At 44.8% G+C, this 72,089-nt stretch overlaps 1 protein-coding gene across 7 annotated transcripts; it reads left to right on the forward strand.

The window, feature by feature from the left end:
• Positions 1 to 10,208: 10,208 nt before the first annotated feature.
• LOC144114694 (uncharacterized) lies at positions 10,209 to 36,429 on the forward strand. 7 transcript variants are annotated; one of them, XM_077648591.1, is made up of 9 exons: positions 10,209 to 10,816; positions 10,921 to 11,021; positions 15,248 to 15,349; positions 20,035 to 20,136; positions 20,317 to 20,367; positions 24,941 to 25,002; positions 28,217 to 28,362; positions 32,483 to 32,614; positions 34,809 to 34,998. In XM_077648591.1, exons 3-9 carry the CDS (start codon positions 15,340 to 15,342, stop codon positions 34,861 to 34,863), a joined length of 558 nt encoding a protein of 185 aa, XP_077504717.1. In that variant the 5' UTR covers positions 10,209 to 10,816; positions 10,921 to 11,021; positions 15,248 to 15,339; the 3' UTR covers positions 34,864 to 34,998. The 7 variants fall into 7 exon arrangements, with proteins under 7 accessions (XP_077504717.1, XP_077504714.1, XP_077504709.1 ...); XM_077648588.1 differs by having other exon boundaries at positions 10,233 to 10,816; positions 15,248 to 15,380; positions 32,464 to 32,614; positions 34,809 to 36,429; XM_077648583.1 differs by having other exon boundaries at positions 10,236 to 10,816; positions 32,464 to 32,614; positions 34,809 to 36,429.
• The last annotated feature ends 35,660 nt before the right edge of the window (positions 36,430 to 72,089 follow it).

Here is a 72,089-nt window from a genome sequence, read left to right on the forward strand (position 1 = left end):
ACGCACAGAACGCGCGCACAAAACCGACGAAATCACCACAGAACTGCTCGGAGGAGCGGATGCGTCGACTTTCATGTGCAAGGACCCACACGAGACAACATGCACTGCACCTCAGTCAACAAAATTTCGTGCACAAGCAGGTTAATCGCGCACGCACAAGACCAGGTCGCTGCCTTCCGAAGCGAGAAAACCGCGTCGTCTGCTGCGGCAGCACCCTCCCGACAAGCAGCGCCCTCTGCCGCCATCGGTGGGCTTTCATTGCAAACGGTGCCACCTGCTCCTATTGCGCAGCCACTCCATGTGCGCAGCGCTGGCGCTCGGCACACTAGCCGGTATATTCTAGGCACTATAATACTGGCTAGTGTGCGCAGCGCGCGCGTTTGTAACGGGAGGGCGAGGCCCCCGCCGCGATGACTGCGCGGAGAGGCCGCAAGGGGCGCTGCCGGTCGGGTGGGTGCTCCTCTCGTCTGCTGTCGCGCCGATGCCGCAGCCTCGCGCGATTGCTTAGTGCGTGTGAAATCAATGTTTGACAGGCATCATTTCTTAGATTGTGAAGCTGGAAGACGCTAAACGTGAGCAAAAACGTCCTGAGATGTTAAAGGCTAAGAGGTAATGCAAAGAGAGGACGTGTTTTGTTCCGTTCTGTCGAAGCGGTTATCGGTCTAACGAAGAAAAGGTGTCTGTTCACTGCACCGGCGGACCCAGCACGGCTTGCTGAGTGGGAAAATAAGATCAAGACGGCAGACAGAATGCTGACACCGAAGGCTGCCGTTTGCGAAAAACATTTTGAGAACGAATGTATCGAAATATCTTTTAAGATTACGGTGAACAGCGTCATGAACGAACCCGCCCGAGAGAAGCCACGCCTGAAGCCCGATGCTGTCCCTACAGTATTTGAAAATTACCCAGCTCATCTTGTGCCTAAAAGGAGGGTAAAAGGGAAGGTGCCAAACATTAGCGACCAATGATCGGCACCTAAACAACGGAAGCGAAATGTCGAGCTGGTGGATCCCGAGTTGTGTTCTGCAGTCGACGCGGCGGTGATACGTGGGTTAATTGGCTCTCATTGCGTCTCTCGTGGAGGCGCATCGGAGGAACTCCAGAAGACTTCCGATTCCGAGCATACAGACATTGCTACAGGACCGGTGTGTGATAGTCAAGCGATACTGCAGATGAAAAATTCCTAGAAATTTTTTTACATTACCTAGACGCATGGCAGCGGCATGCAGAACCAGCTGGGGGCGGATTTCTTACTGAAAACACGGCTTGTGGACTAAGGGTTACGATAAGAAGTACATTAGACTTGCTATCTTACCTTAGCTCCACTGTATAGGATACAACCACTTCTTCACATCGCGTTCGAGTCAGGACAAACTGTAAAACGTTTTCGGCATTATAAGGCAGTCATCCGGTTGTAACGACCACCCTACCGTGTCAAAGTTTCTGGTGACTGTTAACTTAATGCCGTTTATAACCTGGAAAAACCACTGAGAGGTACGAACTGCTCACCAGATGTTATTAAAGCACTCTTGAGTGAAGCGTACCTGTATCACAGTCTGGCACCAAGGCAGCGCCACTTTGAACATTATTGATTTCATCATCATCATCATCATCATCAGCCCTACTACACCCACTGCAGGGCAAAGGCCTCTCCCATGTCTCTCCAATTAACCCTATCCTTTGCCAGCTGCATCCACCCTTTGCCTGCAAACTTCTTAATCTCATCCGCCCATCTAACCTTCTGCCGCCCCCTGCTACGCTTACTTTCTCTTGGAACCCACTCCGTTACCCTTAAAGACCAGCGGTTATCTTGCCTTCGCATTACATGCCCTGCCCAAGCCCATTTCTTTCTCTTGATTTCGATTAGGATGTCATTAACCCGTGTTTGTTCCCTCACCCACTCTGCCCGCTTCCGATCTCTTAACGTTACACCTATCATTTTTCTTTCCATGGCTCGCTGCGTTGTCCTTAACTTAAGCTGAACTCTTTTCGTTAGCCTCCACGTTTCTGCCCCGTAGGTGAGTACCGGTAAGATTATGCTGTTGTACACTTTCCTCTTGAGGGAAATTGGTAAACTGCCACTCATGATCTGCGAGAATTTGCCATATGCGCTCCACCCCATTCTTATCCTTCTAGTTATCTCCCTCTCATGATCCAGATCAGCTGTCACTACCTGCCCTAAGTAGACGTATTCCGGCACAATTTCTAGGCTCTCGCTGCCAATTGTGAACTGTTGTTCCCTTGCTAGGCTGTTGAACATTACCTTGGTTTTCTGCATGTTAATTTTTAGACCCATCGATCTGCTCTGCCTGTCTAACTCGTTGATCATGATTTGCAGTTCACCTCCTGAGTGACTCAGCAAGGCAATGTCATCAGCAAATCTCAGATTATTTAGGTATTCTCCATTTATTCTTATTCCCAACTGTTCCCAATTCAGGCCTCGAAATACCTCCTGCAAACATGCGGTGAACAGCATTGGCGAGATCGTGTCTCCTTGCCTGACGCCCCTTGCCTGACGCCCTTATTGATTTATTTGACTATAATGGAAATGTTGATGAAGTCGAGCAGGCAATTGATAGTGTTCTGTTCAGAAATGATCATGCCAAGTACGTAGAAAGGAAAAGTAGCGCTGCCTTGATCTACTATGCTGCTGGATATGTGGCGAGGAAGACAATCGGAAAAAACGCATGCCCGCAGTGTGCATCTTGCCTTTTGCGTGACACCAAATGACGCAAACATGGATAATAGTTCTCACTTCACGGCTCATTTTGACAACGGTGGGCTTGTTTACCCTAGTTCCGCCCTGTCCACTGCAGTCAAGCTAATCGAGGGCGAATTCACCGCCTTCTTCAGCAGAAATATTCTCCATGAAGAGACTATAGGCTAGATTTCGCCAAGTGCTTACGTTCATTCTCACTGTCGCAGCTTGGCTACTCTAGCCATGAGAAGGAAAATTTGTCCGAAGTGGTAAAGTTTTGTCTTGTTAGTGTTCAGATTTTTTGTTAAGGACTTGAACAAGGAAAGAGAAGGTCAAAGGCAGCGACAAAAACTCCTTAAGTTGCGCCACTGCCAGTAGCCTGAAGTATGAATAATTCTACTTTGTCATCTTTATGTAGCCCTTGATTTGTTATATAATACTGTACACTGTTGTACGTGAATAAATTACGTACTTTACGTTTCATGTGTGCAGTAAATGGAGGCGACCAGATTTTTGGTTTGATATTTTTATTCTTTCAGATATCCGTAGATCTCATGCACGTAATTACCAGTGGCTCGACTCGATCCGACGGAGTGCTTAAACAGTGATACAACTTTTTAGAAGATTGTTTATTCTGGATGGAAATGAGAAACAGGTTAAATTGCTGGCATGCTTTGGGCATGTCAGTCTTTACGTGCGGCATAAAGACTGACATGCCCAAAGCATGCCAGCAATTTAACCTGTTTCTCATTTCCATCCAGAATAAACAATCTTCTAAAAAGTTGTATCACTGTTTAAGCACTCCGTCTTTACGTGCGGCATGGAAGAAGAAGACGACGATTAGTGGGCCGGCTGTCTGACACCGGTCCGTAATTTTCGGCTTTATTTTCTCACTTCAGAGGTTTTCCAGTCTTTTTGGCGTGTGTCCTCGACGTGCGACGACCTGGGGGTCCCTGGCCGCCGGCAAAAGCACGTCAAGCGACCTCCTCGGCGCTGTGCGCCGTATCAACGCCGACACGGAACATCACCGCCAGCTGAACTCCATGCTGCACTGATGGCAGCAGCGCCAGCGGCGGGTCCAGCGGCCCCTGTAGTTGCGGCTACAGACCAGGCCCCGCCAAACAAGAGACTGCGCGACGACCAAGCCAGCAACGAGCCTCTGACCGACCATCCAGAGGACATGGACCAAGCATCATTTACAGTTGTATCGTACAAGAAAAAGAGAGCTACCGGTGTTCCTGTAGTTTTCAGGCCCACTGAGGAAGGAGGAAGCCTACGGAAAGCCAACCCCAACATTGTGGCTTCGGCGGTTGTAGCATCTGCTCAAGAAAAAGTCCTCAGCCATCGCATTCACAAGGATGGGAGCCTGATGGTTACAGTATCGACGCTGCCCGCCGCCAACCGTCTACTCACGGTAACTAAGCTGGCTGGAGTGGCTGTAGAGGCCAGAGTCCCATACTCTTACATGGCAAGCTATGGCAAAATACAAGATGTACCTGTCACCTACACAGACGAAGATCTGCAGGAATATCTACGCGACCAAGGTGTCCTCTCAGCAAGGAGGCTAATCGCCTACACTCCTGAGGATGGTGGAAAGATAAAAGCGGTACGCCGTCGCACAGTTATATTGGAATTCGCAAAAGATGCGCCGCTACCAAAACGAGTAACGCTGGGGTTCTGTAGTTACCCTGTAACTGAATACGTCGGAGCAGCAACTCAGTGCTATAAATGTCAGAGGCATGGCCACATATCAAGACACTGTAACGGCCCCGTGCGCTGCAAAGTGTGTGCTGGCCCCCACTCGCACAAAGAATGCACTTCGAGAGCGCAACCTAAATGCGCTAACTGCGGTGGCCCACACCCTGCTTCCTATGGAGGGTGTTATAAAAAGAAAGCAGCCACAGTTGCTCGCACGGCAGAGCAAACACAAGGGAAACCCCCTAAGCGCCATGAACCACCACCTAACCCCGAAGTGGTTTTCACGACTATTGCAGCTCTTTCCGAGAATCAGTCAACACAGCGTGGCAGAGCAGCTGTCAAGACCTACGCAGATGCGGTAAAAAAGAAGCGTGGGAAGTCCGTTGGTTCTTCTCCTTCATCAAAGCTACTGCAACGCACTACACAAGACCCGACAAACAGCGTCGCTTGCTCTGACCCTAGGGCGCCACAACATGACAAGAAGATCAGCGGCAGGCAGGAAACCGGAAGCTCTGAACAAGATGTCACATGCCTACTGATTCCGATGCTGTTTGCAGCCATCAAGGCTCTTATCCGTGCAAACCCCTCGTCAGGAAGACTCCCAGAAGTAGAAGCTGTCCTTGCAATGGAGCCGTTGGTGTCGGTCTCCTACGCTCCGCAGGGGCGTAATACCACACTTCAGTAATCATGGCTTCCACAGCGAGAACTTCACCGCAGCTGACAATCCACAACATCTTTCGTACATGCACCATTTTCCAGTGGAACGCTCGCGGGCTACGCTCTAAACTCTCAGATTTCCGACAGCTCGTGCGAGCGTACCGCTTCCCCTTCATAGTCATCTGTGAATCACGCGTCGAGGAAACTTTCCGACTCAATGGATACTATTTCCATCATTCACAACGACCAGATAACGTCAGCAGATTGCTGATAGGCTTTCGCAAGGATATCCCGGCCTCACCGGTTGATGTCCCGCCTCACAGCGACAATGAATACGTATGCGCTGTCACAGTTATTGCCGGACAACAGTACACTCTGATTGGAGTATATCTTGAGCCAGGCACGCCATTTGATGCTTTGAGACTTGAAGACTTGATAGCAAGGACGCCCTCTCCGCATATTATTTGCGGAGACTTCAATGCTCATAATGAAATTTGGGGCAGCTCACATACATGTGCCCGAGGTGTCAAGCTTGCAAAACTTCTCTCCAAGCATTCAGTTCAGCCATTAAATGACGGCAGCATCACCTACCTCCGAGGCCCGACGACTACCAGCAGCATCGACGTGACATTTGTCACAAGTTCATTCGCCCACAACTTTGGCTGGTGCATTGATTTGGAGACACGTGGAAGCGACCATTACCCAATCCTCATATCGGCTTTCCATGCGCAGAGGAACCCAAAGAAATTCCTTATAAAATCTACAGACTGGGACGCATACAAGGACGCTGTAAGCAGAGGAGTTACTGCGGCAACTCGCAATGAGGAATTAGCATCGACAATTGCGTATTGCCTGAGGGCGAGTACACAAATTACAGCTAAAAATGATAACCTACCTTCAAATGATGACACATTCCAAAGGCTTTGCGCTATACGCAGGCGAGCTGAAAGGAAAGCTCTGCGCACAAAAAGCCTCGATGACCTACGTGCATGCCGACGGGCACAACGTCACATTCGACGCTACATGGATAAACTCAGTCGGCAAAAGTGGCGTGACTTTTGTTCTACGCTGGATGTGCGCAAACCAGTAACCAATATTTGGCGGATAGTTAGAGGTATGCGCACGCCACTTCAACAACTCCACCCCTTCGCTGCACTCTCCCTTCACGAACAAAAATCTATAAAAGAAGTCTCAGAAGAATACTGCAAGCTGCTGTCGGCAGGGTCAGGGCATTCGACACTCTCCGCAGATGGTCAAACAGGCATCCCAAAGGCGGCAGTGCCAGCGTTAGACCTGCCTTTCACAATGGAAGAACTATCCACAGCTATCGCGGAGACAAACAGGCACACGTCTCCGGGTCATGATGAGGTGACCTATGACGCCATTGCAAAGCTACCCCACACCTCCCGTCTTCGACTCCTGGAGTATTACAATTCTTCCTGGATGGCTGGTGAGGTCCCCACGGAATGGAAGCTGGCGAAAATCGTGCCCGTTTTGAAACCCTGTAAGCAGCCAACAAGCTATGCATCATTCCGGCCCATTGCCCTACTGAGCTGCGTAGGTAAGCTCATGGAGCGCATGATCTGCAAGCGCATAACTTGGTTCCTAGAAAGCCGAAATGAGTTCCCCCAAGAAATGAACGGGTTCCGTCAAAACAGGTCTGCTACTGACAATATCATCGCCCTCGTCTCATCAATTGAGGAGTACCTTCATGCTGGGTACATCCCAACAGCCGTTTTCCTAGACATCAAGGCCGCATTTGACTCCGTCTTTCACCATGCAATTCTCGCAGCCTTTGGCAGTCTTGGCCTTGGAGGAAAGCTATACAAGTGGACTGGGCATTATTTAAAAGAACGACAAATTTTTATTACCACTCCGGTCCAACACGCTTTCACGCAGTGGAGAGGGGCGTACCACAGGGAGCGGTGCTCAGCCCTCTCCTGTTCAATATTGTCCTTATTCACATAAGAAGACACCTTCCGCGAGGGGTCCGCATAACAATTTATGCTGATGATATCTGCATCTGGACCGCGTCACGTTCGCGCTATATTACCCAGCAACGTCTTCAGAGAGCACTATTGCACATTTCGATGTACCTGGCTTCCAGAGGTCTTCGTCTCTCGCCAGAAAAGAGTGTTGCAGTGGCGTTTACAAGAAAAACGATGACCCGATATCCGCTGCTCCTAGGCGGACGATCGCTGCCATATGTACGATCTCAGCGATTCCTGGGTGTTGTAATCGACTATAATCTGTCATGGTCACCTCAGATCAAAAAACTCCGTGCGAGGATTACTGCAGCATCGCAAGTGTTCAGGTTCATGGCGGGAACAAGGTGGGGTAGCAACTGCCGATCAATGATTCTGCTTGAAAAAGCCTACGTTGAAGGAACCTTGCGCTACTGTCTACCAGTGCTTCAAAGATTATCTACATCAAGCAATAAGACTCTCAATGCCGCACGGAACAACTGCCTGCGAATATGTCTTGGCCTCCCAAAGGGTTCCTCTGCATCAGGAACAGTAGCGGAGGCAGGATGTCTCCCACTAGAGGTAATTGCCGCCCAGGAAACTATGCGTACCCATCTCCGCCATGTCCTGCAAGGGAAGAAGCACTTCCTACACCGTGTCCACCTAACTCACAGCAACTCTAGCTTTGGCCAGGCAGTGCAGCTCCTGCCCCTTCCTACTATTAATCAGCCTCAGAAACTACTACCTCTGGCCTTTCCTCCATGGACACTCTCTCCTCTAAAGGTGAAGAAGTCTGTTCCAGGTGCGAATGCAAAGAGCCGCATGCCACAGGCAGCACTTCTGCAAGCTACTCTCGCCTACTTAATCGAAGAATATACGCAGCACACCCATATCTTCACCGATGGTTCAACTACTAAAGAAACTTCTTCTTGTGGCCTTTATGTGCCCTCAACAGGCCATGCCCTTTCTTACCGGCTGCAGCGGAGGACCTCCTCTACAAAAGCTGAGCTTCACGGCATTAAGGAAGCTGTTTCTTACATCCTGCGCCGAACCGCCGGCCGTTGGGTTATCTTCACCGATTCAAAAGCATCTCTGCAGATCCTGGCCAACCTGCTGAAGAAAACGAATCACCAGCCAGTTTCCCTGGACATTGGGTATATCCATCATTTAGCTATTGCCGCAGGCCACTGCATAACATTTCAGTGGGTACCTGCTCACTGTGGCATTATGGCTAATGAAAAAGCAGATGAAGCGGCCCGTAAGGGCCATCAACATCAGAGATACATTCGAAGTTTTCTCACGAAATCTGATGCGTCCCAAATGACTAAAAGTTTTGCGTACGAAGAAACGTATCGGCTTTGGAGTTTGCCGACACATCAGTGCCAATTTCTTCACTCAATCGACCCACATCTTAGATCAAGACTCTCACCCAGAATTCCTCGACAACTCGAAACATGCACTTTATCACCGACTTCGTCTGAATGCTGCATATACAAATGGCCTGCGATACCGTTTTGGACAAATGAACAGTCCGCATTGTGACAACTGTGCTTCGATAGAAACTGTGGAACATATCCTGCTTGAGTGCCCTGCGTATGCTAACGAGCGTGCGTACTATGAACATTGCATGCAGAAGCTATGCCCAGTGCCCCTAACAATGGACAAAGTTTTAGGCCCCTTAGCCTGCTTCAGGCAACAGAGACTTGCAATGAACTTTCTTTTTACATATTTAAAAGACATTGGACATCTCGATAAGCTCTAAATTCACTTGCAGGTTACCTTCATGCATTCTTCTTGCAGTGAACTTCGTCAGCCCATTCGTCGGACTATGCACTCCATCATTCCATAGGTTACATCAATACTCGCCACTGCATCCTTAGTACCCATTTCATGGCTGCATTTTATCTTCGTTTTTTTTTTCCACCTCTTCCACGCTGCTCTCCTTCAGTCTTTATCTCCCAAATTCCCCTCCCTACGCAGAGTAGCATGCCAGCGATATTGAAACGCCGGCTAAATTCTCTGTCTCTTCATTAAAGAGTCTCTCTCTCTTTCTCTCTCTCTCTCACGTGCGGCATCGAGCTTCAGTTTTCAACATCTCGCTATCTGGTAAGTGGGCAAGTTGAATTATAAGGAAGCTGTTGAGATCGGTGGAGTTATTATAAATCGTGGTCGTAATATTCTGCGTTGGGCTCTTCATGAGAAAGAAATAAGAAAATGCTTGTTTTTAATGCTCTGCATTGTGAAGCACAGCTGTTCCAAGATTTTTAACGGAAATATTATTACCTTAACGTATGTCAATATAGTAGCTTTTCTAAAGCAATGCAAGTTTTGTGCATTTTTTTAAAGGCTCTGATTGGGGAAGTTTATATTAAGTTCATTATTCGCCTTCAACAAAATCAGCCCTTTAAAGTAATTTCCAAATATCGGCGTGTATTTTAAATTAATCGAGGGTGGCGCTTTAAATTTCACTGCCATAATGTTCTCGATTTCGACGTTTTAATTTCCAGTGCAATGAACATATCGCACGTTCCTTCAGCCAGTGTGCAGTTTATTGCTTAACCTTATTGTCATTCTTTATTTTCACTTCAGTATGGTCAAATGAAGGCTATGTGGTAAGAGGCTTAAGACTTTCTGAAATAATTTCGCTCTCGAGAGCTAGTAAATAAAAAAAAAACGGTTGCATGGTTAGTATCGTGTTTTTTGCGGGCGAAAGCAAACTGCTAGAATACGTCAACAAATTGATCTATGTTTGGTACTGCAAAATGTGCGCACTGTGAACGAGCTCGCGTAGTTCTTATATTACGAAATATTTTTTAAAAGAGCGCTCTAAATACAAAAAAAAAAGTTTGCTTCGCGCTCCTCCGAGCGCACGTATCACGGCGCGAATTCAACGCAGATGCACCCACCCGCATAACAGCGCACCAAGCGGGTGCCGCCGGAAATCATCGACATCGGGACCTTCGCCTAGCCCGCGCTTGCCACACTAGCTAGTATATTTCTAGGCACTATACTACAGTGAACTAGTTCACTATAATTCGACCCGAAGTGTCTCGAAGCGAAGAGAGTAAACCCCGAAGCACGTAAACCCTGCGGCGGCCCAGTCTGTTTTTTTTTTTTTTTTTTTGTGGTTCAATCCATCCCAGTCCTCCATAGGTCTGACTCCGTTGACTCCGTCCTTAGTTGACTTCCCTGTCTGGGTATCTGTTTTAACAAGGGAGAAGAGCCACGCGAGACGGGCGCTTTTTTGTCGAAAGAAGGAGGTGTCGGTGCAGTTAACTTGTTGTTAGTCTGCGCTTGTCTCGCGGGGCTCTTCTCCCGTTATTCATTGTTCCCATAATGTCGTACCAACTAGCCCCTCACCGCACTCTTCTTGGTTTTTTTAGTTTGCCTGTGTGCGCGTCAGTAGCGTAGCCACCGTACACAGCAGGCGTGCGCGAGTGTACGACAAGCGGCTGCAAAGCAGGCTATTATTGAAAAGAAACTGTTTAACACTTTCTGCTGCAGTCAAATTATTATGGCTCGTGATTGTTCCTTACAGAGGGTGAAATATGTGCCGGTCTTAGGGCAAGCTGTTCGTATGCACAGCGTTTTTGTTTCCTAACTCTAAGCCGAAGAGCAAACAGAGGGCAAAACATCGGGGTTTTTCCCTGTTGTGACCCGCAACGCTGTGTTCAGTGCTGCATTGGGATGTGTTTGTGCTGCTGTAACTAACCGTCCAAGGTGACAGGGAGTATGTACGAGTTGTCGGTGCTTGCAGTGCTTACACCTGCCACGTTTCTTGTCTGACACATTCGCTCTGGTCAGTAAACTTCCGTGGACAGTTTTGTTTTACGAAGTTCACCCGCACGCAGTTTGTGTTTGTACGACTGGTTAATGATTTATTTATTTTTTTGGAATCTACAGGAAGCCGTGTAATCGGAAGCAGCTCAGGGTAGCAATGACGGTGACTTAATATACTATCTCCTGAACGGCGCACACGTCGGCCAGCGTATTTCACTAAATTTGTAAGTAGTTCAACATAACTTAAAAGGAAGATCTACTCTGCCCGTTTGCTCCACATGTGTCTGTTTCCGAAGGTATAATGCAACGGTTACGAAGGTATAATGCAGCGGTATGAGTTAGCACCTTGGGACTCGGTTGTAGATGTATTTTAAGGGTAACCTCAGGTCAAGTGTCACTGTTAACATGCTCCTCTTTATGGCTGCAAAACCCTTAAGTTATTTTGTTTCATTTGAAGTGGTTCTTGCACTAGGTTGCATTCGTGATGTACGCTGCTTGACAGAGGTCTTATTCTTCAAATAGCAGCTGTTGATAATAGATTTATGAAAGTAACCATATATGAAAATAAGGCTTAGAGGAGAGTCTGCCAATATAGCCATTACTAGCATATTAACAAACTTAATGCAGCACCAATGCACATATGATAAACAGTGCAGGGATGACACAGAGCAAACTAGGACAAACGAGCCGCTGGTGTTGTGGGCTGGTTAGTTCATTCTTTTAGCTCTGTGCTGTCTTTGCATTGTTCTTCCTGTGATATAAAGCAAGAACCAACCAGCCCATGTCACTACTCATCTCAATATGCACATTTTATTTTAATAAATGCTATATTTTCATTGCTGCTGGCTCGCCTTAGTTCTTCTATCATAGATTATTGCAAAGGTTGCTGTTGCTCTAAAGATTTGTTCAATGCATGAAGAATGGCTCCACCGAAATTCAAAACAAGCACATCAATGTGCAGTTGTTGGCGAATATGGGCTATGATGCTATATCATAATGAATGATTGATATGCAGTGAATGATGCTTTGCAATGAATTTGTAAAGGCAGCACAAAAAGAGGACGGATGGGTAGACCGGGCAAGCACTCCTCCTAGTCGGACTTTAATTCTTTTTGTTCGACTGCATTAGTGTTGTAACAGCATCCCCTGTCTGCCACCTCTGTACACTTTAAAATGAAGCTATTCTTGTGAAACTTGCGACATTGAGTCAATGCGGCGATGAAATGACAATAAAAAAAATTAAGTGAAGAAATTCGTGACTGAAATGGGCAGCTTTTACATGTAATTACAACAATATATTTTTGAAGCTATAATGCCCAGATGTGATGGTAAATGTCATTCCCCTAAAATGACCCCCCACCTTATTTGCAAGTGAAGCTTTTTAGAGGTAACACTAAACAGCCGTAATTGAAAGAGATGACATCAAGTTTAGAAAGCCAGCTGGGCGGTACGTGTTGTGAAATGTAAGAGCAGCTTCAGAAACAGCTTTACTATTTGCATAAACTGTCTGGTTGATGCCACATTCAGTAAAAGTAGAGAGATAAGCAAATTTTTATACAGTGGAATCAGTTATTTGAACTCATTTCATTCATATTTCTAGTTCACTCGAAGTGACTATTTGGTTCTTTCAACACTGTCCATTTAAAAGGACCCCATTCATTTGAAGTACATAAGTAGGACAAAGTTGTTTCTGTCAAGTTTGAAACGACAACTTACAGAATTGCAGAAAAACTGACTTGCAGGAAGATATTTCTCCAACCAAAAACGCTCATTCACACACCGCGTTTTCACTTCCTGTTCTGCCGACAAAAAGGGTCAACGTGAGGGGAGACGGGTCGATTGCTACTCGTATTCTTTTTCGAAAAGGAGAGAGGGGATGCCCCTTAATCTACGTGAACCTGAAGCCCCAACAGTTAGCATCAGCTTTTGAGGTCTAGTGTAAATGGCAGTTGTCGAAAGGGTACATTGGTGCATTCTCTTGACGAGTACCTGTCTCGGCTTGCTCCCCACGTCCGCACCCCTGCCGTGAGCACAAAAGTGGAGAGCGCACATATTGTGGATAAGCTATCGACCAGTGCTGGTGAGGGGATGGCACTATGGCACCCTAAAGTTGATGAATATTTTGGATTCACTGGAAAGCTTTCTTGGCAAATCTGTTGTGTCCTTTTAACAACTTCTGTCTCATGCAGATTAAAAGGCACCTCCCTCCTTCCTTTTCGAAAAAGAGTGCAAGCATGCCATCTGTGAACAAGAATTTTATGTAGGAAAATATGTGCTGTACTGTGAATGACACGCACTATTCTTAAGTTGTCAGTGAAAGGCAACTGGTATTATGACCTTTCAGTGTAATAGTACAGTCTTGTGCAAAATAGGCATCACGCTACTGAGGATACAGTTGTTTGTTCAGAACGGCAAACGCTTTCAAGACTACCCTTATGAAATTTGCAAGCAGTGCTGATTTTTGTGTCGAAGCAGTTGCAGTATATGTAGTGCTGAAGTTTGTGTGACTTTGAATACGTTGGTAACTCTTACGACTTTGAAATTAGTCAGATGCAACTCATGTTTGCAGTGAAGCTCTGCCCACATTCAGGACTGCTGAACAGAATTCTCCCATGACAAAAATACAACGTTGTTAATGCATTTAATGCAAAGGTAGCTTTTGGTGACAGTAAAGGTAAGTTTAGGCCCATTTCATAAAAGTTTTAATTGAGGTGTTCGAGCTTCGGGTATGAAAACTGAATCTCCATAAATGTGAGAGTAACTGAAACGATTCAGCAAAGCATCAAGTGTAATGCTGTGAGAAATGAGGTTTCTGGAAAGTAGAGCCTAACACATTGTTCAGAAATTTTTTAACAGAGTCTTGACTGCATAAAATTATATCATTAGTGGCATCAGATGTACGAAGTTCTTAACTATGCCATAAATCGGCATGATTTTAAAGGAAGGTTTTTTCTCGTATTCTGCCTTGAACCCAACTCTTTTATGTTTCAGGATGCCAGGTACGCCACAACATTTATGTTCATGTTACCATCCTTTTCATCAAATTGTAATATGAAGATCGCCAGATCTGTTGTTGAAAAGGATTGCAAACAAGTTGTCAAGCATTTGCTTCAATCCATTGTTCTAGCTGCATAATGTCTGGTCTCTCCTCGTTCTGATTACTCTGAGAACTGTCTGTACCACTTCTATGCTTTGTTTTGAATTTTTTGGCCTGCTTTCACTTTCTCATGTTGACGGAAATTTACACAAAATATCGTGCCGGTTAAAAAAAAGCGTTTTCTTTGATGCCAGCCTGCATTGAAGTTTCTTTCACCGAGTGTCGCTGGTGGCTCAAAGTATTGGTACAGGGCCTGCCTGTGCAGTGATCGGAATTTTGTATGCATTTGTCTTTTCCCGTGCTGGAACAGCTTGGGAAGTGCGAGGAAATGATTTGCTGAGTTAGGCGATAAGCTACTTGAGTTGATGTCGGCGTGTTGAAACTGCATGCTGAGAAGAACGAAACTTTTTCTTTTTCTGCCAGTTCAGTTTTTGGAAGGCACACATTGTGCAGCCATAGAGCTGATGTTTGTCTTTGTGATTTATGGTCTAGGGGGCCTGTGACTTTTGTGAAAAAATTTTGAATTTGCTACCTTTTATTGCATTATTCACAGTGCAAGCTAATTGCCAATGTTTTGATTATCTGGTAAATTGTAACACCATGCAGGAGAGTTTGGCATAAAAACAAGCACCCCTTATGGGTTTTAAATATTTCAGGTGTTCTTCCTACATGTTCACCTGTACTGTTGATTGTCCATGCCTTTCCTCCTTGGCAAACCTCTTTAGTATTTCATGTCTGATGTAATTGGTGTGAACCACGAATGTGTATTCTGCATGATGTTTTCTGCCCGTACATAAGAGAACTTCAGAAGCGTCTTGCTAACCTGGCTCACGGTCTTCGTGACAGTTTCGCAGATCTACTTGGTTTTTGAGGCCATCTGTTACTGTGTTGTCAGAAAATTGTCTTATTAATGAACTAGTATATTCCCACAGGTATATTATTTGTTTGTGACATTTCTCATGATATGTTCTGTCCAACCACCAAGAACCTAAAAAATTTAGCAGAATCTGCAGAACATGAGGTATGACTGAATAAAATGCAAAAACTGCCCTAATTCTGGTCAACGTAGAATTAATCTTTGCATTAATTGTTTGCTGCTCTATACAGGCTCCTGATGAGAAGATAGATTGTAAATAAGTGCCAGTTTATGCAAATGACTAAGAAGTTTATTCTCATTGTTTCGATTGTTTTCGAGTTTATTTTTCTGTTTATGTTGAAAAACTTGCTTGTACTGCTTTTTATACTTTGTGCTAACTTGTGCCATGTTAACCTATTAACTATTGCTTTTTATTACATTGAAGTAAATGTGCTAGCATTTCTTGAACTTGTGTCACTGCTGTGTTTTATGTGCAGAATATGATCTGCAGCTTGTCGGCATCGTAAAAGAAGAGCCCGTGTTCTACTCTGACTCCAGTAAAGATGGCGTCTTCGATGCGAATGGCTCAATGAAGAATGGTGAGCTCCGAGTGAAGTCAATCCATGCAAGGTTCTTCTCCATTTGCCCTTTCTTAATGGCAGGAAATATTAAATTAATTTATTTGTCACTGTAGATGAGTATTTAAATGGCTTGCAAAATTCTGTCACAATTCCTTATTATTGAAGGTTTCAAAACGTATTTCCTTCTTTTCATAAACATTCAGAAGAAAGCGAAGCAGGGATTGGCAGAGATAATCGGCACACCGGTATGGTGCATGCCGTTTGTCACAGCTGCAAGTACGAGCGTTGCTTTTTTGTTTGCTTAAATTTGCAGAACTTAAAGGGGGATATGGTTATCTTTACATTCTCCTTAAATCTTCTTGTTTACACTCTTTTGTGTGTTAAGTTGACATAGTCTCTGGGCAGTGTCACTAAAATTACATTATGGTATGCTTAGTGCGTGCTCAGTGAATGTGCAGTATTGCCTGCTGATGACATTTTCCTCCTAGATTATGCTTGTGCTGATGTAATTTGCTCCATCATGTCAAACATTTAGCATAGCTTGCTTGAACCAACTCGGAGAGCTTTCTAACGCAACCTTATTTGCTTTTCACATGAAGGCAACAACTGGAAGTCAGCTGTCTGACTAGAATAGATATAATTTCTTGCATAATTTTCCACATGTAGGATAGCATACCGGGCGCTGCCTAGTTAACCTCCCTGCCTTTCTCTCTCTCTCTCTCTCTTGCATAATTGGCATTGTCTGAAAAATATGCTATATCTGGTTATGAGAAGTGGTTACTGCATTCTTGCTTTCATGAGAAGTGCTCCGAAGGCAGCCGTACTCAAATAATTCAACTTGGCATGATGCACAAAGCACAAATAGGCAGGCAGGATTTCTATCAAATTGAGTTACTGTGCAGCCCTTTAATGCCGTTTGACACAAAACTTGTATTTCTTTACCTGATCTGAACAATGATCTAAATATAAAATCATGGTCATATGTGCAGGTAGATGAAGTTATTGTTGTTGGTTGGGGTTTGTGATCTTTGTGGACTTGGTTCTAGAATGCTGGGCTGTTAAAGCAGAAGGCTGCCAGAAGTTTAAGCTCTTTAGTGTGATGATGCTGTTATTCTCATCATGCCGATTACTGACTGGTGCAAAACTTTATGCATTTACTTTTCTGCGATCTCTAAAGCGATTGCGAGCTCAAATTCATCTCTGGAAGACTTTCATTATTGGTAAAAAATAAAAAGCAGTCTCCATTGAAATGTGGCGGTACATTGCTGCAACCAGTTTGCCTTACTATGCTTACTGATGAAAATGATTTGTTAGCTTCCATGACTGCACTTTTGACAGCTTGATAAAATGGCAGATGTTTTTTAGTTACATTTGATTTACATTAACTTGCCTCTGATTAGTGTGACTTTCAACTTGTTTAATTTTTTTTAAAGAGCTTTGTGGCCACCCACAGGTTTCTGTGTGGGGAACTAAACTTGGTTGATTTGATCTCCAATTGCAAAGTGCCACAAAATCAATTTAGTCAGAATGCAGCAAAGATTCATGATGAGATGGCCGTATGTACGAAGGAATCTTTGAGCAGCCCACAGGTTATATGCACCACAACTCATATGGGATTGTTGTACAGGCTTGTGACCTCAAGTTACATCCTTCATCTCTCTCTTGCCTCCATCTCTCCAAACTCTCTGGTGAAAGCTTCGGCTTCTTTTCTTCTTGAAGATGGTCGTGCTTTGTGCTGCTGCTTTCTGGGCTTGATGCCATTTCGCAGTATACTTTCCTCAGCTTTCTGTGTGCCTGTCTGTCTAAAATGGCGTCATCATATCGTGATGCTCGCTGTACATGCGTGCAGTTTATGCAGCGACCATGATCTTGCAGTTCTAAATCACTCATTGCTGCACTTAGGCAGCTTAGGTTTGTGGAAACCTAGATGGAAGCAGCATATGTAGTGACATTGCATTTGAGGTTGCAGGTCTCTCTGGGCAATATCTTTTAGTGCACACACAGTTTCACATTTTGAATGGTTTGTTTTAAAATTTAAATGCTGTTAATGCTAATGATTTAATATCCGATTGTGAAACATCAGGAAGACCTGTGCAGATATCATTTTAGTTCTCATTTTTATTTTCATTAGAAATGTACTCATTATTGTACATAAACAATTTGTAGCCATTAAACTAAAAATTGCTCATAAAAAGCTATTTAAGTTTTTGAAGTCAGTGCATAGAAATAAAGAAAATGAAATCCAGATTCCTGCCCATAAAAACAGGAGTACCACAGACTAGTATCTTGGGACCGCTACTGTTTAATCTATTTATCGATGGCGTTGTAAACATTAGCCCAGATGTCCAATGTGTAATATACGCAAACGACACTAGCCTTTTGATTATCGGAGCTAGCAGCGAAGAATTGCTCCATACGGGTAGCACTGTATTAGAATGCTTACATGAATGAAGCTTAAGTAACTCACTGGTTATAAATACTGAAAAGACGAAAGCACTTGCATTCCAAACAAGAAATTTACACAAAATATTGTGCCGGTTAAAAAAAGTGTTTTCCTTGATGCCAGCCTGCATTGTAGTTTCTTTCACCGAGTGTCGTTTGTGGCTCAAAGTATTGGTACAGGGCCTGCCTGTGCAGTGATCAGAATGTTGTATGCATTTGTCTTTTCCCGTGCTGGAACAGCTTGGGAAGTGCGAGTGTGCGAGGCAATGATTTGCTGAGTTAGGCGATAAGCTACTTGAGTTGATGTCGGCGTGTTGAAACTGCATGCTGAGAAGAACGAAACTTTTTTTTTTTTCTGCCAGTTCAGTTTTTGGAAGGCACACATTGTGTAGCCATAGAGCTGATGTTTGTCTTTGTAATTTATGGTCTAGGGGGCCTGTGACTTTTGTGAAAAAATTTTGAATTTGCTACCTTTTATTGTGCATGCTGCGAGTACTGACAGCTGTGTTAATTTTAGGGCCATTAAACAAATACTAATGCAGTGTCTGATTATGGCTTGTATGATGAAGGAAAAGCTTTACATAAAAATTTCTAATGTTGCTGTGAAGTTTTTCTTTTTTGCTTAATTAAAAATAATGAAAACATGCTTGCATTTACGATCATATACTACACCACATAAATTGGTCGTCATTTTCATTACATTGCACTATGCATGATTGCATGTCATTTTCATCACGTAGCGTTGTGCATTTTGGAGCAACCAGCATACAGTGTTGTTAACCTAGCGGATATGATCATGTTGAGCCAAAAAACTGGCTTCTATCTTCGTGAATGTTGCTCACAAATTGCCCATCAAGGATTTAACAATGACATCATGAGCTGTATTATTAGTTACATTGAGAGCATGAGAAATACAAATAGTTTCATTGAAACTACTTTTCTTGTGACAGAAGAACTCTCTAAATGCGCACGAAACAAATTGGATGCATTTTACAGACTCTCCATGCCACTTTTTGAAAACAAGTGAATTGCACGTCTTTAATGCCCCTGCTGCAGCACATCTAGGGGAAGCATTTAAATCGACTTATCCTTCACCACGCCAGTAATGTGCAAGTAGTTGTATATTTGCAAGGCAATTCATAAAACAAAATTCAATGTTTTTTTAGCAAAAGGGATAGTGTCAAAGTTTCACTTCTAGCAAATTTGTGGTTGCATTATTCACAGTGCAGGCTAATTGCCAATGTTTTGATTATCTGGTAAATTGTAACACCATGCAGGAGAGTTTAGCATAAAAACAAGCACACCTTATGGGTTTTAAATATTTCAGGTGTTCTTCCTGCATGTTCACCTGTACTGTTGATTGTCCATGCCTTTCCTCCTTGGCAAACCTCTTTAGTATTTCATGTCTGATGTAATTGTTGTGAACCACTAGTGTGTATTCTGCATGTTTTATTCTGCCCGTACATAAGAGAACTTTAGAAGCTAACCTGGCTCACGGTGTTCGCGACAGTTTCGCAGATCTACTTGGTTTTTGAGGCCATCACTTAGTGTGTTGTCAGAAAATTGTCTTATTAAAGAACTAGTATATTCTCACACGGATATTTTTTGTTTGTGACTTTTCTCTTGTGATATTGGTTTCTGCCCAACCACCAAGAACTTAAGAAATATACTCAAGAAGGGTTTTCTGGTGGGCTAGTTGGTGCTTCTCGTTCATGATAAAACTGCGTGAAAGAAACAGGGACAAAGACAAGAAAACACGTACACACTGAGAGCACGGACTGCGTATAAAGGAAAGCTCGAAGCGTTTTTCGAATTAAAGTTGGAAGTCTGCGCTCTATGTGTGTACGTGTTTTGTTTGTCCCTGTTTCTTTCGTGCAGTTTAATCATGAACCTAAAAAATTTAGCAGAATCTACAGAATAAGAGGTGTGACTGAATGAAATGCAAAAACTGCCCTAATTTTGGTCAACATAGAATTAATCTTTGCATTAATTGTTTGCTGCTCTACACAGGCTCCTGATGAGAAGATAGATTGTAAATAAGTGCCATTTTATGCAAATGACTAAGAGAGAAGTTTATTCTCAATGTTTCGATTGTTTTCGAGTTTATTTTTTTTGTTTATGTTGAAAAACTTGCTTGTACTGCTTTTTATCCTTTGTGCTAACTTGTGCCATGTTAACCTGTTAACTACTGCTTTTTATTACATTGAAGTAAATGTGCTAGCATTTCTTGAATATGTGCCACTGCTGTATTTTATGTGCAGAATATGATCTGCAGCTTGTCGGCATCGTAAAAGACGAGCCCGTGTTCTACTCCGACTCCAGTAAGGATGGCGTCTTCGATGCGAATGGCTCAATGAAGAATGGTGAGCTCCGAGTGAAGTCAGTCCATGCAACGTCTTCTCCATTTGCCCTTTCTTAATGACAGGAAATGTTCAATTAATTTGTCACTGTAGATGAGTATTTAAATGGCTTACAGAATGCTGTCACAATTCCTTATTATTGAAGGTTTCAAAATGTATTTCCTTCTTTTCATAATTATTCAGAAGAAAGTGAAGCAAGTATTGTGGGGATTGGCAGAGATAATCAGCACACCGGTATGTTGCATACCACATGTCACAGCTGCAAGTGCAAGCGTTGCTTTTTTGTTGCTTAAATTTGCAGAACTTAAAGGGGCATATGGTGACCTTTACATTCTCCTTAAATCTTCCTGTTTACACTCTTTTGTGTGTTAAGTTGACATAGTCTCTGGGCAGCATCACTAAAATTACATTATGTTATGCTTAGTGCGTGTTCAGTGAAAGTGCAGTGTTGCCTGCTGATGACATTTTCCTCCTAGATTATGCTTGTGCTGATGTAACTTGCTTCATCATGTCAAACATTTAGCACAGCTTGCTTGAACCAACTCGAAAATTTTCTAACACAACCATATATTCTTTTCACATGAAGGCAGCAACTGGAAGTCAGCTCTCTGACTAGAAATAATTTCTTGCATAATTGGCATTGTGTGAAAAATATGCTATACCTGTTCATGTGAAGTGGTTACTGCGTTCTTGCTTTCATGAGAAGTGCTCCGAAGGCAACCGTACCCAAATAATTCAACTTGGCATGATGCACAAAGCACAAATAGGCAGGCAAGATTTCTATCAAATTGAATTACTGTACAGCCGTTTAGTGCCATTTGAAACAAAACATGTATTTCTTTACCTGATCTGAACACTGATCTAAACATAAAATCATGGTCATATGTGCAGGTAGATGAAGTTATTGTTGTTGGTTGGGGTTTGTGATCTTTGTGGACTTGGTTCTAGAATGCTGGGCTGTTAAAGCAGAAGGCTGCCAGAAGTTTAAACTCCTTAGTGTGGTGATGCTGTTATTCTCGTCATGCTGATTACTGACTGGTGCAAAACTTTATGCATTTACTTTTCTGCGCTCTCTAAAGCTTTTGCGAGCTCAAATTCATCTCGGGAAGACTTTCATTATTGGTAAAAAATAAAAAGCAGTCTCCATTGAAATGTGGCGGTACATTGCTGCAACCAGTTTGCCTTACTATGCTTACTGATGAAAATGATTTGTTAGCTTCCATGACTGCACTTTTGACAGCTTGATAAAATGGCAGATGTTTTTTAGTTACATTTGATTTACATTAACTTGCCTCTGATTAGTGTGACTTTCAACTTGTTTAATTTTGTTTAAAGAGCTTTGTGGCCACCCACAGGTTTCTGTGTGGGGAACTAAACTTGGTTGACTTGATCTCCAATTGCAAAGTGCCACGAAATCAATTTAGTCAGAATGCAGCAAGGATTCATGATGAGATGGCTGTATGTACGACGGAATCTTTGAGCAGCCCACAGCTGATATGCACCACAACTCATGGGATTGTTGTACAGGCTTGTGACCTCAAGTTACATCCTTCATCTCTCTCTTGCCTCCATCTCTCCAAACTTTCTGCTGAAGGCTTCAGCTTCTTTTCTTCTTGAAGATGGTCGTGCTTTGTGCTGCTACTTTCCAGGCTTGATGCCATTTCGCAGTATACTTTCCTCAGCTTTCTGTGTGCCTGTCTGTCTAAAATGGCGTCATCATATCGTGATGCTCGCTGTACATGCGTGCAGTGTATGCAGCGACCATGATCTTGCAGTTCTCAATCACTCATTGCTGCACTTAGGCAGCTTAGGTTTGTGGAAACCTAGATGGAAGCAGCATATGTAGTGACATTGCATTTGAGGTTGCAGGTCTCTCTGGGCAATATCTTTCAGTGCACACACAGTTTCACATTTTGAACGATTTATGTTTTAAAGTTTAAATGATTTAATATCCGATTGTGAAACATCAGGAAGACCTGTGCAAGTCTCATTTTAGTTATCATTTTTATTTTCATTACAAATGTACTCATTATTGTATATAAACAATTTGTAGTCATTAAACTAAAAATTGCTCATAAAAGCTATATAAGTTTTTGAAGTCAATGCGTAGAAAAAAACAAAATGAAATCCAGATTCCTGCCCATAAAAACAGGAGTACCACAGAGTAGTATCTTGGGACCGCTACTGTTTAATCTATTTATCGATGACGTTGTAAACATTAGCCGAAATGTCAAATGCGTAATATATGCAGACGACACTAGCCTTTTGATTATCGGAGCTAGCAGCAAAGAATTGTTACATAGGGGTAACACTGTATTAGAATGCTTACATGAACGGAGCTTAAGTAAGTCACTGGTTATAAATACTGAAAAGACTAAAGCAATTGCATTCCAAACTAGAAATATCGCACTTCAAAAAACGCCACAGTTATTTCTCGGAAATGCTAAAATACCCTGCGTGAGTGATGTGAAAACACTTGGAGTAATATGTAACGAGCACCTTGCATTGAACGTTCATATCTATTCACTTCTAGTTAAACTATCCAAAAGCTGTTGTATAATGAGCAAACTCGGACACCTTTTACCTCGTTATATTAAATTGCTTATATGCAATTCTATCTTCGCCAGTCACCTGACGTACGGGCACTTAGTATGGGGCACTACAACACAAACGAACCGAAATAAGATCGCAGTCTTACAGAAGAAAGCTATCCGTATCATATTTAACATTCCCTATGACTCACCAAGTGTACATATATTTCGTGAACTCAAAGTTATAACCACAAACCGCTTGTATGACTATACCCTAATACTTCATTATATCAAACAAATAAAGGCTCACAGCAGATTACTTGAACACATTTAAGTCTAACGCTAAATACAAAAAGAAGACCATTGCGGTACATACCTCCATGGCATTATCCTTTCTGTCGAGCTGCTTACAGGCGGAAAGGGCAGCAGAGACTCAAACACTAACTACCGTATGTGTTAAATGAACTTCATTTATTGATTATTCATGCTGATTCACTCACACCTCATGCTTGGAGAATTAACTGCCTTATCTCGTACAGCCTTCTTACAGCTATAACCTAAGCTGTATTTCATATGATGTTGTGACCTCTCTGCTTGTACACTGCTATACATTGATGTATTTTTTATGTTCAAGTGTGTGATATGTTTTTCAATCTGAAGCGTATCTGTTCTCACGTGCTGTAATTGCAAGGCTTGCTTGTCGCTTATAGCGAATGCAAGCAACAAATATTTTATTCAGAATGCTAACAACACAGTGTTTTCCTTTCTTAAATTTTTTTTCTTTTTTTCCCCACTAGACATTCGTGTATAGTTTTTATTTATTTTTGTATTTTTTCTATTAGCGCCTATACGTCTGCCACTGTATATTGGGGCATGGCACTTCTCAAGCCAGCAGTTCTACTGGCTTTTCCACCATGCTCCAAGCATCTTCTACAGGTGCTAAATAAAGGATTGATTCATTGATACAGCCTTGTTATATGATTCTGGTCATAGTGATTCAGAGGTCGTAGGTGGCCATTCAGCTCCTGTTACGAACTGGGAACTGGTATGACTGTCAAAATTCTCTGTGGCAGCAGTAGTGTGGTGAAATTAGTGGTGAGATCAGTCAATTTGCATTAATGAGATGGCACTGCAGGCTCACTGCACAGAGAATTGGGATTTATTGATTCTAGACAAATACTTGTGTATAGAAGTAGGATGGGTACTGGGGATTTAATATTTAGATTGTGCGTTTTAAATCTTAATGCAGTACCACCAAAGCATTAACATCGCTGTGGTAAAATGTCAAAGGAAGGCAAGCATACAGGTTAAAAGGGTTTCGCTTCATCTACAAGGTAGTATATTGATGAAATGTGATACTGCTGCCGAACATCAGCTATAATATTCACTGAGGATTAGAAAAAAATCCGTTGAATTTTGCATAATATGGAGCTTGTCAAAAGACTCGGAACGTAGAAATTGAAGGCATCTAATGCTAAAATATGTTCTTGCATTTCGTCGATGAATTGCACTGTAACTTCAGGTGAAGTTTTCATCACATAATGCAGAAAAAGGCACATCAATGTTATGAGATCTTTTATATTCGAATTTTCTTCGCAAGTGCACACTGCTGCCAATTTTAATGCAAGTTTTAATGATGCAGACTTGAAAGGCACTGTTTAACATGGCCTTTGGTATATTTTGACCATTTCTTTATGTCCCACTGAAGTGACAGTGGTGAAAGTGAACTGCATGCATGTTTTGCACGTATGCTATCTTGATCTAGGATAGCACATTCCAAGGGGTCAGGTCTCTTTCAGGGGACTCAGAATGCACTTCTTTTTTTCCGCTTCAAATATGCAGTATCTCATGTAAAAGGAAAGGAATGCCAGAAACATATTCTTTGCACTGTATTATATTGCCAGAGAATTTTGCTAGAAACGGCTTCGGTCCATCACTGAGCTATTGTACCCCATGAACAGAGCATCCCCTTAGCCCCCTACCGACATTGTTTTGACAGGCTGTACTCGTCATAAGCCAGAATTAACCGTGGGCTTGTGACAAGCCTGTCTCATCTCTGTCCTTTAAAGGGACGAGCAACATTGTGGATTGCCCGAATGCTTATACGTGAAAAAACATACGAGCACAGTTGTCATGGAGTTGACATGGAAGAGGCCTTTACCCTACAGTGAGTGCAGTTGGGCTGATGATGGTGATGACTGGGCCACATCATCCTGCCATACCAGAGCATGAGGTGAAGTTGGGCTGCTGTTATATTCTTCTTGCACTGTTTTCAGGTTCCGATGCGGAGCTCACTCTCGATCGAGCGACAAAACAGTACAGAGAAAAGTGTGATGCGGTAAGAGTGCTTCCTTTCACTTTTCTCGTCTTCAAAATAATGCTTTATGGGCAGAAGGCACTTGGTTTGTCATTTTCATCCCCCTCCCCCTGCTGAAAAAAAATGTTATCCAATCTGGGCCCGATTTACGGAACGATCAAATCACACTTATTACAAATGGATCAGTTAGCCCCACTCCTATTGATTGATGTTCGCCAGTTCATGCTGACCAACAGGAGCCGGGTTTTTGGCCGTTTTTTGACTGTTGTGAGATTGTGATCTTTTCGTAATTTGGCCTCTGCATGCTACATACATTTGCATCCATTAGGCAAAATACAGTTAGCAAATTAATGCAGTAACTAGCTCATGATGCTGTTTTTTACATCTTTGTTATCTCATTTTGACATTTGTGTAATGAAAGAGGTTGCACGTAACATTTCCGAAGTGTGCATTTTCAATTCATTTGGTGGATGTATGGGTGGGGGAAATAAACAAGTTAGAATAGGCATAAAACACGTGAGCAACACTGCATTGAAATGAGATGCAGGATTTGCATCTGAGCAGAGCGGTGTAGGTTGCATTGTGCAAAAATCTTTTGGGCAATACTGGCACCAGCTGTGCACTGCGCACATTGCTTGCATTTTTCGCATTTGCCCAGGAAGCAAAATAATGCGCGAGTGCCCATTTTATTTTGGTATGAGTGCGAGTAGACAGTTCAGTGACATTGTATAAAAATAGCCACAGGTCTCTGTGCATTTGCTGATGGGAATTGATGGTGTGCTTACCATGCTTGATTTTGCAATGGTAGTGATAGCAAAATGACCGCCAGAGTGCAATTTCAAGTACCATATAAGCTCATGCAAGGACCACCTTTTTTTTTAAATTGGGGTGTGAATTTTGAAGGTTTGGCCCATACAAGAATGAAAAAGTGTGTGTGCGTGTGCGCGTGTGTGTGTGCGTGCGTGTGTGCACGCATATGTGCGTGTGCGTGTGCGTGTGCAAAATTTGTACTGTGATAGACATTGGGAGAGCTTTTACTTTTTAGCCACTCCATTGCACTAACATGTTCAAACTCATACAAATACAAGGTTGAAGCATTTGTGAGCCAAGGTTGAAGCATTTGGGAGCTTCGCTCAGTGTGATGGCAAGTGCAGCCTTCCCCCTTCCCATTACTTATCGTTATGAGCTTATGCCATGGTTGCATATATTTATATGTTCTTTTCTTCAATAGACTGCATGCACAGTTGTGGCACACTCAAAATTGCCTCATGGTTTGATGCACTTGTTTTAAGAGCAAATGAGTCTTTGGTTAACCTGAAAGTTGTTGGTCAGCCCTTTAAGTTGCCATAAATAATGTTGGCACATTAATTCTGAAATCTCTTCTAGGTATTTTTTTTTCACATAGAATATCATTTTGTGTATGTGAGTGTGTACGAATGAGCGTGCAGGTGAGCATACATGTGTACTTGTGCGAGAAAGAGAGAGGGAAGGAGTATTATATATTAGTATTTTGTAGTATACAGTTTCTGCCCTATTTTCAGACTCAGCGGGACTCAAAACATGATCTGAATAATCAAACAGTTTTGACAAATCTGTGCCCTTAAAAAAAATTACTGTGCTAGAAAAAAAAAAACAGCTTGAAAAATTGTGAATTTCACCATTTCCCATGCTGCACTTGCAAGCGATTATATTAGCTTGTATTTGAACCATAGCCATGCCTTCATTGTGTTTGCACCGCACCTTGTCAGCTATTCCAAAATGTGCAATGCGGCCGCAAGTCGTGTTGGAAACCATGCCAAAAACCAATTCAGTGCTAGCATGGCGCAATGCACATCCGTCGCCACCCGACGCACACCACTCAAGGTGAGGCCAGAGTCTCTTTTCATGGGCAGTGACAGCCGCAACGACCAGGGTGAGGAAACTTGTGGGAAAACCCAGTGCCTCTGACTGCCCTGAGTCACGGCAGAGGCAGATGCTGCACTGTCCCATTATTGACATGGTGTGCTCTTGTTTGTTGTCAACCTTGATGGGTATGAAAGGAACAAAGAGCATCCTATGACCTCGAGCATCCTACGAATTGCAAAGCTTATCCAAGACTGTTCGTCCCCATGAATCAGTCTGAATCCAAAATGATGCCTTCCACAGTGATGAAGAGTTGGCTGGTTGTGGCTGAGATACTCGTTTATGACTTACTTGTGTCCATGTTAGGTTGAAAAATCAAACTTTTGGACTCCACAGAGTCCAAAATATTGGTTGTGAATCATCATCATCATCATCATCAGCCCTACTACACCCACTGCAGGGCAAAGGCCTCTCCCATGTCTCTCCAATTAACCCTATCCTTTGCCAGCTGCATCCACCCTTTGCCTTGGTTGTGAATATGTACATGTTTTTGGGGCATGTGGTAGCTCCTCAATAAAGTCGTAAATATCTTACTAGTCCGAATGATCGATGTCCAAAAAATCAGTCGGCTACTGTGTACTAGTACTATAACATACAGTATATTATTGTAGAAGTACATCGCCTAGTCACCATGGGGCTTATTTGGCATTGTTTTGGGTTAATCTGTCAGCCATTCAGTGTGTCTGAAACGAAAAAAAAAAAAAGCGGAAACTGGCACATACTTTGTTACAGGCATTGTCTGCTCTGCAGAACCATTTCTGAGCTGTGAGCATGCCTGAATTTTGTCGACAGATGCACTGTGAACAAATGCTGCTTCTGACTGCTTGAAAAGACTGTGTATTATGCTGGCAATGCTGTTTCTAGGTGCTGTGTCTCAAGCCATGTTGGCATGCAGAAAGCGAAAGAATTGGTGGTGGACAGTTTGTAGTAGATTTGTATTTGTGATAACAGCAATGTTTTTCATTGTATAATTTGTTACTGCTATTTGTCTTTAATGCTGGAGGACATAGTCAATGTTTCAATGGCCTAGTCGAAACCACTGTCAGTCCGATATGAAGACAGGTAGTGGGCAAACTTGCAATAGCTGAAGTTTAGTGGTCAGATTAAAAGTTGTAGGTAATCGCTAAAAGCTTCAGGTAGTCGTTCCTTCTATGCTGTATGTTTAATTGTAGTGCATATGTAAATGTAACCATGGCTTGCGACCACACTGAAGTCCATATTAGAAAGAGTGGATATCCCGGAACACCATTGTTCTGCCGCCTTAGAAACTGTCTGAAAAAACCACTTTGAGACTCGCAGTGAATATTTTTGTGGCTGTCTTGCCTCTGCACAGGCGAACCTCCGAACTTGGTCTCCAAATGGCCTGTTCCCAAAGCTTCCATCGTGCGTTAAACCCCTCCTGCATGGTACCCCCATGTCAGCGGAAAGGCATAAGGCCCTATTGGGAAGGCTGCGTGACGAGATAATTCAGTTCCTGAAGTGAGTGTTACACCGCTATATGTTTTACTGTTATGTCTTGGCCAGCCTTCTGGGCAGTGCATGCAGAGTGTCCAAATGGTTATATTGCTATTTCGAATCGCTTGAAAATTACTAATAATTTTGGCTGAGTGAGCGTTATTCTGGACCGCATAGCTCAGATACTTTCCTCCAGTCCTGAAATTTAACTTGTCTCAGTCTGCTTTCTGTGAAGGTTTCCGTAAATATTTTCAGTGTACTCGGGTGAGGTGGAGGTGATCAACAGATAGAACATTTGTGTTTGATGAAAGGCTGAATTCTCTGTGTTTTAAATCTCTTCGAAGTGCTGCAGATGATGTTTCTGCTGTTTTCACGAGCAACCTACCATTTTGATATGCCAAGCCTTTTGAGGAATGTTCCATCTGTCACGTGTATGTTTTAAATAGGTGGGTGCGAATGTTGGTGTTTTCAAATATGAATTGAATATGAAGAAAAAATGCCTTTGGATATTGTATCTGTTCAGTATGAAAGAAAAAAAAAATTCCAGAAAAAAGAAATAGCCAAATTTGGTTGCCCTTACTTTTTTTTTTTTTTTTTTTCAAATATAGTACCGTATTTACTTGTGTAATGAACCCACTTTTTTCCCAGAAAAGTTTACATCAGTTTCGGGGGAAGGTCATTACGCGGGAAAAAAAAGATTAAACAGATTTATTTGGAAGGGTCGATATTTTATATCATACCTCCGTCCGACCTTCCGTCATCAACAAAGGCGCGTGGTCCAACACGTTCATGCCGCTGGTGTTTTGCATCGTTCTCTTTGGCGGGATCCGGCAATTTTGCGGTAGCAGGCGGCGCCGGCGCGGCGCGCGCGTTGAGATAATGCAAACATGCTGAGCACCAGCCCTGAAAGCCAGACGTGCGTTTTTTACGCCAGGTTAAACAAACACACAGGGACTGTGACAAGCGTAATGCAAATGACTGAGGTTACAGCATACAACGTCTTGGCGCTCTGGCCACCGCCCTCTCCCCCCTCCCCCCACCCCTCTGGCAGGAGCTCTTCTCAAAAAATAAACAGGTGGTGTCGTTATCAGCGGCGGGGAGCATCTTGGCACGCTGCCAATTGATTGATTGTAAAACATTTACTGCATCGAGAGCAGGTTGCAGGAGACACATACTAGATGGCCGCTAGCCCTTGGCTGGCGGCGACCTCATTGGCCCGCTCGATTTCCCCTACTTGAATGTTGGGGTCCCAGCTGACCAGCACGGCCTCCCACTGCTTGGGAGAAGGGAGCTGTATCAACTCCCCCGGAGGCGGATCATTTGCGCAGTTCCAGAGAATGTGGTCGTATGTGGCCCTTTCACCACATTTATGGCAGTTTGGATCGTACTGGCCAGGGTACATGAGGGCAAGCACTGCCGGATTCAGAAGGGAGTGTGTTTGCAGTCGGCACCAGGTAACTTCCTGCGCTTTTGTTAACGATTTGTGGGGAGGGGGATATGCGCGCCTCTGCAGCCTAAAATGGTGGGTGGTGTCGTGAAATGAGATCAACGCTGCCAAGGAGCGCGCTGCGCTCCCCCCCCCCCCCCCCCCCCCCTTTCCTTCTTGCAGGAGCTCTCCTCAAAAGATAAACAAGCAAATGAGCAAGTGATGTTATCGCGGCCGGCAGCATCTTCACGGTCTGCGCTGGGACGGCGCGAAAACCGAGGAACCAGCTACAAAAAGCTAAAGGCAAAAAAAAAGTAAATTCTGACAGACAAAGTGGGGGGTGTGGGGGGGGGGGGGTTCATTATGCGAGTGGGTTCATTACTGGAGTAAATACGGTATATTGTCTTTGCAACTAAAATAAACAAAACTAGACTGACTCAGAATCATGAGAAAAAAAACGTGATGTGCACAGAATACTGCTTGATTAGATTGCATAGAAATATGCAAACTGTAATTTGGTCATGCAAAATGAGTAGCAAAATGAAATGCATGAACTGACACACCACTGAATGTTAAAAACGACATAACGGCTAGTAAAACCTCATTAATTCTGAAAGAAACTCCCGAAGTGTAACCGGTAGTCGAGTTATAAAATACAGCCCCCTTTCCCCTTGCATAAATACTACCGAAGATGTGAAGATGAGGTGAGGCCTGCATAAACAGCAGCGCAGTTTCGGCGTGCTGGAAGAACAATGTGGATGTAAGTTAGGGGAACGCACATCGGCATTGGAGCGGCGAGACTGCTTTTAAAAAGAAATGATTGTGGATGCACCAGTCTATGTCCAAAAGCAGCATGCAGTGGGGTTTGGACTGCTGGCGAATGCACAGCTGATAGCCGCTGTCGCCACGAGCTTGCAGCAAAGCTCAGAAAGTGAAACGTAGAGGCCAGGCTATATTATAGCCAAGTGTCAGAGACCCTCCGACCGCCCTCGCGCCTGCCGTTATGCACACGTCACAGGTGCATAGATTAAAATTCACCATGCAGTGGGCGAGATTTTTGGTTTGGTTTGGTTTATGCGGTTTAACGTCTCAAAGCGACTCAGGCTGTGAGGGATGCCGTAGTGAAGGGCTCTGGAAATTTCAACCACCTGGGGTTCCTTAATGTGCACTGACATCGCACATTACACAGGTCTCTAGAATTTCGCCTCCATCGAAATTCGGTCGCGAGATTTTTACACGATCGCTTGCCCTGCCGGACACACCTCATCTCGGCTTCCCGCTGAAAGCACCGTGCAAAACTCCGCAAGTGGGTGTTCCTGCGCACCACTAGTTGAAAAAAATGAAATGGCAGAGCTCACGCTAGAAGAGTTGTGTAAGTGACAGAACAGGACTCATTATGGAAGGACCAAACAAAAAAAATTGCTCAAAGAGCTTGTTGTGATTGTTTAAAGTGGGTGCCTGGCCAGCTTGTTCTCATTACGTGTGATATGTAAGAAAGCCCACTTGCGGAGTTTCCTATGAGGTCCAAGCCCAGCACTGTCCAAATATGATCGATCCACACAATAAACAACAAAGAAATTAAAGAGTATGCCTTTGCGCTATTTGCCTGGCATTTTAAATTCTGATCATCGGATATTTTGCCCACGTATTGTGGTTTTGCCATAGTCGGATTTATAGAAGTTGGTTCAGCGTTCATGGATCGCTGGCGAATATTTGTTAATTTTAATGTATTTGCCAATGGTCGATTATCAATTTCTCGAATCAAATATGAACCGAATAAAAAGTTCGATTCGTATTTTAAATTTGGAATATTCGCACACTCCTAGTTTTAATACAGCCTGATTGTTGGTGTCTGGCATGTTTAAAACGATAATTTCTAGTGGTCTTCTGATGCCCACGAAATCAGGACATTCATGCTGAACGCCACTTTTGTTGCATGCTTTCCGCACACACTGTGATACTTCGTTACTGAAAGCTGGCCAAGCTTGCTTGCACGTTGTTAAAGGGACATTCGGGGCAACTCCATCCAATTATTGTTCTCAGCAAAAATTGACTCTTTGGCTGGCCATGTTGACATTTGTATGGCAGCAAAAGACGCAGTTATATCTGAGAAAATTGAATTTAGAAACTTTCCCGCCGCTCAATTTAAACTCATGATGTCTACGCCGAATGGACTGGTTGCTGCCGTTTTGAAGTGAACAGCGGTGTAGTGTAATTTCTGGAATCCGCGCCTAAAAATCAGTGTCAATGCACGCATTTTACTTGTGAAATCATCCAGTGATGGCAACACCTGTATTTTACTGTTTGGTCTCTGTGATTCGAGTGCAGTACCCCTGTCAGTAGCGGCCAAATTCAGTTTCTCCTCAGTGCCCCTTCAAGCACTGCTACCATTTGGGAGCCTGTGATCTGGCAAGATTTCCACTGTGATCCATTACTATTATGTATATAGAGAGAATTACTAGAAGCTGCACATTAGGCTTTTGTGAAAAGATCATGGCTGTCATGTCAGTACACTGCAATCCTTTTTGACTTTCAATAGCACGCTAACCATCTTACATTGCATATAAACATTTGCTAAGCCTTGTCAGCTTGGAGTCGTGTTTAATACGCAGCGCATGCTTTGTGTCAAGCAAGGCTGAGTCGAAAGTGTTTTGTAGTGGCGCTCTCTTCATATGATTGGCCTCATTTTACATGTACAGTGACCATGAACTGATTCAGGACAAGAACACTTCAGTCAAGCATCGGGCATACTGCGCGCTGGGTAGGTCCTTGGCTACAAGGTATCCCTCCATGGCCTGGGAGTATGTCAGGCCGGGCACTGAGAGTTACAGCCTGCAGAAGAACTGCTGGGTGAGTGGGAGAATTTATTGAAGTGTTCTATGTAAAAGCAACAAAAACCAAAGCTCTCTGCCCAGCACTCAGGAGCTTGCCACTGTTATTTTTGTCAGCAGGAGTGGCACTCTGTCGTTAAAACCTCAAGTGAAGAGTTGCTGGATGGCTTGCCACATGTCTGATATTCGTGTCACTTGAGTACTTTTGATATTTATTGGGTCAGTTAGGATCACTCTCAGTACAGATTCGGCTCTGCGACACGGCCATGTTTCAGTTGCAATCAAGTGGACATGTTTGATACTAAGCTGGCTCCTGAAGCACCACACATGTATATCTGATGGCACTTTGTGTTGCGTTTTGATCTGAATATGTGCACACCCTTCTTTTATGTAATGCCTTGTTTTATTTTTAAACTGTCTGAAAGATACTTCATGCCACAGAGGCAATAAGAATGCCGGTTTTCAGACACACAAGACAATAAAAACTGCAGTTCATCTCACAGCCAAAACAAAATAAGTCATAAGATGGTGTAAAGCACGTGCTGGTGTGACAAAACTGTTGAGCTGTATCGGTCGAAGCATATGGCTCTCCCGCACAGAAATATCGAGATGAGGGTCAGGGTACAGTTTATGACCAATGCAGAGAGCATTGTAATACGCCTTGATGGTGGCACAAAGAAGTAGTCTCGTCCTGCCCTCTGAGAGTCTTGGCCAAGGGATCAAAGTTGTCCGGATAAGAGTTTGATGGGCTGGCTGGTTAGCCAGCCCATTGTCTTCAATCCCTGAGTGCACAGGCATCGAACAGAGGAAGACAGGGCAACGCTGCAGTGATGCAAGTGCAGCCTCGAGTTTAATGGACATATGAGGTGGGAGTGTTTTAGATTGAATGGCACAGATGGTCACCTAGGAGTCTGTGTAGGGGGTATAATGAGGCACAGGTCAGAGGGAATAAAATGTTGAGGGACGTGAAGAATGGAGAGGACCTCAAGCAAGAGAATGTCCAGGGGGTGCAGAAATGGGCTGCTGGTATGAGGGACAGGGGTAGAAAGAAAAAAAAATGAAAAAGGACCCGGTTACTAGACCCTTGAGGAGCCACATAAAAGGCGTCCATGTACGCACTCACTCTATGGATGTCAAAAGGGTGACTATGATGAGAGGAGGCAGCTTGTCGGTGACCAGCATGCATGACCGCCAACATATTGGAAAAAAGAGGAAGTATATGAAGGTAAGAAACCTACAGCGGGGAGAGTGTAGGAAGAGGGTCCATCTGGTCAGGGGAATAGTCGTTTGAAAAGTCATGGACACTTTGTAATAGTAGACAGCAAACAGAGTTTGTCAAGACAGCATAATCATCGCATTTGAGGTCATTCACCTAGAATAGCTTTGCGGAAAACTGCTGTTTATTTCCATAAATCTGCCTTATGTTTTTACAAATAAAGAGCAGAAAATTGTGGTCATTTCTTAGCGATTTGTGGCATGCTGGCAGGCCTGCGTGAGCTGTTAAGTTGGGGAAGTCAGCCTTTATTCAGAGGTGACTTAACCTGGCGATATACGGTACTTGCTTTGTTTACTTGTGGGTCCATGACACACTATATTCGTGCGGGTGAGGTTCCTTTCTATCACTTTCAGTCTGCATCTTGTTCACTTGTGGGAAGAACAGTTTCATCGTCGTTGTTTGCATCTTTTTGAGGGGGTGAACTGTCTGTAGCTTTTGGTCCTGGAGTTAACTGGAAGCAAGGTTTATGTTCCTTCCTTGCATGTTTTGACAGTGCACTTGTAGCTATGGTGGCTAGGAAACTAATGGTAACTATTGGTTAAAGAAGCATGCAAATTTTATCTTGCAAGGTTGCATTTTTGGCGCAGTTGCTCCTGTTATCATCTGCATCTGTATGCAGGTAATAACAGGGAGCAAAGATTTCAGATTTTTAAGGAGACTGAGTTAGTTCCTTTACACCAGTTTTCAGCTAATAATTGAACTGCCTGGTTGAAAGCTGTTCTGCTATTTGGAAGTTGTAAGCTAGAGCTGATCAGTTATATAATAATTTGCTTTAATTATATGATGTTGTTCTCGGCTTCAAAAGAAATGTAACGCTTAGCTTCATGCAGCTTCATTGCCTCATATTGGCGTGATTGACTCTGCTGATGTAAAAAAAGTGGTAAAGGGGTTAACTTGGATTGCCTTCTTCTTTTTTCCCTCTTTCTTTGAATCACAGAGCGCTTTCATGCAACGTCTCAGTGCTCTCAGACGGGCCCAGAAGAGGAGAATGATGCGGAAGCTTCAGGATGCTGCAGCAACTACATCAAGCACCCCAGCAATACCAACCACCCCAGGAACAGCAACCAACCCAAAAATGCCAACCACCCCACAAATATCAGCCAGCCTAACAACACCAACTGCCCCTACCATGCCAAGTACACCAACTACAATGCCAACACCCTCTATGGTACAGGTAGTTGTCATTAAGCAGGAATGAAAATTTGTAGGCTTTGGACATCATGCCAGTAATGTGGCATTATGCAACTCTGTCTTGAATAATTGATGTTAAAAGAGTGCAAGCATTTTGAGCTATTTTTGAATATTTTTACACCAGACCCGGTCAACTGCACTGGTGTGTTGATTTTCCTTTCTTGTGGGGTTATTGGCAAAAGACGCACTACCATTGCATGTTTAAATGATTTACTCTCATCACACTCGAGGCCATTCACCTAACAAAGCTTTGCAAAAATGGAAGCACTGTTATGTATGGTGCACCTAAAGATGCTGCTGCTACCTTCATAAGGTGCAGTGCTAAATAGTTGAACTTGAAACTGTTGTGTCATTTTGTTTTAAAGAATTGTTGATTTTAACTGCAAACAAGTTGCAGTTTAAAGGCAGCATTTTAATGAACCTGTTACACATGGTGTGTCGCGAGTTTACCTGTCTTTACACGTTTTCAAGTTCAGTTAGTATTTAGTTTACTAAGGAATAATTTGGTTAAGCATTAACCTTCGTACTCCCCAGTTCATCTCACAGAATATTCATCTGTTGTTTCTGTGAAGCATGAGATGTACAGGCATCATTCTTGTGTAAATAAAAATGCATTTAATTTTTTTTTGTCTTCTTCCTGCTTGTAAAAGAATAACGAGCAAAGCTACACTTTGGCCTTGAGGCACATCATAGGCTCTGAATTGATTTCGCCTACTTTGGATTCTTTCTTGTGCACCATATTCTAGTTGTGTTTCACCTCCATTGCACATACACTTGTACCCTTGTTGGTTTTACTGCCAGACATTGCTTTTACTGTCTCCCAGATGCTGGCTATCATGATGGATGAAAGAAAAAGTCTCTAATGGCTGCTCCAAAAAGCACTTGAAGCCCTATATATCAATTGTGTCAGGGTTACATCAAACTCCTTTATCATGTTGCAAGGTTTACAGAGCTTGTGACAAAGCAAGATAAGATTCAACCATAGCAAACGTAATATCTGCAGAATATTCACATTGCTTTTCTTTTAAATTTGATCCAGGATATGAGCCAAGGTTCACACAAATAAAAATTTCCAAGAGCAAGGTCACTCTGGCACTTCAATTGCTGGGAGTATTCTTTCTGAAAAGGCTGAGGTCTGCTTGCATCAGTGATACTTCATTATCTTTTTTCAAGGGCAAAAGGCAACCTACTAGGTGAGGTAAGATGGGGGACATTTCCAGTGCAAAGGTAGGGTGCTAGCCAGTTTTTAAATGTGATACTGCTGATACTACTACTTCTGTGATACTGTACTGCTGTAACACCTTTGGCACATATGTAGTATGTTGTTTTCTTGGCTTGAAGACAAAATAAAGTTAATTCTTAATAGAGTGCCTGTCCTCTGTGTACTCTCTTTGTGTCTTCTTCCATTTGCACTGTTAATTTACCTGTGAATGGCATAAACCAACTTGCCTGGCAACTTGTTTATAACGGATTAAAGGTAACTTTTGTTAACAAGAAAGGTAAGGGAAGACTCCTGTTTCAAAAAAGAACCTGAAGTGTGTGCCAGTATTTTGCTGAACCCAAAGCTTGAGCTTCAGCCATGGTAGCTGCATCTCTTAAGTGTCTGTGATCCATATGTAGATCTTGATGCATGTGAGAATAATTTAAATATTTTAGCAATCATGTAGTATTGGGAGAAGTAGGGTTTCTGAGAAGTGAAGCTCACAGCATTGTTCATAAGTTTCATAAAAATACCATCTTAATTGACTGCTGACATCTTCAAGCAGCATAGGGTGTATAAGCTTTTGCATTGTAAATTAGTGTGACTATGGGAAAAGTTATGTATTTTTGTTTTCTGCCTTGAATCTAATATTTTTTCAGGATGCCAGATGTGTCTCAACATTTTTTGCTTGATTCCATTCATTTCATCTCGACGTGATGTGAAGATCGCAACACATGTTGCTGAAAGAGATTAAGTGGGCTCCAAGCAATTGTGGACTGTGCCCAAGTTGACGTCTGGTCTTTTGTTCGCATGCTTACTCTGTGGACTGTTTGTAAGACTTCTATGGTGTTCTTGGAAATCTGCATTTGTCACATTTTCGTGTTCATAGCTTCGTGCAAATTTTTGTTAAACCAATTAGTGTTATCCCCGATGCCAGTCATGTATTGAAGTTTGATTACGCCGAGCATCATATGTGGCACAAAGCACTGGTATAGGGGTCATTGCACTGATTATAATGTTATGTGCATTTGTACTTATGTTGAGTAGGGAATTGGAACACATTGGGAATCTGATTTCTTGCATTTGGTGATGTACCACTTGAATTGATGTTACAGTGTTGACACAGCATGCTGAAAGTAATGAAACCTTTGTTTTATTGCTCAGTTTGTGGAAGGCTTATGGCATGTAGTTGTATAGCTGACAGCTGTCTGTGATTTATTGTTAAGGGGGCCTGCTACTTTTGTGGGAAAGGTTTGCATTTGTTACCTTATATGTGCTACAAGTGCTGAAAAGTATGTTAATTTTGAAACTTTTAAACAGACTAATATTGTTTTTGATTACATATATATGATGCATGATGCACAAAAAGCTATACATGAAACTGCAAGACTGTTCATTGTTGCTGCAGAGGTTTTTTTATTTTGAAATAACGTTTGCTGCATGAATCATTAATGTGGTGTAGTGTGTGGTTGCATGTTTTCATCATGTTGCCATATTCTATGCTCATAGCTGGGCCCTAGTTTTTTGTGATTCCACCAAAATTGGCTGATTAAGTATTTTTCACCAAATTGTGTGTTAACAGTCACATTATTTTTTATTACAATGTTCCAGACATCAGTAGGGACAACAGATGATGGGAACGTGATTACTGTTAATGTCAGGATTTTTTTAAAGCTCAAATTTGGTAACAAATAAAGCTTTGTTGATGCATTGACATGCTTGCTCTAGAGTTCTGATACAAGCACCTTTCAAAAGCAATATAAATAGAACAAGTGGCTAGAAATGTTTTTATTTTAAACTGGTGCCCAGCATTCAGTATGGGGCTTCCTCTTGTCGTGGCATCCAGCTGTCCAGCAACAAAAGTGAGTGCCAGGTGGGTGCCAAATGTTTGTAAGAGTGCATCCAGCTTGTAGGCACGGTCACAGTAGGTATGTGGCTGCACCAGGGCATCATCAGAGAGACCATTCAGTCGCTGTGGGGCCATTGTGTTGGGTGAGTACCACTCTTCAAATGAAAGAAATGCCAAGAACTATCTGACAATTGCAACAACTGCCTTCCATTTTAGTAAGATATATTAGGAGTAATCAAGGCTTGTTTCAGAAGTAAATGTGCGTTTATTTTGTGCTATGTTTCTTGCAGAATATTGTAGATTAGTTGTCTGAATTTGCAGAATGAAGTATTCGATTGCAGAAAATTAAGGGGCCCTACAACAGGTGAGGCCCGTTTCACATGCATGCGATTTTTGCCTGCGACACTGCGAATTCTGTCAGTCTGCGACTGGGGAGGGCCGTCGGTCTAGTCGCAGACGGCTTGCGATCGAGTTCCGTCCGGTTGGAATTTAGTCGCAGCGTCGGTGTGTTCGCCCTGCGACTGACCGTTGGGGAGCGCCGAGATGGCGTGCGGTCACATGGGAACTGTTACCGCAGTGGAAGCAAAACTGTTTATTCTAATCAAAACATAAGGAATAATGCCTTGCATCTAAAAATACGCTGGTCATAAAATCATCAACACATTCTGTGTGATGTTTCTGTCGCGTTTAATAATAGGTTGCCTATGCAAACACCTTCTTTTCCGTCTTCTTTTCTTTGGCTATGTGCCGTTGCGCTGAAATACTATGAACGTGAATCAAGAATACCAACTAGCCCAAGAACTGACTCTACCAAGGAACCTTGCCGGTTCTTCCGACCGAATTCGTTGTGTCGGTGTCGCATGTGAAAGCAGTGACCGAAAATCGCACTGCGGCCTCACCGACTACACCGGATATTTTCGGTCCAGTCGCAGCATGTGAAACAGGCCTGACTCAGCAGCAGTGGTCACGCACACCTGTACCTTTGTTGGCTTTAATGAGGCTTCTCACGTACACCACTAGACATTGCTTTCACAAAGGCTGGGTTGTTTCATTGCCTTCACAAATCATGTTGTTACTAAATTACTTTCTGATATGTACAGCTAGGACCAGTTCCACAGTGAAAACTGCGCTAGGTCTGAAGTACACCAGATGACTGGCAGCTGGTATGGCAGTATCTTCAGGCTAAAGCATTGCTAGACAAGCAGTGGGCCGCTAACTGGAGAACTTTAATCCATGCACTTGATGCCCCTGCTGTAATTGAAGTTTCACATTCTCTATTACTATTTCATAATGAGTGCCGAGTGTTGGCACATATGCTGAGAAAAGTGTGGGCAGAGTATGAAATAGTGTCTGCCTTGTGCAAGCATTCAGATGTGTGGTCACATCACTACATCAGATAACGAGAAGGAAACATAGCTCAGAATTTTACTGTGACATGCGCATAAGAAATGCTTTCTGCACAGCAGGCATTAGGGTAATCATTATAGTAGTGTTATCTGTTTTACTAGAAAAATGCCCCGACATCGAAGAAGGTGCAGCATATCGTCGATTTTGCTTGCGGCACACAGTTGCATTTGCGAGGATACAAGTTGGGGATACAGGTTGAGTTTTAGGCATGACAAGCACAGCTTCTCATTTCTTGATGAGTGCTGCTGGTATGTGAATGCAGTTTATGTACATGCATGTTCGAAACAAACCCAGGTACCATCAAACATTACAATATAAAATTGTTGCGTAAGTTGCAGTAGCACTGCATGTACGTAACTATTAATCCGCAGTAGATACAGGACATAGGGAGGTGACAACACAGGGCTGCAGTTTAGTAATGTCTCGCGAACTGGCCTACAATTTCACTCTCCTTAACTGCATGTACCATTGGAACATTATGCAAATGCCAAGAATTGCAAAAGGCTCTGAAAACTGCTAAGTATATAACAATTGTTTTATTTAATAACATATCATAAATATTAGTTCACAACATTGAAACTAAACAATGATAATGTCATTCTGTAAACTATAATCTCCATATAACTAAAATGAAACGGCATTGCAGGCAGTATATTTTCAAGCATTGTGTCTCACGGCTATGTTCTACTGTTTGTACAGTAATGACATTCTTCAGTTAGCATAACATTGTGCTAACATTTCTTGGAGTTTGTCTGCCGTAGATTGCATCTAGCAATACCGACTATGGGACACCCTTCATGGCTGAGAATGCAAGCATGAGGCTTTTACGTCTGTTCTAAGGTAATACCCCTGTCACACTAGCAAATTTAATGTCATTCGTTTCGAATGACATTCGCACCTAATGCGATTAACCTGCTGCTACACGGGAACATTTAATGTCGTTAGGTTCGAATGACATTCGCTATCGAATGAGTTCACGAAACTCATTCGCATTCGATGTCGAACCGAATGTGTACTCTGGACACCATACGCACAGCAGAAACAAGCGACGCGAGAAAATGGTGTGCGCACTGTCAGTTAGAAATTGTATTTATTTAGTTCTGATAAAAAATGTTAATTTTGGTGCGAACTTCTCCACATCCGTAGCTGTCGTGGATAGCTATTACTCTCGGTCCCAGCGGCAACCAACGGCAGCAGCCGACCGTGAAGCAGGGCCTTTCCCGCGACCGCCGATCATTTTGAGTTGCGTGTTTGTAGCTGGTTGGCGCTACATGTTCGTTTAGCTCGGAAGTACCGTGTCAGCCATTTTGTTTGTTTACATTTTTCGGATTTGTGGTTGACTTTGTACTTGGCTTGGCTTTTGATGACTGAAGTGCCGCAGAATGGCCAGAAATAATATTTTAAGCTTATAATATTGCACATAAATGTTCTCACCCGCTTTTAAAACACTGCACAACAATTTGTAACATATTTTATGCGCGTTGATGTGTTGGAATTGTACTTTTTTTTTCACTGATCGTCACTGCCATCATTTTCGAATGACATTAATTTTTACCGTGTAGCACCGAAAGACACCGAATGACATTAAATTTGCTAGTGTGACAGGGGTATAAGTGTATGTGTTGCATGTATTTGTTCATTAATCTAGGGCTCTACTCTCATAGCTGTCGCCCCTTGCCCCTTAAAAGTGTTGAATGAAGCTGCATGCTCTCACAACTAGTGAGAGTGGCCCTGCAGGGTTACTGTACTGTTTTAGAGAAAGTTGCATATATATGGGGCTTAAATGTAATTTAATATTAGTAAAACAGCCCTGTGTTTATTTGTAACATTTCATAAATGCAAGGAAAAAATAATATTAAGAAATGTGCACAAATGGTAGACAAAAACAAAAAAAAATAGCTTTCTTGTAAGGTTTCGGTACTACATGGGCACCGTCTATTGCTTTCTGTGTGCTCACCTTCTTTGCTGTCGATGTAAAGGTGCCGAAACAGGGCTGAACACGAAGCAGGATGACAGCTAGGACAGTGCCTTGTTTTGGAACCTTTAAAACAAGAATGTATTAATTAGCCAAATAAAGTTCTCAGAAGTTGTAGCACGTACAGGCAGTTGAATCTCAACAATGTACCTCGAAGGAGACTGAACATTTGTTCGAATTACATAAACTTTGAATTTAACGTACCCCCGATTACAATTCAGTCGAGCGGCTGATGCACTGCAATGCTCAAGTAATAGCATTAAAGATGCATCAGTGCTTGTTCTAGAACAGATCAAAAACCGGTGATGGAGCTTCATTCTTCAGAATTCATGATTCTTTAGAATTTTTCTGTGTGCTTTCTTGAATGTTGAGCAATAGGGTGTATGCACGAAAGGCGGCGGCGCGGTGCATTGTGGGCGAGCGGCTATCTTGTAGTACTCCTTAGCAGACGCCCACTACAGTCGCCGCGGTAGCTATAGCAACATGCTGCGCCGATACACGCACGTGTTTGATAATTGCTCGTAAGTGGCGGCCAAGAAGTATCCTTGCCGTTTGTAAAGAGGACGGCTCCGGTCCCTGGAGATTATGCAGCGACGTTACCCGAATGCGATAGACGACGTTATGAGGAGAACACAAAAATAATCGGTATGGACCCTTTTCACGCCGCGGGCAAGCGACTGCGTCGAGCACATGGCTTGTGGCCATGCGTGAATGCTTCGGACGTCCACGAATTCTTGGTGTTTGGACAAGCTTCACCACTCGTAAGCAACTTAAGTCGCGGAAGAAGCTGGAGGACGTTGACTTTGCAACGGCGGCTGGGTGCGCGAGTCGTCGGTGAAGGAAGCGTCCGCCGGCACTGTAGTCACGAAAACAAAGGTAAGGCGGCTACTTTTGCATTTTAAATGCACTGTTATAGCTCAGTTCAGTTTTAACGTGTGTTGACTGCACGTTTTGTTCGCAGGTAAATCATTCGCAATTAAAAGCTCGAACCAGGCTCCGCTAACAGTGTAGGAGCTGACCAAAAGCGAAGGCGGCATAATCGCGAACGGCGAATCCTGTTCTCACGTTGCTGCCGTCCTTTTCTTCGCAGAATACCGCGTGAGTGCAAGGCAAGAGTGTTCTTGCACCGACAGCTTGCACGAACAGGCGCCAGCCCACGTACGAAAAGTGGAAGGAAGTTCGCGTCCTTGCGAAACGTCGACTTGACAGAGAAGGCACCTCAGTTTGTGTGCTGATTGTGACTTCCGCTTTTCGTACGCGAGCTTAAGCCAGACGTTCAGGTCGACGGTGCAAGAAAGGACGGCAGCAACGTGGGAACAGGCTTCGCCGTTCAGGTGCGAAGTAATTAAGCATCGATTATGTCACCGTCGCTTTCGGCCAGCACCCACGCTCTAAGCGGAGCCTGTTTAGGTTTTTGGGATTAATTTACCTGAGAACAAAATGCGCAATCAGGACATGTGAAGGTGCTAAAGTAGCCGCCTTACCTTCGTTTTCATGACTACAGTGCCGGCGGACGCTTCCTTCACCGACGGCTCGTGCACCCAGCCGCCGTTTCAAAGTCAGCGTCCTCCAGCTCTTCCGCGACTTAAGTTGCATACGAGTGGTGAAGCTTGACCTCAACACCAAGAATTCGTGGACGTCCGAAGCGTTCACGCATGGCCACAAGCCATGTGCTCGACGCAGTCGCTTGCCCGCAGCGTGAAAAGGGTCCATACCGATTATTTTTGTGTTCTCATAACGTCGTCTATCGCATTCGGGTAACGTCGCTGCATAATCTCCAGGGACCGGAGCCGTCCTCTTTACAAACGGTAAGAATACTTCTTGGCCGCCACTTACGAGCAATTATCAAACACGTGCGTGTATCGGCGCAGCATGTTGCCACAGCTACCGCGGCGACTGTAGTGGGCGTCTGCTAAGGAGTACTACAAGATGGCCTCTCGCCCACAATGCACCGCGCCGCCGCCTTTCGTGCGTACACCCAAAACTTCCTTATCCAGAAATGATGTTAGTGAATATTTTTTGTTTTTTGAATAAATTTGCATATGATGCTGCGTAAACTATAGTTATTGTTATAGTTTACTTCCTTTACTGACGTGAAGGCTACCAGAGTTCACAAAAAGCTTCCTATGCACGACGTTTGCAATTTTTTTAAGGAATGGAATACAATTTTAAATTGACAAGAATAACTGGGTGAACAATATATTAGCTAGAAATGTCCCGTAAAAAACTTTCATGTACCATGAAATACCAAGCATTCGACCATGTTCAAGTAAGCGCACAGCCGCTTTTTCCTGAGGTTTTGAATTTTAATAAAAAAACAAGCAAGCACCCATGCGATCGTGTCCCATGACCCGGGAGAAGTTCAAGAACACTGCAAAGACACATCAAGCGCCCATTGTTCGGGTTGGAGGTTAACATGACAATGAGGGCATTCAGACAATATTCCGAAGTTCAAGGTCAAGCAGTTTCCAAAGGAAACAACGAAGAAAACCCCCGGAAGCCGTCGTAGCAAGATGTCTTGAACTTCGTGTCTAGAGTGTGGCCGGCAGTAATGGAAGATGTACGTGATACAGGAATCATTCAACGGCTGCGGCATTACCATTTTCCTGCACGGCAACATGGAAGGAGCACTCCATCAATGCCTAGCAGGAGTGGGCCACCATCCATGCCCGAGGAGTGCAGCGTCCTCATGATTGCTTTATTTCATTCGGACTCGGAAGAGTCGTCTTATGGATACAGTGACGAAGATCAGCTGTGGTTTAATCGCCCGGTTTTTCATGTCTTCTAGTAAACTGTTCGAATTCTTCCTGTGGCACTTGCTGCGTTTACACAGTAACAACGCCCCCTCCCCCTTTATTTTCCCCAGTGGCCGCCATCTTGAATTTAATAATGTCATCGTACCAAACGGGCCTACTCCATCATGTGCCCGTTCTATATTTTCACCTAACAAGCGCCCATTCCCCAATATTTCGTGGTTATCTTCAAATTTTAGGTGGGTGCTTCGGTTTTTTACGGTATGCTCTTGTATATTGTTCAAAGTTATTCGTAATAAAGGCTTAAACAGCAGCATGCATAAAAATGGACTCATTAGAAGTGTTGTATCTACTACCCCATAATCATTGTGCAATATGTTTTAATGCTTATGAAATTAATATGATGACAATGATTGGACAGAATAGCTGCCGTGATGGCTCAGTGGTTATGGAGGTCAGCTGCTGATCCGGAAGATGCGGGTTCAGTCCTGGTCATGGCGGTCGCATTTCGTTGGAGGCGAAATGCTAGAGACCTGTGTACTGTGTACTGTCAGTGCACGCTAAAGAACCCCTAGGTGATTGAAATTTTCAGAGCCCTCCACTACAACGTTTTTCATAGCCTGAGTCGCTTTGAGACGTTAAACCTCATAAACCAAGTAACTAAACCATATCTGGACAGAATATAAAAACAAAAAATATTTTTTTCATCGCGCCATTTAGAGTTCTTGTAGTTCTGTGCGTTAATTATTTATAATATTTCTTTATCTGTGTAAGATATATGTCTGTGAATGTCATATTAACTGATAAGTTCTAAACGTGTATGGTGATAGGTTTATTTTTATTTCAGACTTAAACTTCTTAAGTTAGCGAAAACGTTTCTGTGAACCAAGTTTTTCAGAAGAAAAGAATAAAACTTAGAAATGGTCAAAAATTATTCAGCACATCTTACAGCAGTCATAGACTGCAGTATAAATTTTCAGACGCATATCCTAGTGATATATTTCCAGTTATTGGCAACTAAAGTTGGCAAAAACAGCAGTGCGCATATGCGTGAGGTCACCTCTTGGTGATCATACATTTGTCGTGCTTCGAAATAACCTTTGTGGACAAAAATAATTGCAGATCCCTGAATTGTTTGCAGTCATCAGGAATGACATGTCGACGAGACACGCATTGCACGATCTTATCTGGAATCGCTAAAAATCGCCCAACTAATGGGCTTTTTTCCAGTAGTATACCCCTCTAGCGGCCGCTAATCAATAATAATAATAATTGGTTTTTGGTGGAAAGGAAATGGCGCAGTATCTGTCTCATATATCGTTCGTTGGACACCTGAACCGCGCCGTAAGGGAAGGGATAAAGGAGGGAGTGAAAGAAGAAAGGAAGAATAGGTGCCGTAGTGGAGGGCTTCGGAATAATTTCGACCACCTGGGGATCTTTAACGTGCACTGACATCGCACAGCACACGGGCGCCTTAGCGTATTTCCTCCATAAAAACGCAGCCGCCGCGGTCGGGTTCGAACCCGGGAACCCCGGATCAGTAGTCGAGCGCCCTAACCACTGAGTCACCGCGGCGCTAATCGCAAATACAAATTTATCCGGAAACGAAATCCGTTATAAAATCCCTTCACAATAGCCTCTTTGGTTCACTTTGGGAATAGTTAAGAGCAGTGCTGGTTTCCGAGCCTAGCCAGAGCAGGTGTACATGATGATTCTGCAGGCATGGCTTTAAGACGGTACGTTGTCAGCTGTATACTCGAGAACGCTTGAGAACCAGTCCGCGTGTTCTCGCTTCAGGTGAGTGCGCGTGGGGACCACGTGAGTGCCAGCTGCGTGGCATAGGGTGCTAGCCCTGCACCGAATTATTGTCCCACACTCTGCCGCGTCGTTGAGCGATAGAACGCCGTTCGTGGAAGAACACGTGCGCAGCAAACTTGTGTATACGCCTCTCTGCGGATGACGTACAAGTTCGCTACGCACGTCGTATTCCGCGAATGGCGGACGTGGAGGCTATGCGCATGCGCAGAACGCTACTGGAGAAAGGCCCATTAAAGTGAACGGGAAGTTCGGATTTGACGCGAATTCCCCCGCGTTACGAGCTCTCCCAAGGCACTGTCTGTCCGTTGAGCCACCGTCGTTTCGACACTCACGGCGGTAAGGAGACCTAGCTCCGACTTGTCAGTTTATTGCAGTCGGTCTCAACAGCCTGCTTTCGTCATTTTCTAGTAGCAAAAGCTATACAATTCTCCTCGTCTGGATGGAGAGAGTCCTCCTCACACTGCAGTAGTTTCTAGCGCCGAGTCAACACCAACGACTCAACCTGGAAGACCCGGAAGAAAACGGGGAGCTTCCGAGTTTCCGGCACAGAGACATGTAACACAAGCTGTTTCGGCGAAGATGAACCAGAATAAAAAAAACAGGCTTTTTCAGTCTTTGTTCACATCAGAAACGCAATTAGCCAGGGCGTTGTGGCTAAGCATAGTTTGGCCAATCCTCGCGAAGTTCGAAAATCGAGCGCCTGCGGTACCAGCGCAGCATCGTTTCGTGGCGTGCGTTCTTCGTGACTTCTCCAACTGCTTCCATTGCTTCCTGCTCCAAAAGTTTAAATTTAGTGCGAATTTTATGGTAGTACATTTTGCGAGAATCAATAATCTTTTCGGAGCAGCAGTGTCGTTTCACGCCGAGCCGTAGCCGCAAAGCCATCAGCGTAAGTTTGTGTCGGTGTATACGCTGCCGTGAATTCAAAGTTCTGCAAGACGCTTCTCGTTGATATCAACATTCCCGCACTAGTTCGGCTTTTAATGAGGTGCGCATGCATTAGTTACAACCGCGGGCTGCGGTTGTTATTCATTTTGAGCTGTGGCTCTGCATTGCTAACGGCCGTTGCCACGCGAACAAAGTAATTTGACTCGCACCGTATGATGGAATGCGGTGGAGTTTTAATATTGTAGGCACGGTTTCTTGATAGGCGTATTTAAACTCTGAAACCTTAATTTTCCTTTCTACTGTGCTGCTATCTTTATTCCTCAAGTGGAGAGTCGCGTCCCGGAGGCTGAGGACGGAAGATTGGGTAAAGTTCGCACTCGCAGCCTATTCTAGTCCAAATTTTCCGTCAGTAGTGCCTCTTAGATACGTCTTGTCTACCCCATTTTGTATTTCGCATAGGAGTGTCAAAGTAACGCCTGCTTCGCCGGCATGCAAGATGCCAAGCTTGCACCGAGACTTACTTCATTCTTGCAACGCGCGAGCTACAGCTCGGCAGTTCCCTCGTTGGCATTGCCCTACAGCGGCGCCCCGCCATCCCTCCCTCCACGCGGATACGCATCCATATAACGTCTTGCTGTGGCGTTTTAAGATTTGGTCACTCCTCTGCGAGACGGTTACACTGGCTGTCGAGTTTCGGGGGGGGGGGGGGGGGGGATGCTCTGAACGCTTTACTTTCGATTCCAACGCGACTATCTTCCCGCCGGCGGTCGCAGGTAGCGCACCCCGCCTCCGAGATCGATAACCGGTGTAATCGGCTGGCACAGGTGTGTTCCAAGCTTAAAAGTCAAGAGACTATATCGACGCGTATTCGCGTATCAGATCGTGCAACGCCAAGCATTCCGAGCTACGCGCGCTACCGGCGACCGTAGTTTGCGCATAGTCGCATTGGAGATGAAAGCAGAGTGGACAGGGCTTTTTCCAGGCTCATTTACCTGCCAGAGCTTTCGAACAGTTCTTCCAAACATACGGTGCTATCACCAGGAGAGAGCAGCTGTGCGTTGACCTGGTATTGGAGATGTTTCTTCTTTTTAATGCACCAAGGAATTTACGTGCATGCATCAGTGGCATGTCACTGCTGTACAGTAGGAAGTACAAATTTTTTGAACAAGTGATGCTGTGTCCTAGCTGCCCTTGAGATAATTTTTTTTATTATTTTGCAAACTTCAATGTGCTCTTTTATTTTTCAGGCGCCCTAGGTTTAGAGAGACTGCACCAATGGGCCGGAGCTCACAATCTTGCAACCCACCTCTACTTGCAGTCAAAGTTTTGATGATGTTCCATTATGAGTTGCTGCTCTCATTGTGTATTAAATTGTGTATACATGAAACTGCTGCCTAACTCTCCATTCCTGGAACTTCTGAGCTCTGGAGGGACAAGGAAGATTGCTGTCCGTGCCCCCCCCCCCCAGAAATCTGAACCAGTACACACAGTGAGGCCCCCACACCATTAAAACTACAAAACAAATCGGAAACCAATAGCGTATCAGAATATTGACAGCTATGGGTATGTCAACGTACTGATATTATAGGCCTGTTGGTATATACGAATACACTATTTGGCCAATAAGACCAATATTCCAGCAAGCCTATAAGACCAGTACACTGACACACCCATAGCTGTCAATAATCCGATGGGCTATTGGTTTCCTATGGGTTTTCGTATGGGTTTTTCTGTGTGTTAAACGAAAACTGTGGGCTATGAGGCAGGCCATAGTACAGTTCTTCAGAAAAATTCCCACAAGCTCGGGTTCTTAGTATGCATAAGTTCAGCTTTCTCGGGCAAAAGTCTTGAAAATTGGAAAATTGTAAGACACTGTTATGGAAATATTGGAAGTAATGGTCCGTTCTTCTGATATGCAGCAAAATCTCTTCTAAAGTGTTTCCGTCAATCGCATCGAAGACTGCCATAGAAAACCAATGGGGAACGCTTTTGATGATAGCGAAAACGTGAATAGAAAAAATATACAAGACTGCCGTCCGGTGATCTGCGGATATATTGATTGTTGTAATGAAATCTTACATTTTATGAAAAAAAATTGTAGGACGCTCAAGCTTCGCCTTTAAGAGTGGAACGCGACAGCATGTTGCAGCACTGCCAGAAAGTCCACGGAAAGCCATCGCCCGTTCGGCGCGACGCCTTGCCCGTTAGACAAATCGCTATGCTACGCACCGTGAAACGGACGCGCGGAGCGGCAAACCACGTAGAAGCGCTGCCAGGCGCCCTGCCGAAATGATAATAATAATAATAATTGATGATGATGATGATGGATTTTTATGGCTCAAGGGCAGCTATGGCCAAAGAGCGCCATGTCACAAGGTATTTTTTCTTTTTCTCAAGGTGGGGTCAAAGACCCATTTCCCAAGCATTTCACCCTAAATAAGCCGAGCACCAGACCAGGGGAAAGCTTGTACCCACTGTATCACCGGTGGGTACCCGGCGGCACTGGGGATCGAACCCCGCACCTCCCGCATACGAGGCGGACGCTCAACCACTTGGCCACCGCTGCGGTGTAATAATAATAATTGGTTTTTAGGGAAAGGAAATGGCGCAGTATCTGTCTCATATATCGTTGGACACCTGAACCGCGCCAAGGGAAGGGATAAGGGAGGGAGTGAAAGAAGAAAGGAAGATAGGGGTGCCGTAGTAGAGGGCTCCGGAATAATTTCGACCACCTGGGGATCTTTAACGTGCACTGACATCGCACAGCACACGGGCGCCTTAGCGTTTTTCCTCCATAAAAACGCAGCCGCCGGGGTCGGGTTCGAACCCGGGAACTCCGGATCAGTAGTCGAGCGCCCTAACCACTGAGCCACCGCGGCGGGTTGCCGAAATGCGCGAGACTCAAGTTGCAGTCGTAGTTCGTAGGCACATCGTTCTCGACAAACCCGATGCCACGAACGCCAGCATAGCTTCCGCGCCGAACAAACGGGCAGCAAGCCGCAAGCTTCGTGGTGAACGCGCTTTCGATGTGCGCTGCGCTGTTCGCCGCTCACCGGCGTGATTCCTGCGTGCCCGCACAGCCCCACTGCGCCCGAACAAGAGATATGTGTCAGGCGCGTCACTTCCTTTCCTTAAAATCGATTTTCATTTCATTTTACTTCCCTTGCGGCGCGGTCCGGGTTGTGCACCGAAATATGTGACAGGCGTCCCTTCCTTTCCTTGCGCTGCCGTCGCGCGCTATCTGTTGGGGCAGTGGCGTACATTGCGAGAAGGAGGAGGAGGGATTTTTCGCTCACGGCCGACGCCGACGACACCGGCTTTTCTGCGACACGAGCTTCTTAACGCTATCGGGTTAATATATGGGTGTCGCGTTAATATATGGGACAGTCCACAACTATCAACTGCTTATCAAGTTCCATTTATGATTTTCGTGCATGCTGTTGTAAGCACAGTGAAAGTGTAGAATAACTTAAACCTAACTGCAGTTTTGAAATTACGGTGAGATTAATCTGGTTTCCCTCACTTTATGAAATATTCCTGTTTCTGAAAGGCTTACACATTTGCCTTCCCTTTCTTGAGTTATTGTAAAGGCTTTGCTATTTTCCATACTGTTTTTCAGTTAATTACTGTGCTGCACCGCCACCTTGGACAGTGTTAAATTTCCAGAGTTTCCAATGCGCTCACATGTATACCTGTGCTCTTGGCAGAAAATTGGTGTATTGAACTCTACATACTCTTTACTATCTTCAAATTTTTGCTCATGTTTTATGCCAGAACCATTTCCTTTTTTCTATCTCAGCTCCCATTCACAAGCTTGCTAGCTCTTGAGGCAAGGAGTGCCAAGAAAGGCGCTGCACACTGTATTAGGCATCTGTCTTTTTAAGCATATGCAGCATATTGCTAATATAAAGCAGAACTGTTCTTGTAGCCTTTTTTTTTTGTCCTGAATTACAGGTGCCACATTCTCTGAGCTGCTGCTACTTTTGCGTTCCAGCAAGTGGTAGTTATATTAACCACGATAGCTTTAAGTGTCATCACATTCTCAACCATGCCGTCGGCCACATTCCAGGAACATGACTTAGGCAGGATCATGTATGATACACCAGCAACACTTTTTTGTAAGTTTTGAATAACCCGAAATGTATCACGTTACTCGTTTCTCGCCCCTGTCTTGGTATATCCAGTTTATGAGCTGTTCACTGATTAAGATAGTCAGGTCAAGAAAATGCAAGATTGTCATGAGTAATGCAGGAGCTTGAAACTCAAATGTAAAATAAAGTCCAGGAAATGCACGCTTCCATTCAATCAGGACGCTGTCTACTGTCGCTGTACCACTGACCCTTATGGAGATCTGCAGCAAATAATCGACTGCATATGTGAAGGAAGCTGAGATGTTAATTTTGCACAGAACCAAAAAATTGAGTTTCCACATAACTCAAGCTTACAATTTCCCTACATCGTTATGTTATTCAATGTAAAGCATACATACTGGATGTACCAAGCCAGGGGTTAAAAAGCAGGGACGAGTTACAATTCGAGCTATTTAAAAGTCTAGAAATAGCGATTAGGGTATCACTTACGGCCCATGAAGAACTCATACCCCCATGGAGTGGCTGACAGCATGCCTAAAGAGGCAATGAAACTTAGAGTAGTTATGGGGAAAATGAACAGGCAGAATCACACAACTGTAGCAGGAGGTCAAGAACAGTTGTAATGCCTGTAGGACAGTCATGAGGAAACAAGAGGCAAGAACAGTTGTTCCACAGTATGTTCACGATCTGCTGCACAGGCTAAAGAAGACAGCTGTCTAATATGATGTCCAAGTGACTGCCTTGGCACTACTGAAGTTTAAAAGGCTACGTGACATAATCAATGGAAGGTCTGACAGAGAAGACGAAGGAGTTGTGGAACAAAACATGCACGAAAATATGCTGATTGTAAACAGCATGTCAGGTGCAGAATACCACAGCTGTCAAAAGCACACATAGTGCAAACAAGGCGGTGCCTGAACAAACAACTGCATGAAATGCAGGTATGCATGAGAGCAGATTGCAAACCATGTAAACAGTATCACATTGCAACAGCACACCAAGCTCCAAAAATTCATACAGTGATTGGAAAAGCAAATGAGAAAGATTACTGAAGCTTCTGCAGTAATTCAGGAAAAGAAAGCAACTGTGCAAATCCAAATGAATCAAACTTTCAAAAAAGAAGCGCAGTTTTTTAAGGCAGGCTAATTTGGTCCTGCCTTCCATAGTGAAATCCCATTTCTGTTATTTTCTTGCGCTCCATTCTATACCCCCCTGCCCCTCCACAATTGCATGTACAGAGGCCCAAAATGGAACATAAGTCTTAAATTGCACCCTGTGCTGTGTTTTGCATACTCCGTAGTTCTGTCTTACTGGGGAAGCAAAACCAATCATACATTGAAAGGAACGACTAGTTCAAGTCAGTGTTGTTCTTGCCAACTGTAGCAGTTATTACAAAGGCACAAGGCTGGTCTGAACAGAAGGGTTTGTAAAACAAATAATGTCTAATAGCTTGCCCATTCACAGAAAAGCACGAGCTGAAGAAGACGACCACACAAACAATGAACAGGCTTACCAAAAATTCAAGGAGTTCAGCCAGCCGGTTGGTCTCTCGAAAAACACTGCCCCACACCCTGCAAGCACAAAAAAGTACAACGTGAGGCAAGGACAGTGCCAGCTGCAGTGCACTGACTTGACAAAATATCAAGAAGCCCATTGAGTTAGGAGTCCTGAACAGCTGAACGTGTCCAGAAAAGCACAAAATGAAGCAGCAAACAGTGCACTGGCTTATTGAAAATTCAAGAAATTTAGTTGCTCTAGAGATCTCCTGCAAAACCTGTGTAATTATTCTGCCGATTGAGAAAAATAAAAATAAATTTTGGATAAAGCCTGCACTAACAAGCTCTAGCAGGCTTAATGGCACATAAAAAAGTAAATTATACGTATAGAATACACGCAATTAGATTGTGAAAAAAAACTTGTAAAAAGAAATAACAGTTTTTGGAGTATATCGAAAGGGACCCGTGTCCAACCCGCCGTTTTCACAAGAAGTGGCACCCTCTGGGGAGTGGCGAAAATTTGTCTGCTACTGGTTGAAAACAAACACGCGCGGGAGACGCAGGCGTGATCTGGTTCCGCGAAGAGCCAGCTGCGCCTGCGAAGAGGCAAGTATGTGCTTGACAGCTGCCGCCATCTGTCGCATGCCCCTGTCACTAACATGAACTGTGCATGCGCAGTAAAAGCTGGAATTTTTTTTCAACCAGTGCAGCTGCAGGAGATGAGACCTGCATGCGCATAGCGGCCCTGTAAAAAAGGCGGATTAAAGCATATAAAAATGACAGAAGGAAAAAGCAACAGTGGAAAGCAGCCTGGGGAAGAAAGGAGGCACAGTAAAAAAAAAAAAAGTTCTTGAATAGGCGCAGACAGGGAAGTTAAGAAAATACCCAACGAGAAGGAAGAAATGAATGACAGTGGATGAAACAAAGCGCTGCAGGAACAGTTGAAGCAAAAATAGGAAATAAAAGGCCTAGAAAGGTATATCAAGACTGTGATAACAAGGAAGAAGAAGCAAATTGTTTACATGAGAATCAGATGCAGTGCAGAGCCTTCCTTACCTTGATGGCTGAGGGTCAACTATAACTCAACACAACTACCAGAGAAAAGAGGTGAAAAAGAAAGGTAAGAGCAAATATTGTGTGAAAAAGAATTCCTACAAACAAGAAACACCCAGCATTGACTAAGAAATCGGGTCATTTGAAGAAAGGTATCACGAGCTGAGGAATCATAGGTGGAGAAATACGAAGGGAGCATATACACTGCAGACAACTTTAAGACGCAGGTAGAAGGCAGTCCTGAAAAAGCAGTAAGAAATTCCCTCAACCTGACTTCCACAGAGGCAAGTAGATTTATGCCCAGTGAGTAGTGTAATTAAATGTTTAGTTGGAGAGGACAACAGGGACAGGACAAAGACAAGGGTCTATGCACGTTCACAGCACTCGTCAAGCAACAAACTTTACTAAACGAGGAAAACAGGAATACTACATCAAATAGACTTGTAACCCAATTGAAAGGTTCCAGAGCATTTTTGAAGTTGAAAGGTTCCGTACCAATGCAAGTCCCAATTTTAAGTGAAGTTTTTCTCAGGAGCGAACAGATTAGAGCTTGAGAGAGTTGCAGGACGTACGTACAAGACCATAACTTACTGCACTCCCAGCCATCTAGTCAGCTATAACAAACAGGCCAGAGCGGCTTTGAACATGAAAGAGATGCACATTATTGCCACGTGCCTAGCACCGTGCGGCATCTGTGCTTGGCTGGAACGAAAACGAAGCGGCCACTGGCATGTGATGAGCGCTCAAGCTAGACCCGGCTCGGTGATTAAAACAGACCTAATTTTTGGGTTTTGTGCTACGCCTGCCTGCATGGCTCCTTGGGTCGTGACACTGGTGGAGGTGCGGGGTGTCATCATCCTGGTTGTCGTTCTTCGGTGCCCTGCTTCTGCCTTGGTCTGTCGGCTGCGGGTTCCTGGTCCTGGCCGGCTGGCGGCGCCCAGCCTGCCGGACTCAAACCGACCTCGCAATTGCTCCACCGCCCCGACTACCTGAAAAGATGAACTACGGCCAACGCAATGACTCGACCTTCCGACCTCACCGACCCGAGACGCTGCCCACATGTGAGGACACCAGTGGCGTCACTAGGGTCAGCTGCACCCAATGCGGCAGCTGGCGCGTAAGCCCCTACCCTTGCCCTTTTCCCACCCACTTTCCTTCATAATAATCAATTGATGACGCAAGCACTGCCCGATCATTTGAAAAAGCGTGTAATGATTGCGCAGAGAAGTGCAAAGAAACTAAAAGGGTGAATAGCGCACGGCCCACTCGAACATACAGAAAACAAATGAACTTATATGCGTAGCTAGGCATGATCAAGGACAAATAAGCAACGTCACTTAATTGTTCAGTAAGCTGTTTACACCAGCATGTTCGCCAGTGTTAGAGAGCTGAGCTTGTGTGTACAGACTAATACAAGTTCGGATTTGAACACACAGTAGCAGTTCAGCCTGGTTAAAGTACTGGGAGTGACAGGATGGCAAATGTAGAGAAATGTTTGCTAGGAAGGAAGAAAAATTTGTGTCAAACATCGTCTCGCGTGACTGAATCCTTTGCAATGGAAAAAAAAGAAACTTAAGGAAATCTATCAAGGGATAACTGCAGTACATGGTCATGATCACCTTTCTACCCCCAACTTAAGCCATTCTTCCCAAAGAGTGTCTTATCACGTTAAGGAAATTAAAGCAGCGTTTGTGGATATCGGGGTTAGGGTCAGGCAGTTTAAAAGCTGTAGGGAATCAATTGCAGATGACCCCCGTTCAGGGCGACCTGTCAAAAAGTCTTTACAGGAAATATGCCGTAATGTGGAGGTCATGATTTTGGAATATCGTTTGTCTTAATTATCATTTCAGTAGGCATGTTTTGCAGTACCATTCTTGAAGCTATGATGTCAAAGGTTAGTTCCTGATGGTGCCAGAAATGCTGACATCTGAGAAGAATGCATGCGGCCAGCAAAATAGCCAGGACAATTTAGACATGCGTAGGAAAACTCAAGGAGGTTACGTGTGATGACAGGCGTGACTGCCCCAACGATCAGGTGTGCAAACAAGAGTCTATGCAATGAAAGTGCAAAATGTCAGCTGGAAAGAACGTGACAAGAGATAGTTAGGATATAGGAGGCGTTTTATTACTAAAATTCAAGCCACACAAGATGATGACTAGAGAAAGTATGAAGGGTGGGATTACGTGAATATTCAAAGCGGAACGCCGTTGGGCAACTGTGTATCTGCTTCGCGACAATACGCCAAATCACATGGCTTGGAAATCGCAAATTGATATCGGGTAATGTGCTTCATGGAGGATTACCATTCACCCTGCAGTTCAGACCTGAGTCCTGGGGATTAATTTGTCTTTCATAACCAGAATAAGAATCGGGTGGAGTTTATATGGCAGGTTCTCTCAGATCATGAATTGCAGTTTAGCAATATCCCTGAAGAGAAAAGTATACAACAGCTGTATCTTACCGGCACTCGCCTACGGGGCAGAAACGTGGAGGCTAACGAAAAGGCTTCAACTCAAGTTAAGGACAACGCAGTGAGCTATGGACAGAAAAATATAGGTGTAACGTTAAGAGACCAGAAGCGGGCAGGGTGGGTGAGGGAACAAACGCGGGTTAATGACATCCTAGTCGAAATCAAGAGGAAGAAAAGGGCTTGGGCAGGGCATATAATGCGAATGCAGATAACCACCGGTCCTTAAGGGTAACGGAGTGGATTCCAAGAGAAGGCAAGCGTAGGAAGGTGCGGCAGAAAGTTAGGTGGGCGGATGACATTAAGAAGTTCGCGGGGATATGGTGGCCGCAGCTGGCAAAGGACAGGGTTAATTGGATAGGCCATTGCCCTGCCATGGGCGTAGTCAGCATGATGATGAAACAGAAAAAATTTCGGCATGAGCAACGATTTTATGATACTGCCGTCAGGGAATCGGAAACAGGCTTCCTGCCGCAATAAAGTCTCCTTCAGTTGTGATGGCAACCACAATGGCAAAGTGGAATTAATGTGTCAGTGTCAAGAGGATTACACTAATAAGCAGTAAACTGTAATCATTTCCGAAAATTTTGTTTTCATATTCAGGTAAAAAACTAATAATTGAACCCTACTCATATTGGCCTGATCAGGAACGAATTGATGGAAAAATTGTGGAGCTACTTGGTGAATGAACGCATTCACTTGCTCGGAGTGTGTATGAAGCAAAAAAAACATCAAAATTTCTACATGTGAAAGAACCCCATGCACCGTGGTGGCCTAGTGGCTGCTGACCCCAAGATCGCGGATTCAATCCCGAAAGCGGCGGCCATGTTTCGATTAAGGCAAAATAGAAAAGCACCCATGCAGTGCGCGACGTTAGTGCCATGTGTAGCACATGTGTAGCTTCGGGACGTTAGATCTTACAATTCACGATAACTGCAAAAGCTGCAAATGTGCAGGTCGTTTTTTCGACGTTGATGCAATTTGATGTTAGGTTGGTTTTCATAGTTTAGTTTTCACACAACATCCCCTTCCTCCCCCTCCCCCTTGCTCTCATGATGCCAGAGACAGGTACACCTGCAGAAATATTTGAAAATCTAGTGAAGAAAGGTTGCACGAGACAATAAAATCCCAGTGATTTATAAATGTGACGAAGTCCAATGCGGAACAATTCCAGGCCTCTTTGAGGTGCAATGCTTGCCTTTGTGAGGTGTCACCATAGCACAGTTTTTTCGACGAAAAGTGCCTTCTCAGACTTACATCACAGAGGGCTGTGAGTTTCGTAATTTAAACCTTGAGCTCATTCAGAGTTAAATAAGGCTCTTTGACAAGCGCAGCGTGCCCGTCGCAGTCACTGCTTCTCCTCTTCCTTCTGGGCTGGAGTTGCACTCCTGTTGAGCTCTGCACCCGATGCGGACCGCACCCCCTCGTGATGACCCTGGAGGACACCGCCCCCCTGCCGATGCCGTTCGGTGCATTCAAGGGCCTCGGCCGTCGGCTCCTAGCGACCTGTGGCCCGGAAGCTTCGTGGATCAGGATTCATTTGCCCATCTCTGTGATCGTGGCGGCCAGCACTTCACCCCTTCATCATTTCTGTTCTACTGTTCTCTCAAGCCCATCACCATTTTGCATATCTCTTCGTCAATATCTTTCATTCATGATCGGGACGATCGCTTGGTGGCCCCGGGTAGTCTCACGAGGAAGAAGAAACTGGCAGTGGCGCGGGACAAAGCGCTCGCGCTAGGCCAGCAGCCATTAAATAACCTCACTGCCATCGGCCATCACACCTCATTCTTCACTCGCCACCATGTATATGGCATATGAATGTAGAATGTCAGCCAGCTTCTCTTAGTGTTCATAATTCTGGTATTGGTTACTAAGGTTGTGAGCACCAAAAGAAGGGACAAACTATCAATATAAAAGTGAACAGGGGTATCTTTGTCAGTGGACATCCCCAGAAACGTGGTCAAACAGTGTGGGCTTAAACAGAAATGCTCAACGTAAAGCAAGGACTGTGCCAGCTGCACACTGGCTTACCAAATACCAGAATCCCAGCAAGTCATGCGACTTTTGAAAACTTCAGACAACCTGTGCACATACAGAGCAATGCACACACAGAGAAGTACATACAGAGAGTACTACACACGCAGAGCAACATTACTGAGGCCAGGAGAATATGCAACATACCGAAAAGCTGACCTTGAATCAGATCACTTTGTTGCTGGAACGTGGTAGAACAATAAAGCGCCAAAGAGGACAGCACAGAGCAAGAGACGTGCTTGCCATATCACTGCAAGCACTGCGGAGTAGATAGGTTTAGAAATCGTTGATTCATATGTGTTTCTACCATGCCTTTTTCATGCTCCCGCACGTGATCATGCACCTGTTATTCCTTCGCCCCACCTTTCTCCCCTCATGGCTATATATTCAGCCACTTCTGGTTTCAGTAAACAGTTGCCAGTAGCAGGAAAGGGTACAGCGCAAAAAGACAGGACTAAATGAGCGGACAGACATAGGCGCGGTACTTACGACTGATGTCTTTATTGCTGTGATAGCAATAGTGTAAAGAAACATGGAAACAAAGAAACAAACAGCAGTTCCCCGGAAAGAAACGCCTAGCTTGAGTAAAGTGCTACAAAGCAGAAACAGACGGCAACAGAAACCTGGGCGCCCTTGGAGACACCCGAAAGGCGGCGCCCCAAAGAGAGCTGACAAAAGACCACCAACAGCACGGCGCCTTTAATTGGCAGCGACATAGGGGAGAGCCGCGCGGTCGGCGACAGACGGCGCTTCAGCTCTACACGCCCGCAAGTGGTCTCCTTCCCGAATGAACTCCAGATGTCAAACACGGCGCAAGTCTTCGGGTGGGGACGCGACCACCAAACCACGCGCATGTGCGGGGGAGAGAGAAAAAGTGCCTCGTGGACATTGAGGGTGAAAAAGCTTGGGGACGGGGCCAGTGGGAAAAGAACAGTCGTCGGAAGAAGACGTGTGTAATGTTTCTTGAATATAGCCAATGTTTTTGTTATCGTTAAACAGTTTTGTCCCCGTGTAATTCATCCGCTATTATTCGAACCCCAAAAGTTTAAAGTTCAAAGTTGTAGAATTAACGCTAGAATCAAAAGAAGCTACTATATAAATTACAAATAGTCCTGCCTTTTGCGCTGTACCTTTTCCTGCGAAACGTACCGACTAGCCCAGGCTAATACCCTTTTGTAGTTGCCGGTAGCGCCTGTCTCGTCGTCTCTTCTTCTGTGCTGTCCTGTTTGGCGCTTTATTTTTCCACAAGCCATGCACCAACAAAGCGTTTTACTGCTGGAACTTTCGTTACTGATGGAGCAAAAGTTAGGAAAATGCAGCTGTATTGCCACAAAATTCCTTTAGCTCATTTATTCAACCTCTGGGTTAATAGCAGCAGACCTCAGGTAGTGTGCAAAATGTTTACATAAGCTTCAGGAACTAGGCATGTAAATGGACAAAAGCAGAAAGAACAGCCCAGAGCAGTAACACACAAATTAGCTTCTTAACCTCACTATGGCAGCGTTGTTACTCCGATGTTTCTGACCTTCTACAAAGTAAGCCAGCAACATTAAATGGCTCGAGTTCTCGGTTTGCTCGAGCGTGTGCTTTATGCATACAGTATTTAATTATTAACAACCATGTACAAGCTGCTGCAATGAATCTGCATGGAACTAGCCCAAGCCCTTGCTCTTCTGACCAACTGCAGCAGGTCTAACAAAACAAAAGGTCAGGTAGAGAAAACAACAGGATCTGAGAAACAAAGTTTAGCAAACAGGTAGCACATATATAGAAAAACATGAAGTGAAACAATGAAAGTGCAAGCTATAAACAGTACTTACCAGAAATTGAAGTAGTTCAGCCAGCCAGGTGGTGCCCCAAAAACCACTGTTAAGCAGACCGTGCATGAAAAGAAAAGTATTGAGTGAAGCAGGGCAGTATCTGCAGATGTGCATGGTGCGTTCACCTGCCAAACTCGAGAAGCCCAGTCAACGAGAAGGTCCTTGGGAAAACAAAACAGCGTCAAACTGCCTACACATGTATAGAGAAGCAGGAAGTAAAGCAAATATTGTGTTGCTTGTGAAGAGCACTTACCAAAAACCCAACAAGCCTAGCTTGCCAGGAGTTTATGTGATAACCTTGCAAGCTGCCTGCACACATAAGTAGGAGCACCACTGAAGAAAGAAGAATAAAAGACAAACAAAAAGCTGACCCTGGATAAGAATACCTTGATGCTGGAAGTCTTCGTACAAATAGAATAAAGGCCATGCAGTCCACAGCGTAGAGCTTTGTGCATGCACTGTCACTAAGCTTTATAAAAGGAATACAACTGCTGGTTCATGATGAATACTGTATATTCCATTTTGCAATCGTACCAAGCCTTGCTAACAGACCTCTCATTGAAGTCCTGTGTACTGAAAATTTATTCGGAACCCGTTTTCAAAGGGTGCCCTCGCACATAGGTGTCTTAAGCAACGAGATAGCAGACAACCTCGCCCATACAGCTCTCTCCGGGATTCCAGTACATGGAGTCCCTCATGAAGTCAAGCAAATGTTCAGAGATGTGGTGTTGTGCCACTTCAGTTCTTTGTGGAGCTCTCCTCATCAGCCATGTGTGACCAAGGGTCTCAAAAGGTACCAAGCCATTTTGCTGCACCGCGTTCGCACGGATTCTGCTCGTACGCCGGCGTGGATGTATAAGACTGGCCTAGCGTTGTCACCATTGTGTTCAACGTGTGGTGTGTGTGGTGACATAGAACATTACCTCTTGTGCTGTACTTTTACAATGCGGAACGGGCTGTGTTATTCGGATCCCTCAAGAAGGCAGGAGTTCCTCACAATTCTCTTCAGGGCATTGTTTTCCCGCGCGGGAGCCAGTCGAGTAGAAGGGATGCTTCTCGCCTTCTTCTACTTTACCTGCAGGACACGGATTTGGCCTCCACATGGTGACCTCAGGAGTGTTTATTTGGGTTTTTGCGGACAGTGTTTCTGTGATTTCTATTTAAGTGTCGCTACGGTGGAGCAATTGCCGGCAGCAACTGCAAGGCTAATCCCACCGGTAGTTTACAACCACTCAACTCAACTCAACAAACCGCGGACTTGAACCAATATATTGCAAAAAATATGCGCCTTCTATAGCAATACTTAAACGAAACAGGCTGTTTGGAAGCCAAGCCACATTATACGAGCACATATATATGTTAAAGGGTCCCTGAAAAGGGGATTTGAGGTTGACTATAAAATGCTCGCATTATGTATAGTACAGGCCAACGAGCGTTCATGCCGCGTAGAAGACCTCTAAAGCGAGCCGATAATTTACAACAAAATTTTTAAAACTGCCCGCTTCTGCGCCTAGCGGCGACCTGCGGTGCTGCGCTTTCGCCCGAATCCGCGCGCGCTCGTTACGTCAGTATCCGCGCTCGTTACGTCATGTAGAGCTCGTTACGTCAGCAGCGGACTGCTAGCATTGGTTCGCGCACATTGGCAGCCGGTGGAGGGGCGAGTGCGAGGGGCCGGCGGAGGAGCGCCGACATTTAAGCGTGCAAAAAGTGACGAGAAGAGAGGGAAAGGCGCGAAAATGCAGAAATTCAAATTTTGACTAGAGATAACTCAGCTTCTACGAAGCGCATCTAAACAATTCTTGCTGACGGGATATTTGTAAAGTGGCGTCCTTTAGCATCCTAGGCACATCACATCTTTGTTGAGACCTTCTTTCACAGCCCCTTTACCTTTTGATAAATTTAGTTTCCAATTTCCCCAAACAGACTGCGCAAGTTTTTAAAAGGTGCCATGTCTAGGTGTTGCTGGAAGCAAATGTAAAGTTCAAATGGGTGACGTGTAAAGCCAGCCACTTTGGTATGCAAGGTCGTCCACTCTTAGTACCAAGGGCGGAGCGTGGCCGTGGTGTGCGAAGCGCGAGCGTATCCGGCGCGGCAGCGCATCGGACCAAAGCGGCTCAGACGCGCAGTGCGGGAGCGCGCCGTGCTTGCTTTGCTGGGCTTTATTTAGCTTTGTTATTGCAGCGCACTCCTGCGGTCTAGCAGACGACACGAAGTGCCCGCAGGCCCTTGTGCGCATGCGCCGCTTCGCTTTGATGCACGGCCGGCGCGGCCACGCCGGTTGCGCTCGGGCTCCGCAGACCGCGGCTTGCGGCCACTCTACGCCGTGTTCGTACTAAGAATGGACGGCACAAGGCTAGCTGACATGGGTATAACATAACATTGGCTGAAAAGACTGACAGGCGGCCGCTTTTGTCCGGAAGTGCTCCAATTAAGTTTCAAACGAGCGCATTAGCGGCTCGGTCACTAATTGACCTGTTTTTTTTTTTTTCACGGTTTCATGACGGAAGAGAAGTGAAACGGGACTTACTTTTGGAGAGAACGACGTTCGCATTTCTGTGCAGCATAGCTGGCGAAAGCTACAACTAGGACGCGAAAACTGCTAACAGCACTGTGAGGTAGCGAAAACCGACCAATAAAAACCATGGTAAAAACCGTACGTATGTCATACGTCCATATTCAAAAGGATTCTTTATGTGCGCGTAACCGCGTAGCATTGGCATTGGTGCGAGCATGGGGCGCGCTACCGACCGCAGCGCCAAGTGGCCAAATAACTAAATCACTAAAATAACGCACAGATTAAGGGCAACAACATAAACATAATAAACACTGTTCGTCACATATTTTATGGTAAAGCAAACTCCTTTAGTTATTATTTGAAAACTCAATAGAAAGGAAACATTTATTCAGGGGGAAGGAGAAGGAGATTCATGGAGGAAGGAAAATTTTGAAGCAAAGCAGCCGGAGCCTTCAGTCAGAGTTTTATACGATGATGATGAGTGTCTCGAACCAGATGGACAGTCATAATCAAAATAACGAATTAATTATTTGGAAATGGAACTGCAGAGGATTCAGGAAAACACAGGCCACATTACAGCAGTATATAAATAGCATTGATCTCAAACCCGCAGCAATAGCGCTGCAGGAGACCAATGCGGACGCGAAGCTCATTGCGTACAAGACCTTTCATCTTCACCCAAGCACGTGCATATTAGTACGCAAAGAATACGCAGCACAAATCGTTGATCTGGAAGTGGAGGGGGTGGAATATACTTGCATATAAATGCTACCACTTCGAAGAGAAAGCAAAAGTGCTTGCATCGTAAATATCTATAGCAGGCCCAAGGATACAAGGGACATGTTCGGGAGAATTTTAAGAAAAACCAAGATCGCAGCTAATGGCGGTCCACTGCTAATTGTAGGAGATTTCAACGCCGCAAGCTACCTATGGGGCTACTCGTATGAGATTGTGAAGGGAAAACACTTGGCGGATGCAATCACGAATGAAGCGCTAACGATATCCTAGCGGACCCAAGCTTGCCTATACTAGAGTGGCCAATAGCGTCTGCAAAGACGCTATAGTCCAGATTTGTCCCTAAGTAAAAATGTAAAGACATGCAGCCTGAGAGAATTTGAAGGAGAGCTTGAGTAGCGATCACTTTATCCTGCAGACTACGGTGGAGTGCTACAAGAGCAGCAGTAAAAGTGGGACAGCGAGAATTACAAATTGGGATAAAGTCAAGGAGTGCAGGAGCGAAAAGAAGGAGCACAGCAGTGAAGGTTATGAGACATGGGCGAAAATGCTTTTGGAGGACGTGGAAACTCACACGAGAAGGATAAAGACATCGGATGACTTTCCGGCCATTGACCCGCATTTATTGCATCTATAAGAAGCAAGGGGTGGTCTCACAAAGAGGTGGAAGAGGCAGAAGCTGAACAGGAAACTAAAGAAAAGTATAGCAAGGCTTACGGAGCAGGCGGAGCAGTATGCCTCGAATAACCTCTGCGACTCTCTCAATGGCAGACTTAACCTCAAGATTACCTGTTCCATACTGAGATGCCTGATGGACCCGGGAAAGAGAAAAACAGAGCACAAAGCAAATCTGCTGATGGCCATGCACAACTTCATGGGGAGCGGAAGGGAGCTCATTTCGCGGAAGGCGCATTCCGCGAAATAATCTTGCTCTTCACTTCTTGTTGTATATAATCTCCTCATCTAATGCCACCCGTATGGGCCTTCGTCGCCTTTAAGGCAATTAAATGAAGTGACAGCAGCCGCATTTTTCTTTCTTTTTAAAGCTAAATTTTCCACACGCCATAAAAATTGTTGTCAGCAGTAAAGTTATGAAGTGTTGCAAAAAAGCATATAGTTCGGTTATGTGTAAAAAGTCACAAACTTCGAGCATAAATGTTCAGACGTCTCTACATAGACATGGTGTACCGCGTGGCAAGAGGTGGTGGCCGTAAAGGTGAAACTTTCCCAGTGCGCGATTGTGCTTGTGTCCTGTTGTGTGCGTCCCTACTTGGGGCGGGCACCCGTCTTCGTCTGAGGTGGCTCACCTGGCTTCGTCGTCATCATCTCTGCCCTATTCTAATCGCCGGTGATTTTAATGCCCTTCACCTTGAGTGGTTCAGCGAACGTGGGCGTCTCATCCTCGGTACGCAACCAATTTCTCTTGCTTAATGACGTACCTATGCCTACACGATGCAGCACCCACCAAAGCATGCCACCGCATTCATCGGACCTGGCCTGGTAACCCGCCGCGGTGGCTCAGTGGTTAAGGCGCTCGGCTACTGATCCAGAGTTCCCGGGTTCGAGTTCCCGGCTGCGTTTTTATGGAGGCAAGATGCTAAGGCGCCCGTGTGCTGTGCGATGTCAGTGCACGTTAATGAACCCCAGGTTGTTGAAATTATTCCGGAGCCCTCCACTACGGCACCTCTTTCTTCTTTCACTCCCTCCTTTATCCCTTCCCTTACGGCGCGGTTCAGGTGTCCGCCGATATATGAGACAGCTACTGCGCCATTTCCTTGCCCCAAAAAACAATAATTATTATTATTACCTGGCCCCGTGGCTGGGCTATCAGACGGTTAGCTGCCATCGCGAACCGTACTGCTGGGGGAGGGATCGCCATCGCATTCGGCTCTGCCTCGCCCCTCACGCACCACACCGCCTTCGTCGCCAGTCCAGGGTGATTCAATGGGACGCGTTTCGTGCTTCGTTAGCAAGGGATCCATTGCAGAACTGAAAACTAGATACATACAATAGGAGGGTGTCGGTGTGGATGTGGAAGATTACAAAGGAACACAGAATGAGAAAATGGACAAGAAGATCATAACCTGGGAGGTGCGTGCCGTACTCGTGGACATGAGGCGGGATACCTGCCCTGGCGGAGATCGGGTGACCACCAAAATGCTAGCTAACTTGGACGACAAGTCGTTTGAGGCAATCACGGACTTCTTTAAAAAATGCTGGTTGGAAAGAAAAATTCGGGAGGAATGGAAGACGGCAGTAGCTCTGTTTATTTTGACACCCGGTAAAGAAGTCAGTATCAAGAATTTGAGGTCTGTATCGATAGCGTCGTGCACTGTCAAGTTGATGAAAAAAGTGGCATATAAAAGAATTTACAGACATTGTAATAAAAGTGGTTTCTTCCCAAACACGATGTTCGGGTTCAGACCAAACCTTTCGACTCAAGACGTATTTTTACAGCTAAAAGAAGAAATCATCGACAAACCTAGAGGCTATCAGACCGGGGCAATTTGAGCATTAAACCTCAAAGGTGACTTTTATAATGTCAAACATGATATCATGCTCAAAAATTCACAGGACTGCAATTGTGGTGAAAGGACGTCTAATTATATCAAAGAATTTCTCTCGAACCGAAAAGTTAGGCTCAATGTCTTCGAAGTAAAGTCAGAGTACACGAGACTGGGAAGTAGGGGCACACAGTAGGGGGCAGTGCTGCTCCCTTTGCTCTTCAGCACTGCCCTATTACGACTACCGAGTAGGCTGGACAGCATACAGGGTGTCAAGTACGCGCTGTATGCTGACGACATTGCGGTTTGGACCTCCGGAGGGTCAATTGGGAGCATGCAGAAAAGACTACTACAATGTGCGGTGGATACCGTGCAACAAATACTCTAATAGTATGGAACATAGTACCAGCGCAAGAAACAAGCACGAAAGGAGAAGAAAGACAGCACGAACGAAGTTTTGCGTTCAGCCTAAAGAAGAACCTGTACAAATGCTCTCGATAGTCAGGGATGTAGCGGCTGCAGCCAGCCCAGAGGACCAGGAACGCTGTATCGCTGAAGGCGTTGAGTGCCTGCGGTAAAGGCCCTTTGGCCCCCAAATTTGAAATTATTTCCACTGTAAATTACCTGAAGAGTAAGGATCTTTGACTATTAGTGGGAGATGAGGAAGGTGGCTTCGCCGTTGGCTTTGACTATTAGTGGGAGATGAGGAGGGCGGCTTCGCCGTGATGCCTAAAGCCCTCTTCCGACAGAAGGCAAGCGAGGCTATGACAAAAAAACGTTGTACCGAAGTCTCTGTCCCTGGGCAAGGTGAAGAAAAAGGCTATCGCCTTATGTGAGGAGCTAAACCTGGAAACCGGCGTTCGTGTTGTCTTTCTTCTCCCTTTGTCCTTGTTTCTTGCGCTGGTACCATGTTCCATAATAATGCAAACCAACTAGCCCAGCTGTCTACCCTTAGTGACTCTAATAGTTGCGGACTCCAATGCACACCTAACAAATCGGAGTTTCTAATATTTAGGAAGAAAGGAGACTGACCCTGTTATAGTATTTGTGGAGGGAGAGCAAATTCGAGAGGTACGACTTGCGAAAATCATAGGTCAGTTAATAGACGGCAAGGCCAGGGGCGTAGCCAGGGGGGTGGGTTATGGGCCTTCGTCCCCCCCCCCCCCCCCACCACGAAATTTTTTCGTGCTTTCATAAACCGCCGACCAAGACAACCACCAGCGCCGGAAATCATGCTGGGTTTTGTCTACAATGTCTTTTTCACGCTCGAAAAGACATTTCGGCGCGAACATTGCGAGCTCGGGCTGGATTTCGTGGCACTTAACGCCATGCACCTGGAGTCACATAATGCAAGAAGCCTCGTCCGAACACAGAGCTTCAAGGGCGTTTCGATGACAAGCAGGCTCGTCGCGGCATCTCCCGGCGGCCGCGGAATCTAGGGAGCGCATGGATTTCAGTTCCGAAACTTTATGGATATAAATTTCTCATAAAATTTTTTGTTTTAGATTGCAAAGCAGCAAAAAATCAATGCAGGTAAAGAGCCTGTTCCTTCAGGCCCATAAATGCGTAATTAGGAAAATGTACGACTGTTTATTAGCTTTTAAAACCGCAGAAATTTTTGCAGTTTATTGTAACGGTTAGCATCATGATCAAAGCTATCATACGTGTAACTTTTCCAGCTGCGTACCTTTGCAGGAAGCAGGGCGCCGGCACACGCGGAAGCCGCTCCCCAGTATAAGCGAGAGCCCCCGAGTGCATACGGGGAACGAAAATAGTCGCTTGACGCACAGACCCTCCCCACCCCCCCTAATCGTCCCTCCGTGCCTCGTGAACAAAAAGCGTTATTCCAGGAGGGCAGTGACAGGCACCTGTCATGGCGGACACGCCGTACTCAACCAAACCGGGGGAAAACAGGAACGGTCCTTATCTGGTTTCTCGGAGCGGGAGACAAACCCCTTCTTGCTTGTTAGCTGTGTCCCGCCGTCGGTAGTGCGGCAGCCTCGTGGCCCTTTCGCTCCCTCTTCTGTTGCTGACGGGTGACGCGGTCCGATGATGGGTGGCGGTGTGCCTGAGGCAAGCCGGATTAGCTCCGAAGGGAGAGCGTGTGGATTCTCTCACTTGAGAGAGAGAGTTATGGCGTATTTGTTTTTTATTTAGTTTGTGTTGTTAACGAGACCCTGGGCTCGAGGCTAAGCCCAACCCAAGGGGTTGTCCCCATCTCTCATGTTATTTTTGACTGGAGAATTGATGCTTAGGGCGGGCCACTGAAAATGACGGCCCTTAGTCCTTTGTTGATTAAGTGCTGTTGTGATCGGAGGCCCCGACAGCGGGAACAGACGAGCCCGGCAGGCGCGATCGAACTATGTTTGACCAAAGGTGCTGTCGTCCTGAGAAGAGGATTAGGAACGGCTCCTGGCGACGGCGAGCTGTGCCGAAAGGCCTCTCATCCCTTCGTCCGGAGTATGGAATGCGGCATTTCTCCCGAACTGCGCCCTCACGTGGACCGGCAGAAAGACCCGAACAAAGGCGCCGGACCCTCCTCGCTCGCTTGCACCTGCGCGGCCAGACAAAGCGGGGGCGGACACGGCTGATTCATCTTACCCTCTGGAATTCACGGGGCCGTCAGGACGCATCTTTCTCACGGAGGGGATCACCACCTGCAAAGCCAACGACCTTATGCACCTGGTCAACCCGTCGGAAACAGCATTCCAGGACCTCAAGGCGCCAGGATTCCTTATCGCCTGTGCACGTGTTTGTGAGGGCGGAGCGGTCACGGGGTTAGGGAAGAGACTATGAAGAGTGTGTCTGCCCATTGGACGCTTGATCAGCCACCGGTTTCCCTAGCTAGGTGCCTAGGGAATATCCACTGTATTTAAGCCGCGATTTGGCTGGCACTTTCACGGCACTTCATATCTGACTTTTGGTCTCCCTGCTTCTGTTGTAAATATGTAAATAAACCTTCAAGTTTACCAACCCTCCTGAAGGCTTCCCTCCGTCGTCTGCCGAGTTCATCGTCATACGGTGAAGACCTCGGTCCCGATACCCAAGCATATCAGTGCTTAAAAGCGCATGTGAACGGATGGAGTCCAGTCCAGTCTGAGCTGGGGTTCCATGCTTAGCATGTAACGTGATGCTACTTAGGCTCTAACCTGCCGGGTAGATGAGTAAAGTAGCGCAAAGTTTGTTCTTTTGTAAATTCAGTTCTGCTTTTTCCAGTTTAACTCTCTGTATATGTATGCTGTAAATATATGCTCTGCTGTCATCATCTACAAGCTCGCCTCCTGTCCATCTTCCAAGCCGAACGACACTAGAGGAAGGGTTCGTGAACCTTCCTCGAACCAACGATTCGTCACTGTGAAAATCTACTATACGAATACGAAAATTACGAGGACATAAATAACCAATTTGACCGACCTTGCTTATTGAAAGCCCGGACCATGCGGCGTTTCTCAACACACACACTCGGATACTGGGTAGTTCAACTTGCCGCATCATCTGTGGCTTTCGTTTGTCCTTTTCTTTCCTTTTTTTCAGCTACCTGCTTTTACTTCTTTCTTGAACCAGACCAATACCCTTTAATTTTCGATGCAGAATGATTGCTGTCACTTTGCAGGCAGCGAAAATACACATTTTCGTATTGATTTCTGCATTCTTCCTCTATTATTCTACCCATATGGCACTGTCGTGACCGCGGCATGGCCCAAATACATATAACGATTTCTGCGATCATAGTTTTATTCTTGCCTGGATCGTCTGTGTTTCTATGCGTAAAGTTTACTATCTGTTATTGCGCGACATATTTATTTAGCTTGTATGACGCATATATACAGCAACTTTTGCTAAGATATGTAGACTTATTAGAGACTTTATTATAGACTATATTTAAATATCTTGTTGCGAGGTTTTGTGTATACATGCAGTGAACTTTGTTTCCAGCGACACTTTTTTGCCCCGGGCAAAAAAGTTGACAAAGTTTGTCAAGCTGTATCTTCGCATTTGTGATATTCCACTGTTGTATATATCTTTGCATTTCTAATGTATATTCTGGAGAACTGCTTTTTATATGTTACCATATGCAATACGAGCAGCAAATTGACGGTATGTTTATGACTATATGCAATATTTAATTCTATTATGCTCTTAATGTAGCTTTCGCGAACTGTTTGCGTTTCATGAATGTTTCACTTCTCTTGCTATTTCTTGAAGGGATGATAAAAAAGGGCAGATATATACAATGATCGGCTAATAATCCCTCTCACCCCACTTTTTGCAGAGATCCCAGCAACGGTGATACCAGTTGGAGAGCATCTCTTCGCAGCAGACTTGGACCGGACAGCCTCAAATTCCGGCGCCTGCGCTCCGATGAAACCCAGAAGCCACGACGACACACCCCCGGATGTCCGAACGCTGCCTCCCAAGGGCTACAAATTTCCAAGAAACCAGACTGGAAGGTCTTGCAAAGATATGCATGGCTCGAAAAATTCACATGGCTTTCGTACGAGTACGAGCGCGACGTCGTCTTATGCAATCTGTGCCCATAGCCTTCAAGGAAAGAGGAGGAAACGCTGCAGGAGTGGAACCGTGCTTTATTCAAGTTGGGTTCAATAACTGGAAAAAGGATATTGAAAAATTCAAGTGCCACGAAAAGAGGAAATTTCACTGTGTCTCCGCAAGCCGCCAACTGTCGAGAGAAAAAGGAATGCGCGTAGTCTCGCTGTAGCGTATAGTAGCAGACAGCAGCAGGAAGACAGGCACGCACTGCGCGTCATAATAAGTTCGGTCCGCTACCTATGGCGCATAGGCCAAGTATTGCAAAGGCAAACGAAGGGTGACGGAAACCTTCTTGATCTGCTAGATTAACGATCACAAAACGTGCCTGCTTTGAAGATATGGATGGAGCTACGAGATAGATGGCTGAGTAGCGACATTCAGAACGAGATTATAGAAATTATAGCTCACAGCGTTGAGCGGATCATAATCAGACTTCAAATGCAGCCCATTCTATGGAATAATAGCAGATAGCACTACCGGCGTTACTGGAAATGAGCAGTTCACATTTTGTGTGCGTTGGGTAAACACGATTACACTGGAAGTTACACTGGTGAGGAGTTTCTGGGCATATACAATGCACCAGACAGCAGAGCTGAGACTTTGCATAAAGCAGTGAGCGACATGATTTTGCGTTAAGGCATGGACTTCCACGGCCTAAGGGGCCACTGTTTTGACGGGGCCGCGAAAATGTCAGGCAGATTTACTGGTGTTCAAAAAAGGATCACGGACTCTGAACCGCGGTCAATCTTTGTGTACTGCAGTAAGCACTAACTAGACTTGGCACTCCAAGAGGTCGCCAGGAGCTGCGATGTCGTTGGCGACGCTCTGAACTCTGTAAAAGATCTTTCCAATGCAATCCTCGAGTCGAAGAACAGGAAGGATGTTTGTTCGCACGTTGCCGTTGGCCAAGAATTGAGGCAGGTAAGCAGGATTGTTCCATCCCGAACAACCTACTGCCACTGTGTCCAACGAGTAGAATCAATGGAAAGGTTTGTCGAGAACTATGAAAGGGTGCAGGCAACTCTGCAGGAATTGGTATTGGTACAAGCTCATAGCTCTATCACTGGCACAAGCAATACAGCATTGAAAGGACACGAGAAAGTACTGAAGAAGTTCGAAACTTCATTGCTAATCAGCCTTTCATAACCCTGTTTGGCCCATTCGAGGAGGTAGCGAGGATGCTTCAACGCCCAGTTTATCGCGCTGTATACAAGCAAAACAGCAGAGGATCTTTGTGACAGCTTGTCCAGGATACGGTCTGGCGCCGCGTTTGACGTCCTATGGCAGCGGACGAACTAAAGAGTAGCGAAGTTATGGCTAAAGGAAGCCCGGGTGCCCAGAGTTTCGAAGCCACGGAAGAGGCTTCAATTCACACTCAAGCCTGTGAAGCCCGCAGCGCTTGACTGCAAGTCATTACATAGAAAAGAGTTTTTTGCCGCTATCGATCGGATTACCAGCGAGATCCGAAGGCGATTCGAACAGCCTGGCATGGAGCAGCTGGTTGTCTCGAGCACATTCTGACTGACGCCGCTGGAGGTCAAAACTACGCGGAAAGTGGCTTAAAAGAGCTTTTAGGGGCGCACGCTACAGATTTTGACCTGAGTAGACTTTCAGCGCAACTCGTGCTTTTGCCAACGCTCCTGCGTGACGAGGGTCCGGCCGCAAGCGTAACGCATATTACAGATTCTGCAGGGAAAGTCTGCAGACTTAAGTGAAATCATAGACCAAGTTGTCCGGTACCTCCAACTTGTGTCTTGTGTACCCGCATTAGCTGATTCAGGGCAGCGCTCTTTCAGTGCCTTGAGTAGAGTACAAACATTTTTGCGCAATCGAATGACGCAGAAGAGGCTGACGCATCTTCTCCTC

Source organism: Amblyomma americanum, chromosome 1, assembly GCF_052857255.1.
Source record: "Amblyomma americanum isolate KBUSLIRL-KWMA chromosome 1, ASM5285725v1, whole genome shotgun sequence".
In the NCBI taxonomy this organism is placed as follows: Eukaryota; Metazoa; Arthropoda; class Arachnida; order Ixodida; family Ixodidae; genus Amblyomma; species Amblyomma americanum.

Excerpts from the sequence above, each read along its gene's own strand:
- LOC144114694 (XM_077648583.1), top strand. Across the intron at positions 20,368-24,940 it reads CAGAGATAATCAGCACACCG|GTTCCGATGCGGAGCTCACT; the intron begins GTATGTTGCATA and ends CACTGTTTTCAG. Across the intron at positions 32,615-34,808 it reads GCCTGCAGAAGAACTGCTGG|AGCGCTTTCATGCAACGTCT; the intron begins GTGAGTGGGAGA and ends TTTGAATCACAG.